This window comes from Homalodisca vitripennis, chromosome 5, assembly GCF_021130785.1.
Source record: "Homalodisca vitripennis isolate AUS2020 chromosome 5, UT_GWSS_2.1, whole genome shotgun sequence".
Lineage (NCBI taxonomy): Eukaryota > Metazoa > Arthropoda > Insecta > Hemiptera > Cicadellidae > Homalodisca > Homalodisca vitripennis.
This window is the reverse complement of record NC_060211.1, coordinates 125079617-125151705: the sequence shown is the minus strand read 5'-3', so window position 1 is coordinate 125151705 and position 72089 is coordinate 125079617. Positions and strand designations below refer to the sequence as shown.

Genomic DNA, 72089 nt, shown 5'->3' with positions numbered 1-72089 from the left:
ATAAGCTATTTTTAAAATTTATGAAAAATGTTTAAAGACATCTTTTTAACTATTTGCTTTAAAAATAATTTATAATCATGTTTAGTTTTGATTATTACTACCTACGTTTTAATTATTTGTACATCTCAGGTTTCTAAAATAAAGTCATCCACTCTATTCATTGCATGTTTGTAGGTGCGGCGTTACATATCAAACATACAGGGATGCAAAATTTTGAAATTATATGAAAGAAATATTCTAACGTAACGCAGAATTTTATCATCCTTGAAATGAGAATCAAGGCTACAATTCTTAATAAAAAATGAAGAGAAATTTCTATACTACCGATCGAAATGGTACACTGGAAAAGATTGTTGTGACACGAACATTACAAATTTTACTTTAGTTACTGACCTAATAGAATGTAATCAAGTGACAGAATACTGGAAGAAATCTAAAAAGAACTTCCGCAATTTGGCTAATAGAGACAGCTTTAGATTCAGAAACTAAATTGTCATTGAAACAATAATAGCATACGCGAAACTGAATTAAACTTAACAAACAACTGTTAGAATGTAACTTTACCCTAAGTTTCAAACTTTAGTTGTGAGTGGTAATTTAGAACCGAACTTCTGAATGTTATAATTTGTGTAAATAAATAAGAATTTATCTGTCTGTGAATATGATAGGCGATTTCCGAACAGAAGAACACCTACTCACGTAACTTTTACATCGGTTTTCAATAACTTACGGACAAATGAATCTTTTCAATCAGTTAATTCTTCGAGAGAACGTCCTGTAAATACAGCATGTACGCGAACAAGATAATATCATTGACATGAAACAATACAGTCATCAATTCAGCACTCACCGACCTTTTAAATAGATTAAACATATCTCGTAATACAGATGGAGAACATTGAAAGAAAACAACTTTTATCCATATCACTTACAAAGAGTTTAAAATTCCTTATCAAGGTGACAGTGCATCAAGATACAATTTTTTTCGATGGGTGTTAGAAAATATAAATAATTTATAAGCTGTCTTTTATTCATAGACGAATTAATTTTTACAAGATACGGAATTCTAAATTTGAAAATAGTCACAGGTGGTCAATTGAAAAATCCAAAAGCATTTGTTTTTTTGAAAACCGCCTTACTGGTCTTGTGTACAAAGACTTTTTTAGAGAATCAACTGCCAGTTCTAATTGAAGATGTATCACTTGAAAGAAGACATTTAAATGATATTCCAACATGATGGCGCACCGGTATATTATTTAAAAAAAATTTTAGAGAGCATTGCAGAAGTTTTCCAGGCAGATGGATTGTTCGAGGTGGACCAATTAATTGACCTCCGAGGTCCCCTGATATAAATCGCTTGGGTTACTACCTTTGGAGCCATTTAAAGCAACTTCTATACACAGAAACTCCAAAGAAAAAATATTAAACCGAATTGTAAACGCTTGTGAACTACTTAAGAATGACCGAGATGCTATCAGAAAAAGTGACACGTGGTTTTGTTAAACACACTAAATTGTGGATAAATTATAAAGAAAATAATTTTGAACACCATTTATAAGGTATGGAAATTGGAATAAAAGATTAGCAATGATCAGAAATTAAAATGTTTTTACGAAGAACGTTAATTTTAATAAACAGATATTGCATTTTCTGTCTTATTTTTCCTATGTGTTGATCTAATTAAGAAAAACTTTTGTGTTTGTTTTTAGTCTAGTTTAAATGATTTTCTTCGGAATTAAAATTCTCATTCTCATTAAAAATAAATTAAATTACAAATTTTAGTTCAAAAGTTTGCGTGTTTATTACCCATTTAATAAAGTTAATTCACTTCAAACCTAAACAAAGCATATTTTTTGAGGCCGAGTTTTGCATATTTTGTGTTTGATATCTCAGAAATGGGTGGTCTTATAGGTCTGGGACGTAGTTATTGAAAATCGATGCAAATGTTACGTGAGTAGGTGTTCTTCTGATCGGTACTCGTCTTTCATATTCACGTTTAGCTACACGACTAACGTTTTTCTGACTAAAGGTTTTCCATTGGCAAAACCTTAGACGAAAACGATAACTGCGTACTCTTGATTTGAAATTGTAAATGGCATCTTGTCGTTAAAGAACTGGCGGTCATTTCATCCTGTAGTGTCGGGCTGTTTTGGAGCCTCGCGCAAGGTTTTTTTAAAAAAATTATTAAAAAATATAAAATAAAAAGCAATATAAATAAGAGTATATATTTTTGTGTTCAGAATTAAACGTAGAATTGCACTATATTGTAAAATTAACCATCAAAATTTTCTAATAAACACTTTTTTTTAATCAAATATAAAAATTTACGAAAAATATTTCTTAAATTTGGGGGGGACCATACCTAGCAAATGAAGTTATAGTGAGAATATATTTATAAGTGAGATAGCCATTCTGTGTTAAATTTTATCTAGTTTCAGAAAAACATAAACATTATACACATTTATGAAAGCATCATAAAGCTATAGAACAAAAAGCAGCGATGCGTATAAATTCTGAAAATTGGGTGTACACGTAAGACTTTGGTTTAAAACAAGTTTTGCTAATACATTTATCTATGAATACATGTTATTTTGCATATTTTATTACTTAGAATAAAATAGAATATACAGTAGTAATGAAATAATTACCATAAATTATTTTTTTTAAAGTAAAAAAGTTAAATTTTGCCATTATTCAAAAATTTTGCGAAAAATTTTCATTTAGCAAAATATAAAAATAGTTTTCTAAAGCTTGTACTATATCAAAATTTATAAATTTATGGTTTATAAGTAATAGGAATTATTATGTAGTTATAAAACTATAAATATAACTAAAGATATTGAAAAAAATATAGAATAACCCAAACAGTTATTATATATAACCAAAGAAATTACAGACCAATATATATATTATTGTGAAAACTATCTATTTACCAAAAAATAAATAGTTACTTCAGAGCTAAAGAGTGCTATAAATAACGTTTTAGTAAGTGAAAACAATAACAAACTATGTGAAATGAATTTTAGCCAAGTCATTTTGCCATAGCCTACACAAAGCCGGTAATTTCTCAAACTATTTCAGTAAATAGAAATTGATTTATTCTAAAATATATATGTTTACACTACTACGACATCAAACAACACACTACACATTAAATACGACCACTAAAACACGCGTAAAAACTTACAAATATCCACAGCTCGGCACGAAAGTGATACAGAACGGGCAGCGGCAATATGGCGGTCACAACAAACGGCGCGTCGCGTTTTCTTTTACGTTCAAAATAACAAGCTTGCTACGTCATAACCATAATACAAAGAGGAATAAAACTCATCTGTTCCTTAGCATTTTTCTTCCCGAATCCAATGGTGCATGAATTATATCGATACGTTAGCGGAGTATATTATAAAAAGTAATTATACCAGGGAATGTTTGATCGACAAAACTTTGACGGTTAACACCACAAAAGCGGCATTAACCGACATAATTATGTCGATTAAACAGTTCTAGGGTTAAAACATGAATAAAAATAATACAATAATACACATATACCGCACAAACCAAAGATGATACACAGGTTACTTCACCAGCTGAATTTTTGGACAGCTGTACAAAAACACCTTGTATTCAGTTATTGTTGCAGCAGTGTTGCTAACTCTCGTTTTTGATAAACTAAAAGCATTTCAATTGACGCTGTATTTAAAAAATCTTGTCTCTCAACCTACAATATTTTATAGTGTAACATTTTTATAGCTATTTTACTTGACTCAGAAAAAACGTCTTTATATGTTTTGTTTTAAGAAGAACGTAAAATTCACTATTTATTTATTTAAAATTCGTAATTTATCATTTAATAAACAGATATTGCATTTCCTGTCTTCTTTTTAGTATGTGTTGATTTAAAAATAAATTTTTTAAACTTTGTGTTTGTTTATCATTCGCCTATTTTACATTATTCTCTTTGGAATCAAACTCTCTAAAAGTTTTGGTTTAAAACGTTTGCGTGTTTATTACCCATTTAATGTAGTTTTTCGATACCGAATTTTGTATATTTTCTCTGATATCTCAGAAGTGGTAAATGAGGTCTGACAGGTCTGGGACGTATTTTATTCAATTTTTAAATACATTTTTCATAAAATGGAATAAATTTAACAACTGCGCCATAAAAACATGAGTTTCGCTTTATTTCTATCCTTTCCTACACAATTTGACACTATCTTTTGCTATCCGTAGCTCGCTAAAAAAGTTTTTCCGGACATATGTTTGTATGAACTTTTTCATTATTTTGATGAGAGGAAACCACCTGAGAAGTGTTGTCGGGTTGCTCGTACGACACCTTTTTGAAGTACAGAAATTCGCCTGTATCTTTGCGTACGCGATGTACATCTATATGTACGATAACGCTATTTCCAATAACATTTTTTTTTTTAAGGAGAAGGCGATCCCCTTTTAAGCCTTATTCTGCCCGTCCTCATGGGCCACTGGCCTGTGCGAGGATCTTATCAAACAGAATAAGGGGGAGAGTCGATACAGTACAAGGTCGACAATATGTAACAATATTAGGCTTTATCGAGCTGCCGAACTGCCCATACACCTTTGCCTAATTTTTTAATACATATATTAGTAGAGTTGAACACCATTGCGTGTTATTTACGAGACATATTAAATACATGAAAATTGTTGAATAAGTAAGAAGTTCAAATAAATTTCGAATGAGCTTTCTTTATAAATATGCTATGTTTGATCAACAAATGTTTAAAACGCAAGGAAACAAAGTTTTTCGATAAAATAAATCAAAATATTTATAAAACAAAACACGATTGTATGCAGTGCAGAATAGGACGTGACATTAAAGTTGACACCTGTCATGTCAAGATCCTATATTATCTAAAAGTGCCAATCATTGTATTTGAAATTTTGAAGTCACAAAGGCTTAGTGTCACTTCGTTCCTGAATACTGAGATTTTAACTTAGCAATTCCGTGATGTAGCAAATATTTTAATTGCTTTATTTATTGTTCCATTTTTGATTTAAAAGATTTTTAAATACTGCATTGTTCATGATGTGTGCTGTATGATCACATATTTTTATATCACACCAGGCTTAAACTAGTCTACTAATTTAGTGAATACTCGAATCAAAATTGAACTATTTTAACATTTTTTTTTATAAAAAACTTCCAATTTAAAAAAGCCCTGTCAGCAAGTTTTGTTGCTGTGCACACTACCCCCATGGTTCTTACTATGTCCAATTTACAAGTTCCTCAACTATCCTAACATAACCGTTGTTTATTTAATTTGATTAACTAATAATGTGGTATGTGAGTGAGCCGGGATAAAGATTATTAATAACTTTCTATTAGATTTAATATTCTTAAAACGTAGGATGAAAATGTGATCTGTGAGACAGCAAAACAACGTAATAATTGTATAGTGGATATTTAATTTACACTATTTCCCCCCAATCCATGCCAACAGTGTAAATAACGGAAGATTACAGTACTTAACTGAACAGACACTTTTATAGAATATAAAAGAGGTCGATAGAGAACAGAATAAAGTACGATACAATATTAAAATAATTTTACATTGCATTCACATCCTATCGATTTCTATCTTGTAAAGTATAAATTCATTCCAAGGAGTCTGCCATATAATCCATTATCCATATATAGTATGTTGTCAGCCCTGGATAGTAATTTTCAAAATTCTGTAAAGGTATATAGTTTAAAAAAGTATCCTTAACTTACTAACCTACAATAGTTAAGCATATTTTTATTTCATAATATAACATTCAAAAAACATATTATTTTAAACTATCCCTTCTGTTGATGGAAAAATGACTTTGCTAGCATTTTGCTAGGACTTACAGAAATTAAGAAAGAGGCTTTGTTTGCTGATCACGTATACCATTCTTTGACCTCTGGGTAGGTTTATTCTAAATAAAATTTTATTATATAAACCTTTCCTTTTTAATGAGGAAATCAGGAAACCGTAAGAGGAACATTCTTGGTAATCTGTAGTACCGATACAAGAACAGAACAATCAAATTGTCTTTATTTCCCCACATTTTGCTGAGGTATAATCACAAATATTCAGAGATCTTCCAGTACTATTATGTATTCTACCTACGCACATTTCCAGTTTGTTTTTTAAGTAAAGCCTTGGAATTTTGTGCGGCAAACAACCCTATACTTTATGTTGAAAAAGAGCCTGTATTTAGCTGATCAACCGGTACGAATGATCAACCGATTCGATATATAAGATAAATGAAATTCCTTCCAAACCAAACGTGGAATCATAGCTAATTAGGTTAGTTGTACTTACATAGCTTAGTTATATTAATTTGCTATTTTGAACAGAAAACTGAATACCGTACAAACTCGTGTTAAAGACAACTTCCAATAATTGAAGGATTGATTTAAGATCCTATGCTAAGATTTTGATTTCAGTAGAATAAGCATTATATTACATTCACGAAAACAAGAAAGTTATCGATAATGGATCATGCTGCTTTCTTTATTGCCATTCCATGATCCTGCACCTCCTGCCTTCCAAATGCTACTCCACAATACCGTTTAACTCTGCTAATTAAAGAATGTCAGACCCTCTTAAAGCCCCTAAATAAGGAAATTCCAATTGACCAAATCTACCAGTATCAAAGTGACTCATTCTTTGTAATTTCTTGGTAAGTCGAATGTGACATAGGCTTGACTACGCTTTCTCTCGTTACGCTTAGAGATTTTACCTCTCCCTCGAAGTATGTACAAGTTACCTCTTGAGAGGGAATCTAAATCTTGGCGAAGATAATTATATACCAGGCACCTTTACAGAGTATTAAACATAGTGTGTTTAATAGTACTCTTAAAATATGACAAGGCGTGAGCGCATCATACCGGGTTCAGACAAAAGCTTCCAGTTCGCTGAAGAGAGAATAAGGGTTTATGGCTCGGAACAAAATAATGCAAGTTATGACGCTCCACTGACTCGAGCAGATCTCAGTTAATGGTTGGCACAATGCTCTTAGGTGTTAATTATGTGTAACTCACTCTGCGCAAATGTAATTGCGTAGGATTACTTAAAATCTTAACTGCTTCAATATGATACTATACAATTCTATATAACAAGTACCGACAACTGAATTGCGAGTGTCAATACGAGTAATAAATACGAATAAAAATATCGTGCTTTGGATGGTCTTTTATTAACTTTTATAATCTACATCTGAATATCCTTAACGAGATGAGACTAACGTGGTCCTGAATAAGGCACCATGGTCCCGGCAGTTCTTTAAAACTAAATAAATAAACAATAACTCATAAAAATAAGAAATGTTTTATTTGTTAGAATGATAAATCAGGAGAGCATCTATTATTTGACTTAAGGAGGTCATCCAAATAAAGTACTCCATGCATACTTTCCCTACTCTAATAGATAAACGTAACTGCGAGCAAGCCACATCTCTCCACCTTGTGCGATTCATGTAGTATTTCTTGTCACCTGTGTAGTAAGCAATGAAATTGTCTGCGATGAAAGAGACAGATATGAGATCAGACGAAAAACCCGGCCAGAACAACGATGCTGGAGGTAGTATCTGTCACAGATGATACTATCTCTTCGGATATGCTCTGGTTCAGAATAGCTTACTATCCGAGGTTCCATGAGGAAGCGATAGCTAGATCTCTTTCAGCCTCTTCCAGTCAAAGGATAATGGTACTCTCTATTATTAGGCTAGCAGCAGCCTTTAACACTAAGGGAGCTCCACTGACTCCAACAGTTATTCTCCGCAGTAAACGTTTTGCGGTCAGTGATATTTGCTGCTCCTATACATCCGTGAGGATGTAAGTGCCCAGGTATAAGAAACACATCGGTTTCTGTTATACAGTTTTGGTTTCACTGGCAGATGGAAACCTACTAGTGTGTATAAACATTTTAGTTAAAATAAGAGTAACATTATTATTGATCTTATGTCCATTATTTTGATCTTAATGTACGTGTTTTCCTTTTAATTTCCTTCCAATTTGTGTGTAATTTATTTATTTTTAATTTCAAGAAGAACCTTCTTTTCATTTTATTGTTTTATATAAATATAGATTATCATTTTTGAATGTAAAACAATAATGTAGACTATACTGGGGCTCTGTTTTGCACTAAGAGTATCGCTTATAATTTTATGGTTAGGTGTAATAGAGGACTTGTCCTAACCTCGCAAATTGTATACAGGTATGTATGTTTTTCTTTGTGTTCAATAAATACATTTTTGATTTCATTTCATCTTATCATGCATTTAAAGAGAATAAATATTGACACAACACATCACAAGTACTGTAGTACTTGCTTTACTGTAAATATACCTACTAGAGTAAAAAATAAAAATGGATCTCAAAAGTCACCCTTAGTAACGACGCAATGAAACATTAAAATGATGAACACTTGGATAAAATAAATAAACACCAGAAACATGAGTTTACATGAAGTTAAATAAACTTACAGACGACGTCTTAACTTTTCTGAAAGCGTCGTTTCGTAGAAAGTTCACCTCAGTAAATACCGTAAACACAATTTAGCTCTGGTGGGTTACCGTGACTGTAACGCATGTTGGTAGCTAACAGGATTTAACGTTGTGTGGCCAAGTGAGGCTTTTCCAGTTGGAAAATTAACTTATATAAAATTTATTTGGGTAACATCCCTCTGTAAGTCTAACAGAAATCCTGTAAGGCTTTCAGGAACCACAACTTAGTTCTAAGGAAATATAAATTGCTTAATAAGTTGTTAAAGCACTTCAAAATATTTTAAATTTGATAGATAAGTGCTACAGGTACTTTTATTAAAAGAATGATAAGATTTCTCATATTTTTCATAGTTATTTTAATAAAAATTATAAATACATCGTTTGATATTATATCAAACAATTATACCTGTACATTGTTTGTTATAATTTGTTAGAAACAAACATATAATGACGGCATATGTATACAATCTTTCACATAATTCATCGTCAATAGCAAACTTTAGACAAAAAATATGATTCAAGTTAAACACCAACAAATATAATGAAGTAGCATATAATTATAAAAGCTAAGTAGTATTTGATTTTAATGCAATATTTATTGGTGTGGTTTTTTACTGGAGACATTAAATTAAACTTTTTGTATTTAGTATGACACAATTAAGGCCACCTAATTAGTTTTTACTAACCTGGATTTAAATAAAATAAAAACTTTTAGGGTAAAACTAGACAGCATTTACGTATAATGTGTGTACGTACAAATCCTACTAAATGTGTGGTACTTAAAATTCCTATTTAGAGTAACACTTGAGATTTAAAAGTATTAAACAGAATTGGAGAAAAATAATAAATGGATTTTAATACCTACATATGAATGTATTTAAAATATTTATATAAATGGCTATAACGAATATAATCTTTTTCTACTTTTCTATTAAAAAAATCCTTTGTTTGATACATCTATCAGCATTATCTTCAGAAATAATAATTACAGCCAATTATAGCTAATATCCCTCTCTAAGACGCCAGTAAGACGTGAAAATAGTAGCATTTTAATGTACATTTTGTTAATGATTACCATTAACTAAACTAAAAGTACATTCTCTATAATTTCAGTATAATCCATGCAACTAGTATTGTACAGTAAAAACGCTGTGTGCACATAAAAGGCGTGATTATGGAACTAGAAAGCTTACACAGAGTGAACAGTTGTACAAATATATTTTACGCCCGGCAGGTGCTAAGATAGCGAATTCCCAGTACTTTATCCCTCAGTTACAAAGTTCTGCTTCAATCAACAAATCCTTTGAGCTTATAGTGCATCTTATGTGAACTTTTAGTTCTAACATAAACACTTTTTTAAAAGCCAAAGTTTGTTGTTGCTTGTGCAATTAGTATCTATCAATGGTATTTATTTAAGCCATGTAGATTAAATTTATGCTACTTAAACAAGCTACTGGTATCGTTGTTTCTATCGATTCACTTCCCAAAAAAATATTTTTGTTTACAACAATTTAATTTCGAACAAAAATCTGTTGTAATTGTTTAGAAATGTCATATAAGACAAAAACGGAATTTGTAAATTCATATCAAGACTGTGCTCAAGATTGCTTCCTTATTGAATTTTGCTGCATCGCTCTTTGTATAAGAAGCCCGAGGGAAATTCGAGCTCTTGAGCGAGTCATACTCTGTCCAACTTTTGTTTCTAACAAAGTGGAATGTTTCATTGGATTTCCCTTTGAGTTGCCTACCGGAATTGCAAGTTTACCTTACAATCTGCTGTGTCATATCTCTTTCTGTTGATTTACAAACACATATTTCTGCATGAGTTTCGTAAGAATTTGATTATTTTATTCGGTGATCAAAACTGATTAAAATTTTGTAATTATGTATTAACGTGGATATTGGGCAGACCAAAATGTGTTTGACAGATACAGTTACCAAAGCCTTCCCATCAAAGCTTAATGTAATATATTAAAATAATATAAATATATTGAAAATAAATATTTTATGGGTGTAAAAGAGAAAATTCGCTTGAGCATAAAACAAATTCTTATTTCCATGGCTCGTTTATTAATACATATTCAGGTTTTTCTAAATCACTTTACTACTCGGTTGTTAAAAAAAACTGTTACATTATGAACAAATATTTATATTGTATTACTTTCAGAATAATATTGCACAAAATAATAACATTTATGTTGTTTTCACATTTAAGCGATTCTTCTAGAGTAATTAATTGCTTTCCATACTTTGCTTTTTCTGGCAAACAGTGTTGTGATCTAACAATGTAACGTAACATGGTTTTATTTTAAACGTTATAAAAAACGCACTAATAATAAAAAAATATGAAAATTAATTTATTATTTATTTTAAAATGTATAACGTAACCAAAATTACGCTATAACAAAATGAGCACAAACAATTATTGATTTTTCTTATAAAGCTGTAAACTAAAATGTATACAGTATTTAAAAAATAATATACAGGACAACTTTAATTACACATTTATGCAAGAGGCCTTCATTTTATTCAAATCTGCATGGAATGTCATGGTGTGGATAAGAAAGGAAAGTACCAATATTTTAGAAGCCCTTAACCGAGACATGTACACCAAATTACACCTCATGTTTTGTTGATTTCCGTAAAAGAATTATGCTCGACAATTTGAGATTGCAAACCTATATTAGCTTCATTTTGAAATAAAAAAATGTTTGCACTTTATTTACTGCACTGTACATAAAAAAGGAATTGATATTTTTCTTTGCTAATTACAAGATTTATAGAATTAGAAGTTAATGGAAAGAAAATAGATGATGTTATGTTCTTTAGATATTAATAATTATCTTTTTACTGAAAGCGTAATATAGCAGCATAACAGCATAGTGCTCTGTTTACAATAATCAAATAAAGCTTTATATCATGCGTGTTTAGTTGCTCATTGGCGAAGCCTATCACTAAAGAGTCTGCTATCTGTCTGTCTATCCATCTCAAAAAAGAAGAGATCTGCAGCCTTGATGTTTTTCATAAAGCTTCATTTCTAAACAAGCAACACTTAGTTCAATGCTGGTACATCTCACTCCACGGGATTTGGATGTGCGTTAGTGAATATTTTTACATTGGTCATATGGGTAACCATGATGGCATCGGGAAAATTTCAGAATTAACAAATGTGCAAACAAACTGCATACATTATATATTGATTTGAATATATATGATGTTTATTCATAGAGTAAAACAAAAAATAACAGATTGGAAAGGAATTGTTGTCTGTGACAAGATTTGATTTCAATGCACCCTTGCGTTGTAGCACCTAGCACCGGAACTTCTATTACTTGCATAACCTATAAAACTTAACTGAATGAAAACAGATGTTATTGCATCATGGGACAAGATGTCTCGAAAAAAGATTTCATCTGTAGAATAAATATTGCATGACATATAATTTTGCATAAACAAGAATGTGTTCTATGATCGTGGAAGTCTAACCATGGGATTTGTTTTGAACGTCATGTTTGTGTCCAAATATTTCCTGTATGACTGTCTGTCTGCCTTCCTGCTTGCAGTACATCTCGAGGACTAAATGAGTTATATATTAGAAAATTTGCATGTACCTCAGCGAAGCCTGTTCCTACCCGTGGTGTGGCGCAGAGATTGTACGCAGAGATATGCCCCTTAAAACGATGCGACGCGGGATCCCTGATAAGAGGACATTTCCCTTTGTTCACAACAGGCTTGGAGTACGGAGACAGTGGTAATTATCTACATTTAATATATCAAACTCTTTAATCTGGAATTATATTAAAAAGTTAACGCCTTTAATTAAATTTGACACATATTAAAATAAATATTTTTATTTGCATTCGAGATAAATTTGCATTCGATGAAAAAAAAAAAACAGGTGTCGGACAGATGACGTAATCTAACACTGAATTAACAATAATGTAATCTTCTGTTCCAATATATTATTTTTATTACGTACGATACAAATTAACTTCAGTGTAGTTAATACTGAAATATATTATAAAGTGGATATTTGCAATTACATTTTAGATCAATAGTGGTGTCGGAAACACCCTAAAACCTATTTAAAACAAATAAAAAGAATCAAGGTAATTCGCCGGTCCTATCTACTATTAAGTTATTACTTGGTCGGTAAGTACATACGTGTTATAGATAGAAAATAGGTAAGTGCACTTATGTATGTAGTGCACTAAGCTAGGTACCACCTCGAGGGATGTTTTTCTTTCTTCTCCAGACGGATGGTTTGGCGTCACATCATTTTATTAAAAACATACATTTTGTAATGTATTAAAAAATTGTAATAACTTTGGAGTTGATATATCACGTATTATAAATATTACATAGGGACAGACGATTATATATTATTCGCTTAATTGTTTGGTAATTTCGTCTTTTAGAAGCACGTTTTGTAAATGGCAATTGGCGTGTTAGTCACTGCCTAACCGGCTAGGAAAGTATATGTTACGCTATTGTTTATTCCGCAACTTCAAAACATATTTTACTGCTTTATTAGTAATAATATAGATTTTGCTCTCATATATTATTGTATTAATTGAAAAAATAAATTATAAAAATAATTTTAAAGTTTCCGTGGAACGTTTTAAAATTCTATGTACATAAAAAAAGAAATTTACTATCTAAAATTCAAAGCAAATTACAATTATATTATTGGAATGATTTATTTAAATATGAAGTTTTTTTAAGAAATGGTTATCTACTAAAATCACATTTTTATGTGCTTTAAGACAACATTACTTATTAAAATGAGTTTTATATACTCGTATTGCAATCATCCTGTATATCATGAATGTAAAAGTTTGGGTGTATAATACTTAATTGCACAAATCCAAATGGGCCGAATTGTAAAACATTTGCATATTGTAAATCAATTAGATACAAGAATAAAACATAAGGTTATTAAGACATAAGGTTCATTTCACTACGAAATACCGCCTACAAATACTTCAAAAATAAATAAAAATATATCTACTGTAAAACGGTGGGTAAGTGCTAGTATAATTTCTAAACTTTATCTAGTATTTGATTTAATACCAAATTGCTTTTAAAACAGTCAGTATGGACGGTTTTGGCGTAAATTATGTTATTAAAATGAGAGGGCATCCGTTAAAACGGTTTGATTTAGATTAATATATTGAATATCTATATAAAATTATGTGAAAACAAACAGCATTAATTAATTATGTCCAAACAACCACCGATATTAATGTTTACTAAGTTAATAAACTATGCAAAACATTTTTAAACTTTGGAGTTTAAATAATGAAACTTATCTCTGTCAGCCTTCAAAGGCATTCCAGGTCCTCCCACTATTCTGAGAAAATGCATTACCACTTTTATCACGTTGGACCCAAAGCTCTTTTTCCTCCAAAAGAATTTGCCATGTAAATATTTCGTGGGAATTCAACATTCAGTGAAGATTTCATATACGAGTTTATATAATTTTTGTAAATTTTTCTAAAATGCGTCCTTTAAACATGGGATAAACAGTAAAGAAAATTGCTTAAAATACAAATCTTAATTAATTTAAATCTAATGTGTTAAATCTAGTATTCCAGATGAGTTTATTGGAATTTAATATAGAGATTATATTGCTAATATAAGTAATATTTTTGACGCAGATTTTATACTTTTATAACATTGGACTGTGGAAAAGTACAATAATCCTAGTTTCTGTGTTAAAATTCTGTTTTTATAAAGATACATAAATTTAAATGGCCTGATCCTGAGCCAATATAGTACAGTTAATGATGACACAATTTCCTCACCGACTCACGAAATCCCAGAATACTGATGCTTATGTTAATAAAGATTGATGCAAAGAAAAAAAAACAAAATTATGGTTGCCTGTAAAGTCGGTTTTACGGGCGAAGATTTTACGTGACAACGTCTTTTTCTCGGTAGAATATTTATTGATATGAATATTATTAAATTGCACAATAGGAACAAGGAATGGAATGAAAATAAGAATTGCACAAATTTTAACTATAGAAATATATTTTGTTTACTAAAACATTGTACATAATTTGAAATTAATTAAAATTTGTTATTGTAAATGGTAAAGTTGAATAAAACATTTACTAAAATTGGAATTTGAAATTCTTGCTAAACACAGTTAAATTCTAACTTCGCGCGTGGTGATTGGTCGGTTTAGTTCGTTTGTTTTGGTCGCACTGTTATGACAGGTTAGAGGTTATAATTTGTTATTTTAAATGTTTGACTAGCAATACGCGCTGTTTCTTCTCAATCGACTGAATTACGATTGATTGCAGAGTAATTTAAACTAATAATTTACTTAACACTATCAACATTTGTCAATAGTATGACATAACCTATAAACTCAGTTTTTCTCAACTTTTGTGTCAATCTAACAATTAATCAATCAATCATAGTTTACGATAATGAAATATCATTGTACAATTATTTACCTTTATTGTTGTAGTTGTTGTAAATGACGAATCTAAGCACTCCACATTTTCACGAATAAACATAGTTATCTGCTTTATCCCGTGGGGATCCCGTGCGGCGGACCCACTGGACGGGCATCGTAACGTTACCGGGCGTTACACTTTTTCATGAGTGACTCCGAGCCGCAACCTAATTTAAGACGTTGTCACGTCAAAATTGGAAATATAATGTTCAGTTAATAATTAAATATACGCTGTCCTAGAATATATTTTCTTTAGGGTATAATAAAAAGAGTATAGAGATTATTATCAAATTTGTGAAAAGTAATCACCTACACACATAAAAAATAATTCTTTTATCACATAACTTAATACAAAACTAATTAAGACATTGTGAAAACGTCCAGTTATCTAAGGACAAGTAGACTTCTGGGGGATACTGACATAACTCAGCCAGTGCGTTCTACACTTCCTTCTACACGTAAGGACGACCAGTGTATTTCATGCACATAGGCTAGCAATAATGTGTTCGAATTGTTCCTACCATTTGATGAATGCGAGTAATCTATAAGTGATATGAGTTTTACCTGTTCCTTGCTGAGAATTAATTAATTCCCCTCTATAAATAGTTTTAAAGCATAAGACAAGACAATAGAATTAATTAAGAAAATGCTGTATGATGGTAGAAAATAAAATAAGTAAAAAAATAAGTCTGAGGAATTTTCTTAAATAGTAATAGAGGCATTAAAAGCATTAGTGAATAAGAATTGAGAGATTCTCAATACATGTTTTAATAGGCACGCTTTGTGGTAAGCAACGCGTATAGACTAATTTGTGACTAATGTGAGTGTTAAATTGAGCTGAAGTAAAGCTGAGTTGAGTAAAGTTGAGTTAAACCATCTGGTTTGAATTAAATGAAGTTAGATTGCGGGTTTGTGAACAGCTGAGAAAAGTTAAATCCTGTCGAGTTGATTCTCATTGTATTCATTTGCCTTTGAAATATGTCACGAAAGTGTCAGCAGTGTTAGTTATCCATTTCTCATGCTCTGGTGTGTTTTAAATGATTTTTCAGGCTACATAATTTCTTGCTAGCACATTCCGGAGTGTGTTTGAAAAGACAGCTAAGTGACAGATTACGTTTATGAATAAAATAAAAATGATTTAGTATTAAAAACCTGAAAGGTCAAAGGATTCTCCACTTGCCACTCTTAATAAAAAGATTTTTAGGAACTTTAAACTTGGTACATTATTTCGATTTGCTTCAAATAAGATTAGTTTAGGCAAAAGTTCTAAGAACATGGAATTTAATTATAAAATAATTAAACTAAATTATAGTTAAACATGATTGCAATGAGAAACACGCAAAGTAAAGAAATTAGTAAACATAATAGTGAAGGCCAATTATATATTAGGTTAAAACATATGACAAAGTTACTTTTTTGGATTGGTTAGTTTCGTAAAAAGCTTAAAAAACTGACACGTTGACTCTGGCAGATGTTTTAACGGCGCAGAGGCGTTAAAGTGAGGTGTTGAGTGAAGGTGTTAAAAAAGAAAGAAAAAAATCTGTACTACGGACTTATGACATTTATGTTCTGGTAGGTCCTTCGATATAGTTTTTCTGACGTATCGGTTTATTTATTTAACTTTGAATGGATATGGATAGGGTTTTCAGTGTCCATGACCAAAATGTTGACTTCGAGATTAAAAGAAAGTAAGATTGAATTTAAAAGTATCGTTTAATTGGTGTTCCTTTTGTTCGATAAGTCCATGTGGAGTCTTCTGATGACATTTGAGCACAGATCAGACGCTTAGAGTAAGACATTTTAATGTAGTCTCGTTTTTCTCTTACCATCATAGTTCTGGGATGATCGTTGTTACTGAGATCACGAATGTGACTTCAGTAATGCGTTTGTACTGTACCTCAAGCATTTTATACCATTTCATGTTTATAGAAAATGAAATCGTCCTTACAATGACAAACTCCATTTTTGCTAACGAAGAACAAGTGTGTCTTTTCAAATCTTTTGAAATTGATTTTTTGTTAGTGTTGGATAGTTCAACCAGAATTGTTTACAAAAGTTCATAAAAAAACATGAATTTTATGTATGAAAAATTGTGTTCGCTCGTAAATTTGGTTTAGAGAAAGTATAGAAGGCGGAGGAGGACAAAGTGGAATGTAATGTTGGGTAGTTGATGTTGCCTGTCATTTTACTGAAGTGTCAGATATAAACTTGACTTTATCGAGATTGAAAAACAACTTTGACACTCCGCGGAAACTTTGTCATCGTTCACTTTGTTCCCTTTCAGAGGCTACAAATAGATATTGAAGGGTGTAATAGTAATATTAGGTATATAAAGGTGCAATTAGTTAGTAGTATTTGGTAGTATTAATCTTTTATGGATGAAAATATTCTATACAATTTGATGGAAATTATTCTATACAAAACCAATTCTAGAGCCTACGAAACCAAACCCAATTTACCATATACCGATCACAAAAATAGTCATTTTATATTGTTACAACCCTGACCTTTTATCCCATTAAAGGAGAGAAAAATAATCGTAGTTGTAATTCATAGATTGGAAAATTACAACGTTTTTAATTCTGTACAATAAAAGTTTAGAGTCTATAGAGTCTAATAAAAGTTATAGGCATATCAAATGCACTTGTACACTATCAATTTATTATGTATAAGCCTGTATCGACCCTCTACTAGTTACACATTATATTAGCTAACCGATTTCTCTGTTCTATGTTCTGGGTATATATGGGTTATTACAAACTCGAGTGTACACTTTAACGACTGCTTACAGCGTCTCGTATTCCTGCGCTTGACAGGTCCACGTTATTTACGATGTCCTGGTTTACAGCAGCGGAGTTGTTTATCAAGGGCTCGTGGAAATAATTACGTTTTAGAAATTTTCTTCTAATAAGAAATGTTACATTAGCATAGGAGCTTGATTAATATATATGTTTAATTAACAAATATGTAATATAAAACGGCTAATAACCATTGTTTTTTTATAGTTATCCAGATTCCATCGATACATTTGACGAGAATGTTCCTTACATCAACATATGAAAAGAGGTATCTCTCTTTATTTAGCATCTGTCTGATTTTGCTTGTCACTTAAAATTAGTAAATAATAACGTTTAAGTTATGTGGTAACGTAACCCAAATACTGATTTTTGTTAAGACTGAGAACAAAAAATATATATATTTTAAACAAAGAGCACGTAAAATGTTTTATATAACATTCCACAACACACGTAATGAATAAAAAAAGCCAAGGAGACTCACCCTCAAGAACAAAACTTCTGATACTTAATTTGTTTGAATATAAAATAACAGAGATAATGCAAGATTTGAATTAATGTTGAATAAAATAATTGTCGTTCCATTTTTGAATGAAATTTAATTAATAAAAATATAATGCGTATATTGTATGTTGTAGCTGATATATAAGTTATTTCTATTATAAAAATATAATCGTTTTACGAATATTCTAACTCTGAATTTCTCAAATGAGCAATAAAAAGATGGTTTTAAATACTTCTGAGATAGAATAAGAAGACTTTTAATGTTTTAAAACAGGGAATAATAGAATATTCTGGAATGATTCCTTAGGAACGCAACAGTGATAAAAAACAAAAGGATTAATATATTTTATAAATTTTCCTTATAAAAGTAGCTTTATAAATCAGTAAAATCAGTTTAATAGTATGAGTATAGTTTAGTAGTAATAATAGTACTGTTAACAGTGTTTATAAGATAATGATAAATATAGATATTTTATATTTAAAGCATAATTGTGATTTGGATTTTTCTACCTTAGCTCTTGTAAATAGTGCATTCTTTATTATTATTATTTGTTATATATATTATAATATGTTGAGTGTTTTACTTGCCTAATGAAATATAAAGGGTCAATAGTAAAGCATCTTATTTCACTACATAAAGTAAGGGCTAATAAATCATCTCTAATACTTAACCTGGAGATCTACAGTTCACAGTTGACTTCCTAACAACTACAAATGGCCGGTCAAGCGGTCTACTAGCAAGGACAGGATTGTTCGGCGGTCACCAATCCAAGGAACTGCCACGCTCGATATGTCTTGACTCGGTTATTTTGCGATAAGCACTTTACCTGCAGATTGCATCACTGGTATATATGAACAATCTACGTATCTGTGGAAAGAAAGGAGTATGGTATGACCTAAACGCTTTTATATTTTTGACAAAGATGATTCAGTTCCTGATATTCCATTTCGACCTACTGTGGTACACTCGTTCTCCTATAAAGTTCTGTATGGTCATATAATACCAGGTTAAAATATTGGAATAAGAGTTCGTATACCTTTAGTGGATCGGAATTCAGTTTTAGTCCTTATTTTGGAGTAATGATCTGATAAATACGAGTTTATAACTACGATAAAACTTGTATATATACTGGAAACGCTTCTATATAAACTTTTAAAAATTCTGAGAAGTTTTTACGAAGCATGAAAATAATATGTGATTTATGAGTGTATGAACAGCGTTGCACTTGTATTAAATTTACTCCATGTTGTATGAGTTTTGGGGCTTCTTCAGCCAGTACTGCTTCGGCGAGGTGCAGAGACTGAAGAAAAATCACCCTGACACAGAAAATCGTGTCTTTCAGTTAAACAGTAGGTCTGTACATCTTAACTGGTGCTGATTTCACATTTATTGATGTGTCTGACGGTTGGTTTTAATCGTTTAAAGTTGGTTTTTATAATTTAGTTCTTTTTGATACGATCATATTTTAACCACCACCAAAAAAAAACGATCGATTTATTTCTAAAGGAAACTTTCTTTATTTATTTCAGGGAAACCCCTGATTATGAACTGAAACAATTCAAACTGGCTCTCGGCTTCCTGAAATTTAAAGTAATTAGGCACCTGTTAATATAAATATTTTAAATGTAACACAGGAACACTATAGACAAATAAAGTTCACCAGAAAATTTCAATATTTTATTTTTGTGAACGTTTAAAACTGCTTTAGCTCAAAATACATAAACAGAATACAATCACTCCTGTAAACTCAACTCACAAACAATATCATATATAAGGCGTCATAATAATATAAATGGTGTCTTTTATAAAATGGTTAACATTTTAATCTTGTTCCTATAAATTTGAAACTAAACTTCAAAAATGGGAATTTTTTATTTGTATTAGAAACATATTCATAGAATATGTATTTCAAAACTTTTAAAAACTGCAGTTTATTCAGTATAGTAATGAATTGTTTTCTTATAGAACATTTTGTATTCTACGCTTAGTTAAGATGAAAAAGTAATTATGAAATCTTATAAATATTGGTATTTCTCTTAATAACGGATACCGTATATGAAAGTTATAAGGGTATTCATAAGGAGTTTAAGAAAACTACTGTTTACCTAACATCTAAAATTTTTTGAAATTACAATTTTCTTAAAGATATTTATAAATGTTTATTCAAAATATTATTTCCTTTATAAATACAAGACGTTAGTAGCCGTAAAGTTTTAAAGAAAATAAAAAGCTTTTTTCAGAACATAGTATTTTATTCATACAATTTGAACGAACGAAAACTAAAAAGAATAAAATCTTAATATTATCTTTTTTAGCAAAAATAATAGTAAAATAAAGGGCGTTATAGAAGGAAAATCAAAGTAGACCTTGTTGAAGACCATAGTAAAAAATAATATTAGTTAAAAATTAAAAAAAAAAAATTAAATTTCTCTAAATACAAGGAAGGGTTCCCCAATAAAAGTATGGTGTTAAATTTATAGTTTCTAAGACCACAACTTATTGTGGCCTATTAAAAAAAGACTCACTATTAATTTGTAATTGATCATTGTCTTATTCATTCAATTTGAATCAAACGTTTGATCTCTTCTCATTTTTCACTAAAGTGTGTCGTCAAATACATAAAATTCAATATTATACATTGTGGTACCTTGTGTTCTGCTTGAGTTATATACCCATGGAATGGTGGCATATTAAATTTGGCAAAAACTTACCCAATACATTTTTGCTGTAAAACGGCAATTTAAATGTAATGGAATTTCACCTCAAATTCTTTACAAAATTATTTCAGCGCTCAATTAATTATAAAATATACGTACTGGCATACTTCATGCTAGAAATAGAATGGATGTATCTGCTTCATTACTTTGCAATACAGCTTGTAGCACTAGTGCTGGGAAAAACACTTACAATGAGTGTGTCGGCTTGATAGCCTAGATTAAACTTATATTATGCAAATATATAAGTCTGACAACGTTTCCAATGTAGGCTACTTTAAATTGATGAAGTAATTCGCCCCGAAAACTGAAGTAACTGAGGAATAAAAAAATATTCTGAAAGTCTGTGTATGTATAGTATATGTATACTCAATTATAAATCATAGGAACCTTAATACAATATTTTAAAAATGCCTATAAGAGAAACATACGAGTATACAATTCCTGGAAGAGCAAGATGTCTTACAGCTTCTAATATATAATACAATTATTTAAATGAACGTTAGTGCTGTTATAACAGGAAGTTACGAATAACATATAATGGTAGGTTACAGCTTATCAAACTGGAACAGCAAGAGAGAATAGCGTGTAAGGATCGGCAGAGTCGAGGCGTTACGGTTCGGTAACCTGGAGTCTCCAGGGAGTGTTGAGCCAGTTGCCAGAATTCCCGCAGTGCTGCAACAAGCTGCAATTTACAGTAGGATTTCCGATTGTTTCCTTCTATTTAAATAAACATGTATTATATTCATTAAAGCTTAAAACAAATATAAACTAAATACTTGCCGTCAAAATTGCTGTGATACTGACTACTGGATACGAAAAAAATATTCTGTAAACTGTTTTGACTAGGAGTGTTCAATAGCTGTTCAGCCTAAACAAAGATCGCATTACTAAGTTTTAGTTACTTTTTATTTCAAGTCATGTTAGATAATTAATCTATAATCGACGGAGATTGTTATTCAATTCAGGCAAAGAGTGCAGTTAATTTAATTTCGGCAAGTACCAAGTTATTAAACGTGATTTGCTTATTCTATGCTGAAAAACAAAATTTTGGAAAACTAGAAGTTAGTAATTTTATAGTTAAATAAAAAATATATTTAAATATTTTCCAAATTGTATAAAACGCATTATAAATATCTTTATTGGATTAAAATGTATGTCTTTCTACCTGATTTATAACTCCAGTACTTTCTTAAATTTATATTCGTAACCTAAATTACTTATTAAAAGAATAACACTATAAGTATATTATTTGAGTTTAATACTTTTATTCTCATTGAATTGTTTATATTACTAACAGTATATTTTAAATTAAAGTGTTAAACTAGTTTGATGCATCCATCAAGTCACCAAGAAAATCACCTGAAAATAAAATGTTATAGATAATTTTTAGAGATTTTAATAGTACAGTACTTTTTCCGGGTAGAGCTTATTAGGATAAATCCAGTAATCCCTTATAGGTATCCATCACCAATAATACACTACACTTAAATCCAATAATTCACGGTACACACCAAGAACCAGCAAACAAATCTGTACACTTGAAGCCTTACATCTCAAGTTAACAAAACATTCTATCAGTCTGATCTTTTTAATCAAAACTGGTATAATTTATAATATAAGGTATAATTTCCCAAAGGGTTTCTCTCAAAGCGCCTGTTTACAGTGATTAAAACCGGTAACATAGTTTCTTCTGTCTATTAAAAAGAAACCTTGCTTATCATATCCCCAGATGAACCCGAGAGGGCTTTTCATGCCTTTTTTAGAGTTTCTACCTGACCCACTGTTGAAATTATGGGCACATAACGGTTAGGATAAAAAATGTCTAATTTATGAAAATTAAAAATTTTCTAATTTATTGTTGTATGAGTTATTAAACTCATACAACAATAAATTACCCTCTCAGAAACAAAAACATGAATGTAAAATACATAATTGCCACCTTGAAACATTTTAACACCTAAAGAACTCGTCTGAGCTATGGAAAAATACTGCCCAGTACCACAGACTGGATTTAGTTTAAATTACGGCACAAGCTTTTATGCAGGGTGTTCAAAAAATGGTCACATACTTTTGTGACTGGTAGTAATTAAGATCCCAAACGAAAAACGTTTTGTAAACATAGATAGAGAAATGTGTCGTTTATCAGCTAGCGGCCATGTTGTATTTTCTCATAAAATAAATTATTATCTTTAAAACACCTAAAACTACAGATACTAAACTTTGCAAATATGCTATGACAAATAAGAGGAAAACGTAAATAAATGTGTGATTTGCTTCTATATTAAAAAAATGGCGCCTGTTAGAAAGTCAAATAACAAAGAAAAGAACTAGTGTACTTTAAAAATTATAATTAAAAACGTATTTTTTAATATATATAATAAAAACTTAAAACATTTCAGCTATTTTGCCTTTATATATTGATTTCCAAGGTGTTTTTCCAATGAAATCTGTCAACGCGTAAGCGAGCACGACTTCTTTAAAAGTACGCTTCCACAAGCCTGAAGAATCTCAACTGTGACTTGTTTGATGATCCCGGCTTGTGCAGGCATACCTTCCGGCGAGCTAGGGTAGGTACTAGAACCTAGGGTAGGTACTAGAACCTAGGGTAGGTACTAGAACCTAGGGTAGGTACTAGAACCTAGGGTAGGTACTAGAACCTAGGGTAGGTACTAGAACCTAGGGTAGGTACTAGAACCTAGGGTAGGTACTAGAACCTAGGGTAGGTACTACAACCTAGGGTAGGTACTACAACCTAGGGTAGGTACTACAACCTAGGGTAGGTACTAGAACCTAGGGTAGGTACTACAACCTAGGGTAGGTACTAGAACCTAGGGTAGGTACTACAACCTAGGGTAGGTACTACAACCTAGGGTAGGTACTAGAACGCTAGAGTGCGCTGAAATTAAATCTGGTTACCGATTTTTAACACTGACATGTTCACAATATTATTTATTTCTTTTTGCTGTCGAATAAAATGTCAAGTTTTACAATCCCATACGCACTTAGTATGTTTATAAATGTTTTTGTTGTGATATTTTCCCGTTGCTAAAATGTTTATCCATAAGAAACATTAAAAAAATACTTGATAATTCTCAGACAAATCCGGAGCGACATATCCGTAATCGAACTCAATTGTTGTTTGTGTAGAAATGAAGCTCCATGCAAACTTTTAAAACCTAAAGTCCTTTAGTATTAAAGTATTGTGAGGACATTTATTACGGATATTAACTTATGTTTGTAAATCATACAGACAGAAATGAAATGTTTCCAGCCCCTAGAGAGATAGACTTCGTGAACGCTCAGCTGTAAAAGATTCTGTTTTTGACCTTCTCTTAATTATATTTAATGACAAAAGGGTAGAAATAAAAATATTAATAATCAGATACATATGAATTAATAAACACAATCCATCGCCTTAGTAATTGTATTTTATAAATGAAAAAATTGACAGTTAAATATGGCATGATTTATCAAACGAATAATATTCAGTGCCCAGTGAACTTTAACTAAACGATGTCTCTAGCGTAACACACCGTAGAATTATCACTATAATTACATAGAAAGTTTTAATGTAGCAAAGTAATTAACACTTTCCGAAAGGAAAACTTACAGAGACAATTTAAAGAGTGAGGCAATTACTTTGTCCGTTGACTTAAATTAGTTTTCTGAAACTATAATAACAAAAACTACTAAATAAGTCAAGTTGGGGTTTGTGTCAGCAACAGTAACCTCACGGCCTCTCTACTCCAGGCCAATCTCAGTTTACAAATAAAACCACTTCAGGAGTTCTTAGTTTAATTGATATTGCTTTTTTATCACTCAAAAAAGCCAAACATACAATTTTAAGCTTGTGCGATGTTCACTATATGTCTTTGTTTGAAAGTAGATTGAAACCTGACGAAATCATGTTCAGGAAAAATTTGTATGTGTTTTGAGCATAAATTTTATTCGCTGTCTTGAAATTGGTGTAGCATTTTACACCATACATATACTTGATTCCAAAGTAAGAAAAATCAAGTTCATAATAACTTACTGCATCTTAGATAAATCTCCTATATTCAGAACTAAAATATATAGAGAGAATCTAGAATCTCTCTAAACATTGCAGTTTTGTATAAGTTAGATTAATATAGAGTACAGTAATCTAGAATTCCAAACTCTTAAAATCTTCCATATTGGTATGTAGTCAAACAATAGAATGTGACTATATTGGTGACGTCATCATTTATAGGTGCCTTATTTTTACTTAATTCACCAAAGGCTATATTTTTACTAAAAAAAAAAACAACTCAAAATTAATGACGAAAATTCGGCTTTGTCTACCTTATCATGCATTGGCAATATGTCTGGTTAAATTTCTCTTTTCTCTTACCCTGCCTTGGTTTATTATAAACATCGTAACGACCACTCAGTATTCTCATGCATTCTCGGCTAGGAAATTATACAGTTTGCTATTCTCGAATAAATGTGTCAATGTGTTATAAAATGCTACTGCAATGAAACGATATCGCCTTATACCGTATTGATCTAGCTTCAATACTTAATAAGTCATTTTTCTTATATCAAAATAGACACTACTGTATTAACAAGGTTCCTTAAGATTGTCAGGATTATATTGGTTTCGTCCTTTCCCTTAATTTGGTTATTATACTTTTATCATATATTTTCTGAGTGAATGTAGTATCATATCATGATGTGTGATACATACACAAACATACGTGAGAACTCTCTCAGTGACAATGGCGAGATGGGTTTCCCATTGCCTCGCTTCGTTTTTCTCATCTTGCCGTGCTATGTTATCTTTTATTATAACACCTTTCCCACTTTCATTCTTCATCTTCAGGCAGGATTCATAATGTATTATACACAAAAAAAAAAAAACATGTAAATTAGGATTATAAAGCTGAAACATAATTGCTCATTAGAGTTTTTAGTTTCTGTCACCTTATTAATTTGTATCCTGTATTGTTTATCAGAATACAGTATCATGCCGTGTGCGATACATGAACAAAGGTGCCGATGTGACACCTTCCGCAGTGGGAAATAAGAGATGTGGTTTTCATTACCTCGCCTCGACTCTGTCACATTTCCTTGCATCGTTATTCTTCTCACAACACCTACTAGGCGTGTTTTATACTGCCAGTCAGGACACGGCGATGTGTAATGTTCCATACTTACATATCTAAGTCGCTTTACTGATTACGCACATGAAATAACTTAATAATTACTTAATAACTAGCCGCGACAAATTTCTACGTTTTTCTGCCCGTCTGTCTGTCTGTAAACACTCTAGCAACCATATTTTTAGTCCGATGTTTCCAAATAATAGTGTTTTTATTCAATTATACTGTTGACCCACAAATACAGTAGATTATATTATTAAAATTGATATTCTCTTAGATATTCCATATATTCATGCTAATGAGTAAAACATTTTTAGTTAATAAAATTAAATGGTGGTTGAAAGAGATTTTAATAGTCTTCGATTATAACATAACGTATCCAACACAAGTGTTTAGAAGAAAATATGCTTAAATGTTGTGTGCGTGTATAACAGATATTAATGGACATGTGTATTTCTTTAATTTTATACACACACTGATACATAGCCTATTATGGCTCAATGTTCTTGAATTGTATGATGTACGTTTAAAATCGGAATATTCAACTGTAATAGTGTCAGTGTAATACGTGTTGGGACGAAGCCAGTCAATAAACCAATTACTGACTAAACACTGGTGAAATATCTGTTGGTGAATCCAGGATATTTGTAATATCATCTGTACTGTGTCAGTCTGAGGGAAGAAAAGGGTGACTAGGAAGGTTTTTAACTTAGGTGTGGTAGTACAGATGCTAATTAACAAAATAATTTAATTATTAAAAACAAATGAACAAATATGGCAGTTAAATGGGAATGGAACAACCTGTTCAGCGAATGTGGTGGTCTAATAGTAATTATCTAGTAGATGTAATAAATTAATTGATAAAAGTCCTAAAATAAGTTTTGAAGTAATAATGTAAAGTACTAATCAACTATTAACAAACACAGCAAAAGTAGGTAATTACCTATGAATAGTAATAACGTAAATAAACAGAATATTATAGTTATCACGTATGAATTGTTATAGCGTAAGTAAACAGTCCATTAAATCCTATACACGCGTCGAGAATTATTAGAGGTTACATCAACTCTGCATGTGCGATCAATAGTGTGAAAACTGAACAGACCATACTATATAACAGCTCAGAGGGACTTTTATTAGTGCATTGTTACGATCTTCGAGGAAAGAAGCTAAAAGAATGGTTGCTATGGTCATATATTTTATTACCTTGGCAGGAAACAGAATCATTAAATTTAATAGTGTTTTGCCCAATACAATTTCTTATTGATTTACAGCTCTAGTACATTCTATGTTCTTTATCGCTAAAAGTTAAGGTTGGAGGAGGTTCTATGATCAATATAAAACTAATTTACCTTATTATATATGAGATCTATGTACAGATCTATGTCAATAGAGAAAGTTTTAAATCTTAAACAACAATCTTAAAATTATAATTTTTTGTTTAGAATATACTGTTTAAAACCCCATTTTATTATAACTATTTGCACCAGATATATATTGTATTGTTGTAGTTAATACTTGAAAACAGGAACGAAAGAACGACCGCCTGATTAAAGTTGGTTCCTAATTTTGTAAAATCTAATTAAAATCATATTTAAAAAAATTAGAAATAGTTCCATAGCCAGCTTTGATAAAAACTGAAATAACATGATAATAATATGCTGTCTAGTAATGTTTTTCCTGTTATAAAAGAACAAAACGAGATAGGTGTGGCGAGCGACAAAGGACGGCGATGTAACATCCTCACCTCGGATTTGTCTCTGTTGCAACTTTTACAAATTGTCACGTTTGTTCATGTACATCACGTGGCATGTTGTGTCCTGATATAACATGCAGAATAAACATTTAGTAGTACTAAGTAAGATGTTAACTAAATTATTAGCACAGTTATAGTTATTCACGTTAATTTGTTTGCATCTCGTTTATTTCGCTCACTAAGTCTCTTATTATAAATCAAGCTCAAAAAAGGATATGTTACAGTCTTGTTTTATGAGTTTTGATGGACACAGTATAACAAGGCATAACAAACAAACTGCAGGTGTGTCAGTATCCATGAATCAATACTACTCACACATTGTGAAATTCTGGTGACAGGGACAATGATAGATTATAGCAACCAGATGTTGTCTTACAGACATTGACCCACGAAGATAACAATGTTAATTTTACCACTTTGGATATTATAATTATATAACTGTAAAAGTATCGGCCTGGATGCGACGCAAATGAGTTAAATGATTTATTTAAATTATTTTCCTTGATATATTGTAAAAACTATACTTTTAACACTTCAAACCCTATTATGTGGGCTCCTGTATGAGTGATGTTTAGATTTTCTGTACTTTTTAAAGTTTCATTAAGCATTTTATATTAAAAATAAATTACATTTGTTCAACTATCGATTGTTGATTTACTTTTTATAACCACGTGCAGTCATGTTGCCTTCCATAGAATCTTGCCCCGAGGGATCAGTTTTCATGAAATTTTGTATTTATAGGATTGTAGTTGTGTGTAAGACAACAAATTAAGATATATCTTTCATAATCACTAAGTGAAAGAACATTAAGGCCCAGTATCACACTAGTAACTTGTAACCAAATTGGAAACTAATTTTGTAAACTCTATCCAATTATAAACACAGAAAGAAAATATTATGACGTTTTTAAATATATATGCCATTGTATAATATTATGAGGAGAAAGCTGTGAATTTATAAAAAAGTTCAAAAGCATCCTTTTTTCCACAGTAAGACAGAAAGAGGGAAAAAGAGAATAGCTATTTTAAAGTGCGGAGTTTACACTAATGTAAGCTTTTAAATCTGTGTTTAGACTATTTCACGCATTGCATTTATAATCCAATAGATCTAAATATGTGTGTATCATACAAACATAACAATCACTGTTAGAAAAATTGTAGAATCATAGTTATTTGAGATACCTACCGACAAAAGATGAGAAAGAGGTAATTATTTACACATCACAGAAGATTTATAATGTATATCGATTACGCATTACTATGTTCAAAAGTTTAGTAAAGCGATAATTCAAGATAACAACAAACTGCTGACTTTTAGCTTGATATTGAGTATTTTATGTGCCAAAATATGTACTATGGATATGTCGGTAATTGTTACACGAAATATTACATTTTTCTATATAACTGAATGATTTCATTCAACTAACTATAATGTATACTGTAAATCTTGTCATTTTTTGTTGGGACAGAACATTTATTTTGGTGTAAATTTCAGACTATATTTTAAAACCAAAAGCAAAATTACTGAATTTAGGCCTACTAGTTCGAAGTCAACGGTAGAATAGAATGTTCCTCCGCAAAATCTTTTAGCAGCTGCTTTAGTGGGTCATTATTTTTGATGATCTACTAAAAATGGTTGTGTGCCGTTAGACCTTAAATATTGTAAATTAAACGAAATAATTTATGTTTTTCAATATATTAAATTATTTACTGGAGGTCTTCAGAACAATCTTGTGTTGAATATCTAAAAATTATTCTCTAATAGTAATATAGAAGACAAAATTCCTATTAAACTGTAATGATAAAGAACACGGTATAACACAGTATCTGCATGATTTACTCCACGTTTGGGGTTATGAGGATTGTCAGTAAACTAGTGTAGCCTACATTGCATTGGGTCAGACATAACAAACTGTACTCGAGGAGAAAGCTGTGAACTTGTTTTAGAAAATACATGCTTTTCGGATTGTTTTTTATGTTTAAATAGTCAAATGACTGTATGCACCAAATCCTCAAACTAGAAGTTGTAGATGGAGACACGTTACCAGTCATCAGTTAAATACGGTTCATTCTAAGCTGAAAATGTTCGGTGACGACAAATGTTTTAATCTAATCAATAGTAATTTTTTATACGTTACTAATTGCATTGTACATTTTTTTAAATTCTGTTTTAAGAAAGTTCGGTCAGGGAGAAATTTCTCCTATAATTGTTAACCGTAAGTTGAGATTGAAAAGATAACAGGATGGGAGGTATTTACCACCGGTATGCGTTACAATAGACACTTGATCTACTACCTTTTCAGGCTTCGTGTTTTTTAACGGTACTTCTGTATTGTCTGAACATTGTTCGTTTGAGATTCTCTTGACTTAATGCTAGGCTTCAGGCACATATTTGAGTTTTGACGTTTAAATATTTCTTGACACCTTTTACTTTATTTTTAGCCAAATTTTTAACTTAACGTTTTAATTTTTTTTTAAAAAGAAGTGCGGATATTAATATTTAATAAATCATTCTTTTGATATAAAATGAGTTTATAGCGAAGGTAAGCCTCCGTAAAGCTACTGTCTCATTATTATAGGAATTTTAATTTTATCAAAAAGCTACGCTCTGTAATAAAAAATATTTGTATTTACTTTGCGATGGTTTTTATTACTAAATTTATATATGTAACATAAAATGTGATTTTTATATTGCACGGAACAGGTTACTTGGTTTAAAAAACTACAATTTGTTATTGCGTTATGGCATTACATGCATTATTAAAAGTTATTCCAACGTGTAAAAGTTTATCATACATTCAGGGATTTTATTGGAGTTAAAAATAGTTAAAAAAATAAAACTGTATTAGTATTCCGACTGGAGATCAAAGTTACTCCTAACTTCTTGTTTGAACTTGAAGTTCTAGGGAAGCGTGTCCACTTGCTGATGGTTCTGGAGTCCCGACAAGTCCTAAGCTGCCATAAAAACTTCTTCTTGTATACTCTCCTGTAACTATTGACTTACTAATTCCTTATTTAAATAAAAGAAACATAAATATGACATATAACCTCAAAATTATACCACACAATACAACAACATTCAGCAAAACTATCTAACATAATTAAAGTGCTGGTACGTTATAACTGTCAAGTAACATAGCAACAGAAAAGTTGTGTGATTGGTTATCCAATCAAAAAGTAAAACATTAAATATGTTGGAAGTTTCACAACCCTTACCTAGGCAATCTTTGTTAAACATTTTAATATAATTTTTATGAATTTTCAGACCTCACTATCCTTTTTACATATAGAATTTTCTCAGAAACCATTGGATGTCTGAAAATGTTTACAGATACTATTTTCTTTTATCCTCATCGTCTTCGTTCAATGTTCAATTATTTTATTTAATGTGAATGCTGAGTTTAGATCCATTTTACCTTAAGCTTAGTGCAGCAAAAGAAGTATGACCAGAGGAGAAGAAGTCATTGTACCCATCCTCATCATCTGTTGCCTCTCAACAAGATATGACCTAAACCAGTTTAGTGCATTATACCCGAAACCAAGAAACTTCATCTTTGCAAGCAATAAAGAATGGCTGATTGAGTCAAAAGCCTGGGAGTAGTCAAGCATGACTAGTGAACTACACCGGCCTCCGTCCCGAGTCTCAAACAAGTCACTAAACAAGTTAACCAGTGCAGTACATGTCCCGTGATGTTTCCTGAACCCAGACTGGAGTTTCGGTAGAATATTTTGCTCATCAACAAAATTCGAAATTTGTCTCACAACCAATTTTTCCACTATTTTCGACATGGCTGGTAAGATTGATATGGGTCTAAGATGAGAAACACTTGTTGGTATCTGTGTTTTCGGCAATGGTTTGACTATACTTATCTTCCATGTCTGTGGAAACTCATCTCTTGCCAAGGAAATATTTACAAGGTGGGTAATGGCATCAATAGCATATGGGCTTACTGCTCTTATCATATCAATACCGATGTCGTCTATTCCTACTGCCTTAGAGGTAATTTCATTCATTGCTGACACCACCTCTTTTTGTGAAACTATCCTAAACTTAAACTTGTTAGTTAGTCCTACCCTTTCTGTTCGTATCATAAAACTGCTCCAATGCTTCATCAGGTTCGCAAGACGTGCCCATCTCTGTGAAGTACTTGTTTATATCATTAGTATTCATGTTTGGAGGCAGTTTTTGATCTTTTGACCCCACTATACCATTCTGCCGTAAGCATTTCCAGAAAATACTGGAGTCTCTACAATTGGCCAGTTTATCTTCAAAATATCTCTTCTTTGCCGATCTTATAGCACTATTCAGTGTGTTTCTGACTCTTTTATATTCTGACCAGTTAGCATCATTCTGATTCCTAAGAAACTGCCTCTTCAACCTGGTTTTCAATTTTGTGAGTTCTATAACTTCTCGGGTTCTCCAGGGGGCCTTATTTTTTGTTACTCTTTTAGTAACAATTGGACCATGTTTGTCAAAAATGCTTTTAACGTTGGAAGCTATGAAATATTCTATATCATCAACACCGCTGAGATCACATACTCTATTCCAATCCACTTCAGCAGCCATTGCCAATGTTTCATTCAGATTAAATTTGGAGTAATCTCTGTACCTTATCAACTTAGCCTGAGTCTTCTCTTGTTCGAATCTTAAGTCACAATATATGAGTCTATGGTCTGTTATTCTCAATCCTCGATGATCAATAATACTTGATGTGTCTATAACTCCACACTTTTCTACTTTGGTAGCTTTGTCAGCAATCAGATGATCAATCAGTGTTTCTGAAGTGCTTGTCACTCTAGTCGGCTCACTGATATGCTGTACAACGTTGTGAGACTTAATCAGACGACGAAGGTAGCCAGCAGCACTGCAGGTATTGGACATCAGATCAACGTTGATGTCACCCAAACAGACGTCAGAGTTAACCTCAACAGCCATGTCCACAAAAAAAGACTGGAACAGAGATTTTAGGCAAGTGTAGTTCACATCAGGCGGTCTGTAGACGATGGCAACCCCTAGTTTACACTCTCTCATTCTGACAATAAGCGAAATGTGTTCAATACTAGGGTCAACTTCGGCCAGCTCGACTCGCTCAAATCTAAGACAGTCCTTGATGTAAACGGCAACGCCACCACCAGGCTGCGGACTGCGGTCAGCTCTCAAAAAAGTGTAACCCGGCATCTCGTAACTGAGAGAAGGAGTATAAGGGTCAAGCCATGTCTCAGTGACACCAATGACCTCAAAATCGAAATCTTGCACAAGGGCATGGAGTTCATCAAATCCAGTGTTGAGGGAGCGCATATTGACATGAGCCAATCTAAAATTGCTCCCTCTTACTGCCCGTTTCCCGGAATCGGAGGTGTCTGTGAGTTGGAGATTGAGCTTAGGGGGTATACCGCAGCAGAATGCTCAGTCTCGAGCCTGAGACCAAAGTCCATCACAGCTTCAAAGAGTGCCGCCAGCAGCGCCACACCTCTCCTGTTTAGGTGTCTGCCATCCCGGCCAAGATCTAGCCTCGCAACCCAACAGTTCGCCTCCACAAATGTGACACCAAAGTTGTGACACATTATTTCAAGCTGACTGTTAAAATCAAAAAGAGCTTTGTAGCCAATATCTGATCGAATGAGAACGCTGTTTACAAATATTTTGGAATTTGGAAAATGTTTTTTAGTTGTAGACAGCAAGTCAGCCATACTGTGGAGAGCCTGTTTTTTTGCCACCCGTTGGCCCGTTGTACCCCGGACCCCCCCTGTAACCTCTCCTCAGGTTGTTGGTGCCTACATGAAGATGAATAAAAGACAGATCTTGATTAACATAGTTCAGCAACCTTTCTTTGACATTTACAATACGAGCTCCAGGACAGCATTCTAGCATAGCACCCTTATACACACACTTTAGGCTGGCCTGGCGTACTAGAGAATCACCGATAATAAACATTTTACCTGAACTAGCAGCTACGTTGTCTACAATTTTTTCATTAGGAGCCTCTAAATTGACAGTGCTGTGGGCATCACAACAACCTGAGGCATCACCACCACAGAGATCGTCAGGGCCAAACGCCGAGATCCTTCAGAGGGGTCTCAGAGAGCGTGGCAGGGGAAGGCGTCAGCGTACCAACTGAATAGTTGACCCGCGCCTCCGACCCCGCAATCTGAGCCCTCAAACAAACCAGCTCCGCCTCGAGCACCTCTATGGTAGTCAACAAACACTTTCTTTCTTCACCAAAGCTTCCAATTTTGCTTTATTGTCTACTAATAACTTATCTATATTTCCTACATCTAACTGTACATTTTCCTTAATTCTATCACTTAGAGCTAGATTTTGTTCCGTCAATTCTTTACACTGTTGTTTAAGGCCCATGATGATCTCAGTCGACTCATCCTCCAACAAATTGCACTCCACAGATTTTTCTCTGAAACTGCAGTTGAGAGTCTGCACTCTATTCTCAGCAGCTTCAAGGTCCCTATTACGAGAACTGAGTTCTTTCTCCACGTCACTAATTTGTTTATACTTTACATTAAGCTGGTTCATTATTTTAGTAATATGTGGGACAATGTATTTTATGGCATTCTCACCAAAATTAGTAGATATGGCCTTTAGTTCAATATGAAGATGAGAAGCAATATGAATCACTTCATTATCAATAAAATATAGGCCGTCAGTCATGTTTAGCAGGTCAGAAGATCGAGTTATTATAGGCATGTTATAACGTATTTCTGATTCAGAGACAGATATTAAATGTTAACAAAACAGTTATAAATAACTAATAACTAACAATAAATAAATAGCAGCCAATAAATGTATTAACATTGGTTAGCAAGTCTTATAGTCTCTCAGTACAGTGTTAAATATGGGATTGGTGTAAATTAAACAATGTTATTAGTTTAAAAACTTTCAAGGTTTACAAGCGTATTAGTATTTTATTTAAAATATTTCATTTCCCTTTTCATAGAATCATGCCAATCCCAGTGGATAAAGTAACACAACCATTCTTTTAAGTAAGTATCTCGTTTATTAGAAAACGTACTTACATTATCAATTCATATTTAATTATTGGTTCTAAGCCTCTGTATTTTATATAAATCTATCTAACACACACACACACACACACACACACACACACACACACACACACACACACACACACACACACACACACACACACACACACACACACACACACACACACACACACACACACACACACACACACACACACACACACACACACATATATATATATGTATATATATGTGTGTGTATATATATTAGATAGATTTAATAAATTTATAAATATATATATATATAATATATATATATATATATATGTATAAAGTATATATTATACAATTAACATTAAGATGTTATCAACGGAAATAATGTATAGCAATATACCTTATGGGATACTTACAAACTTTAAGTGCTACAAAAGTGATAAATATATAGATATAATAATGGAATGATATAATCATGCTTTTATTGTTTACTGTTAATGTTATAAAGTAATGTTAGTTTACTCGTATATTTAATAAATTGTCTGAAAATGTACTACTTCTCAACTGTACCGAATAGTGAGTACTTAATTTAAATTAGTTGGATTGGATTGTGTTGGATTTGGATCAGTTTGGATTGTGTTATTTTACCAGGAAATTGGCAAGGAATTATAAGCTGTATTGTAGGATTTCAAATAGTTATGAGGAAATAAAAAATTAACACAATACTGACTCTAATCTATGAAAATATTCCTTAAAATAAAATTATTCGTTTTACAAGTTAAATAAGATTTATATGGTTATTTGACTTTTGGAAATAATGTTACTATTGAATATTTTTATTCTAATATAAAACATACCAAATAAAACAAGAAATATTATGTGAATAAATTACGCTCAAAATGTGTCCAAACTTGAAAATTTGATTGATACCTAATTTTTGTTCGAACAGTCGATGATCGATGAATGATGAAGTGGAGGAATGCTGAACATGTTTGCCAAAGCTCTGTATCTGATAGACATGAAAATAAGTTCTAATAACTTATCGATTCTAGAAATAATTCAGTGAGTGGGCAGAATATGCCTGTAAAGTTATTTTACGAGGAGCAGAATAGAATGGCAGCCACAACATTCTGCTCAGCAAACAAGCGTCACAAACTCGCATTCCGTCACATTACATATCTGGAATGTAGACATGACACAGCTACTGCGTGTGATATGTTGAATGAATGTATGTTTACAAGAATAAAAAATTCTGAGAAATTTCTAATCATATTTAAATTGAAATATTTCAGTAAGAAATGTTCCTTATTGAATCTAGCCTTTTGAACTTCTACGTCTTTTTGTTCTAACATGAGCATTCACTCATTGTTTCATATTTGTACTTTAACACAATTCAGTTGTTTTCTTTATTTTTTTTAGTATACCGTGTGTTCCAAATTTTATGCACACTGAAGGAATATTGGAAAGTGTACAGCAAAGATAAAGGACGAAGTGGCGCGTAATAACAGGTCCAACAAATGAATGTGGTTAATTAATTATTTGTTGCGTCGTTCACTCGTTGCGCTCAAAAAACTGTTTTTAGTCAAAATCTTCAAATTGTTACGGTTCCGTTATTAGCACCTATATTGTAAAATTTTGTACATGATATCTGCTTGAAATTTATTCTAGTTTTTAAATATTATAATGAAAGTTTTTAAGACCAGCAAGCACGGGTTATGGCGTTTGAGTACATTTTTAAAAATCCAACGACCCATTTTTCACCTAATTAAAAGAAAGTAAACATCTTTCTGATTGTGAAACTACCATATGTGTTACACTTTTCTTATGGTTTTTATCAAATAAATAATAAAACCCGTCTTTTGTTTAGTCGTTTGAAGAGAAAGTTAAATATATTAGTCGGAAGGTTGGTAAATCTGACTTATAATCTAATATTTTACATTTATACATCGTTTAACAGGTGATCATAAAATCTTATAAGTTTACCAACCCTTTAATTATTGGAAGAAAAAAATCTCTTTCATTAAAAAATGAATGGTATGTTTCGTAACAGCTGAGCCCAACAACAATTTAGTGTAGTGCAATATCAGGTGATCAGTCACCTACATCTACATCTATTTACATCCGGGGATGGAAGGACGGCATAAGGTAGAAAAGGTGCACTTTATGAGGATAGATGCCAACTCACCGATGTTGATATTCATTTTTGTCTCGTTTAATCCGAGGGGAGGCTTCCAGCTCGTCCAGGGCTGCAGTGGGATCCACGGAAGAACGGGTCACTTTCACCGAGAATCGTCACAGGTATCGTGGTAGGAACAAGTTTAGAGAGGAACCATCACGTGACCAAAGAGGTGGACCACCACGGCCGGACCAGGTCACCTCTCAATATGAGAAAGAGGACATCGGGACCCAAGACGGTCCAAATTACTCTACCCACGAGTAAAACAAGTGCAATACTTTGTGAGTGACCGCGACCATATCTCCAGAACGGCTCCGACGATACAGCTGAATGCTTGAGAGTCAATTCTTTCAAAATTTGGCAAACATATTTTCCTCCTTCAATTAAGTTATTGAGAAGTATTCTTTCAACTCCACAACTACATTACGATGTAGATCTCCACCGTAGTGTTACTGATTTTTTTTGTATCACCGAACAATAATAAACGTCCAAAAGTAATCTTGTAACCTTTCCAGCCTGTCCATTACAAAATCAAACTTTAAACAAAGACTTCGTTTCGTGTTTAATTTATCCACTAAAGAACAAACCCGAGAACGCATGATTTTGTGTTAAGTTAGTAGCACGAAATTAGCTCTAAATAATTGCTGGTGTGGCAATGAAAAATTACCTGTACGTTTAGTTGGTTGCACGCAAAGGTTAACTTCCCCAAGCTGGCCTATTGTTATGGAAGTTTTTATTATAAATATTAATGTTTTTAGTAAAAGAGCATTGTAGTTAAACCTCAAATATCGTGTACATATATTACGTATTCACGAATTCTTATTTATTTATTCATTATGTTTTTTTTTTCAAAAGAAGTTGTCGCTTTGTGACTGCAAGTTGGATCATATACTACTCCACCTATATTTATATACTGAGCTTCTAGGCAAAGAGATGATAACTCTCTACTAGTTATACTCGTTTTCTGCTGTGTATGCTTCATGGAAGTCTCCAGGCTTTAATATAAAAGACATTTTTATTTCTTCCACAATTTTAATTATTAAAAGCAAGAAAGAAAAATCTCTTTTATATTTATACTGGTATTAATTTATACGGACTGGAGTTACGTCATGTCGGCCCGTTATTAGCAATTATCTAATTTCATAGCTTACTAGACAAATATTTAATTCTATAAACTAGGTGGTTAAGTTGCGTAAAGCAAAAGATAAATAAGTTTAAAATTCAGGTAGAAAATATAAGAAGTTAAAAAACAAAGTTCTATAACTCTATGAAATAGTTTTGAACATTTACAGGAACTGACTGGCAGAATAAACAGAATAAACATATTTTTATGTATACCTATATTATATTATCAGCTCTATTCTAAGTATGTATCGAAATTTACCAGTGTTGATTGGTAAAATAATTCATATAGTACGAAATAAAATTAAATGGTATGCAAATACCCTCAGCGCTCACTTGGGGAGCTACTATAACTTGTTTAATTTGTTCCCCAGGATCAGTAACAAAGGATTGTCACTCATGCTGTTAGCGCTATAACGGTTGAACTTTAAAAACGCAGTAAGGATGAAAAATTTAACTTTTACTGAACACTATAAATTTAAAATTTTAGTTAATGAAAAATGTAAATTGAACCATTGGCAAGTGACAAATCATTGTTCTCCTCATTTTCGTTACAGCCCAATTTGAAAGTCTATTGTTGTGGTTAAACATTATTATTTAGTAGCAAATTTCTACCCACCAAGATTTTATTGTTGTAACGTTTATATTTATTAGTAAGTTGCATTCAGTCAAGGATAATAATAATTTTGTAACGAATCATTATGTTCATCACTTTCCTTTTTCTAAATAAAGAATATAACTGTGAAGAGCATTTTAATAAAACATAGATTTGGATTTAAATTAAAAGGGGATATAGAGGTATATTAAACCACAGAATGTCAAAGCAGTATCGACAGAAGGAGCCTGACTACCCCAAGAGTTTCTAGCGAGACCTAAGAGTTTCTGCCAATACTGCTGTCGAATTCATCACCTGGCTGTGAGATACCTAATAGGGTTCTCCCCTAACATCAAGCCTCTCAAAATCGAAAATAATGTGTCAGGCAGTTTTCTGCGACTGGTTACATAGTCTACACCTAGGCTCTTCAGAAGGATGTGCTAAGGTGCGCCAGTGTTTCCTGAACTAACCATATCTAGTAATAAGGAAAGGTACCTGTATCAGAAAATCGATGTTTAGCTTCATCAGCCAGTTCGTGAAAATGATTGCACAGAGAAACTCTGCCCTTTCCTAATGGCTAGGTAAGCATTTGATTTGCTTATACCACAAGTGGACTCAGCTCCATGAAATTGCTACGTTATGTTTTTTTTTAGTTCAAGCCGCTTTCCTCGCCAGCCCCGAGTCGCGGTTCATTTGACTATTGAGAGCCGGGATGTGAATAGTTACAATGATTCAATTTTCACATTGCCTCTCGGCAAATGTTCCAAGGGAAATTGCAGTAAAGCAAAACAAAGCTATACTCCACAGGTTACTTCACTATTTACAAACGGTACATCACCCCACGCACAAACTTGCAATTTACCCTTGAAATACCTACTTAAAAAAAAAAAAAAAAAAAAAAACACACATACACACATATTTATTATTGTTTAAATCTTTATGCTTAGAATGTGAATGCTTTGGCTTAGAGGCCGCACCACAGCTGCGGCATTAGCAGACAATTGTTAGTATCTGATTCTGGTTTAAGGTGAGTGAATTAGGCAACCTATGTAAAGGAAATCAAAATTCTAACGGAGTTCCGTAATTCATAAAAAAGTATCCAAACAATATAAAAAATATAATTACAACGTCACTACTGAATAATAAGTCCGATTCCGACAGCAAATCAATCAAATGCCAAACTACTGTTTAAAGTACTATATTAAATTACGTATTAAGGAAACATTTGTCAGCTTAATGTTTTTAGTATAATACAATTAAATATTATTCAACCATAACGTCAGTTTTTATTAGCCTATGTTTCATTGAGGCATGACTACAGAACAGTTACTTACAAGACTGCCTGCAATGTCGGAGTCTAAAACACGCAAATATGTAGCGTTTAAGTGTGAAAGAGAGCAGTCCAAATTACTGCAGCATAAATCAAGTCTCACGCGACGTCACTGCCTGCAGGTGCGTGAATGACATCTCATTCCATTAGTGACTATTTATTATGCTGCAGTCTCGTTTGTGGACTTTTACTTTTCTTGATATTTTCTGAGTACACGGTCATCGGTTCTGGTATACTTAACAGTTATTGTCTATATTAATCTAAAAGTATTCTGATATCTGAAAGTTACTAAAATATACATTTGTGATACCATGAACAAAGCTATATATTTCGTATTTCACAGTTAACCTAAAATAACAATTGACGACACATTAAAAGTTTTGAGGGTTAATTCATACAAAAGAGTTGCTGGTGTTGAAACGTTGTATTGGGTTACAAGAAAAATTGAGATTCCGAAACTTTCCATCTTGAAACTCTTACAAATATAAGCACAGACATGTTTCGGTAAGCATTTCAGAAATCGGTATACATTTTATATGTTTATGTTTATTGGGTCAATCCCATATGGGAATATAATAGTTTGGTATTTTTAAACTTTTCATTTGATAATACTGTGCGTAATATCCTTAAGATTTCGTAATTTTAGGTAACCTCAAGCTTTACAGCATTATTTTACTTTTTAAAACGGCCAATAACTTTCTAAACTGTTTATTGTTTTCATTGATTAGGATATGAGGTAGGTCCAGTTCACAGGAATTGCTGTTATTGTTCTATCCTTAAACCGTTGTATAGGCATCATCTTGAAATCGTCAAATTGAAAGATAACAATTTGAGTGAGGGCGATTATTTTTCACACATTTGTATCTACAAAGTGGCGCAATTTTCAAGTTTATCAAAACCAAAATAATTGGTGGACACATTCACTTGACATGTTATTGACGGTTACATTGAAATCCCTTATGTTTGTTTCTTCTTCTTTGCCTTTATCAAAGTTTGGAAGTAACTTCAAGAATGTTGAGATCGTTTATTCGCTCGCAATTGCTTCATTTCGGCGATATAAGGACAAGTTTTAGTTGACAAAGGAAGTTTTCTCGTATTACTTCAGATTTTACAGAATAAATAAATATATAAATCAGAATAGAACATTTCAGCTGATTCTAAAAATTTATATGTTTACTTTTAACTCTTAGCTTATACACACTTTTTGTATCCTTTTTGAAAACGACAATATTAGTCGAAATATTAAAGGATTTATGTGAAGTCTTTTTATTGTTTAAAGAAGCCTCTGCGCATGTATTTATATATACAAATTTAAATATTTGATCTTTAGTAAATAAGTTTATTAATTAGTTTTATCCACGTGATGTTGCTCTAATTACATGTTGAATATCTATTAAATTATTAAAAGTACAATTAACTTCTACATAAATATTGTATGAAAACAATGATTGGTATTAAATACGTTAGGCAATATAAAAACGTATTAATTTTTAAATCATCTATTCGATATTACATTATTTATGATATTGTTTGAAACACTACAGCACTTTATTTTAGTTATGTATATTTTATAAAATATGATTTAGTGTATTAATGTGTAGTTGGAACCCTACTAAGTGTTATTCTGCTAATTTACATTTATCATCTGCACATTATATTTTAAGACGCGTTTTTTAAAACCCTTAAAAATGATAATATTAATAATAATTTAACTTTTTTACACGTGTTTAAGCTTTAAAATGGATATGCAAAGAATGCAAAGTACATTTGCGGAGAAAATTGGAAAAAATAACACAAACTGGCATTATCATTTTATTATTGTTCTTTTAAATGAAAAAAAAAAAAAAAAAAAAAACTGTAGTAACTTCTAATGTAAACATTTTATTCTTGTTTTCATTACTTGCTAGGAGCATTCATTAGGTTTACATCAATAAGGAGAGATTTTCCAACCTTTACCAATGAATAATACAAACCTATAAGCTACGCCATGAAGAGGGCAAAGTAAAGTTACAAACAAAGAAGAATGGAAGGCAAATAAATAGAAACAAGAAACGCGAGTTACATTCATTAACCGTGTCTTTATTTTGGAGACTTACAGTGCTAATGTGTTTTCAAGTAAATTTATGTTTTATGTAATAATAAAACTGATTTATTTTCAATTTATAACAAAACCTCCAAAATTATAGTCCATAAAATTAATGCTGTCGCTATAACTATTTCCCTGTCATTTCAGAAGCGATGAAAGATTTGAAAATTTCACAGGTTTTTGCAAAACGTTAGATTTATGTTTCTGCAGTGACTCTGCAATGATACAACTCACTCTCTGTCTCATACGTAGAGCCTTGTTTGTGAATATATGCCTTTGTACCCAGGGTTTCTCTGTTTATGAAGGAAAGCCGGTTTATGCAGATGAGAGGGTTGTGTCCTCGGTGATTAAGTCCGTCGCCGCACTGACACCTCCAATCAGACTGACTCTGCATTAATACAGCTCACTCGCTATGGCCTTCTGTATACAGCCTTTGCGAGAAATCTGAGATTTTTTATATTCATACCACTCTTGGTAAACTGTGGTCAGGCGTAATTTTGTCATATATAATTTGATATACACTCCTATTAATCGTGTTCTCACGTCGTCTACAAATTATAATATTATTTAAATACTGTTTAAGGATTAAAACATATAAATAGTGCGTACCATGGAACTGTATTAGGTCACTAAGTATTTATGAATATGTTTTGCTTATGGGAACTTCAGTGCTAAAGAAGTAGTCGTTTTAGTTTAACATGATTATGATTAAAAATCAGTAATTGTCTTTTGTCTTTTTATACTTTCGAGTCTAAGTGTATTTTATACTTATGCAGCGTCATAAAATAAATACTTTTGCTTCTTTAATACTTATAATGTATCAAATAACTTAAAAATAGTTTTTTCTGGTTTATTGATTACGTTTCATAAAAATTTTATATCGTATAGACTGTCATATTTACTAATTTCCTTCAAATTTTTAAACATCACATGGAATTAAAGAATAAAGAAAGAAAAAAATTGAAAATGATTATTTTTATGTAAACTTAAGTTAACAATTAACAAGTCCACGATATGTATTATTTCTCAAACGGTTATTAGAAAACAGACCAAACTCAGTACACTTTGGAGACACATCTTTTAAATAGTTATTTATAAAGTGGAAACTGTATTGGGACCTTCGTAAGCAATGCTCCCATAATAGAGATATATCATATCCTATACAATTATCTTTCCGATGTAGACAGAATTATGTTTTTCTGTGTTGAATGTCTAATTATTCCAACAAAAATAAATAAAACTAAATAGGTTAGGTGCACCAATATAAACAATGATTAATAACTATTTTTACATGTATGGAAACGAACAAGTTTGCCAATTTAACATAGTCAATGTTTATTCTTTATGACAAAATTCAAGAAACATACTGATGATTCCGTACTAAAAGGACTGCAGTTACTGCACTTTCTACATAATTTGCAAGAAACGGTGGATCTTTTTTTACATAAAAGCATAGAGCTATCTTTAGATGTTCGGTTTCCATATTTAACATTTTATTGATAATGGCTAAACCCTTCTCCTCAGGGACCTATAATGTATTGATTAGTGATCAAAACCTGACCCATGAAGAAATGTAGAATATCTAAATCTTAGGTATCTCACTTCTCAAAGAATTTCGAATAAGGCATTTCCTCAATCTCTGTGACGGTTAATGCTTATATTTGAAACCTCCCATGAAGCAAGACTATGGGTGTAGAGAAACTTGTGTGTCATTTTCGAGGTGCCAACTTTAGTTGTCCCTCGTGGCCAGTAGTGGCGCAAGACCCTTCTGGAATTGGGGTGGAACCCAACCTTGTTAATGCCTCAGAAGTACATAAAAAAATACAACTTCTGGGACAGTAATTTTACTACAACATTTCTGAAACGTCACGATAGGCTTATCAAATAGGAAATGTATTAACAATATCTTTACTCTAGCTCTTAACAGAACGCGAACAATAAGACGGCTTGTTCTGCTACTTATAATCAGTTTCCCTCTTCTCTTGCTGTTTCTGTTGATTATCTAGAAAAATGCTGATGTCAAAGAGAATAGTGATGAGAAGGACCCTTTTCTTCTTCTAACCTATGATTCAACACAAATCAACCACAGAACACACACCACAGAGTTTTGCTTTCCTAATCTAGTACAATACAGGAATTGGACAGGATCAGTTCGTTATGATACAGTGATGTCTTGAGTTTAATTTTGTATCAAGACTCCTTCTGGCTTTTTTTTCAACTAACTATCAACAGCTAACAGGAATTCTCTTATTATAAGAGGGAAAATAGCCGAGAGTAAATAAGTTACTATTGTGACTTGTAACGGGCGCAGTTCAGGTCATGTTTCAATGAGAAACAGAAATGTCTTTTGAAATTAACAGTCTTACTCGAGAAACTATTCGATGGTGTCCTGCATATCATGGAAAGTTCATGTGTGCATTGCTGCAATGGAGCTGCAGAGCTTTTAGGATTACAGAGTTCATGATAAAAATAAAATAAAAGTAGATCCAATCCGATTGAAACATAAAAACGTGGCAGAATAACGCTCACATTAAAAAACTTTAAACAAAACTACTGAAAGTACTTAATTATAAACAAGGTTGTCTAAAACAATGGTTTTTTTCTCACCAAAACCTTTAGATCCAAACTTAGTGAAACAACTTCAACGCTACCCCGTAACAACAATGATACACTTCGAACACTTTAAGGTTCTTATTTTTCTAAACACTTTTTAACGTTTTTTATAAAGTAAACAGCTTTTAAATATTTAAAAGGTGGAGAACAAAAAATTATGAGATTTTTTAGTTTAATAACTATTTAAAGTATAAAAAAAACTAAAAATATTTGTGCTTATTAATCATATCTGTAATAAGAGACAAACATGTTCCATAAACTTACGAAAATAATTCCATTTGTTCACACATCCAAGGTTTTAACGTATGAAATAAGGAATTTATTTCATCAATTAAGTATAACAAATGTTATTAAAAACAAATATAGTTAGGAGTAAATATAAACTTGACCAGATTGACTTATTTTTTTGTTAGTACTCGAGAATTCTTTGATTATTCAGAAAAACGTATTCTGAATAATAGTTAAATTCAGGAACTTAGAAACTGAATGTTATTGTGCACCGTTTCGGGAGTAAAAGAAATGTATCTTCGAGGAGGCAAAACACAGACAGTGATATATTAGGCCATCACCCTGACAGACTAGCCTTACTCGACTCCCTTTGTTGTGCAGTTCGGCCATAAATTGGTAACTGTTCTTGAAGTAAAACCTATTGATTGAACTTACAGTTTGAAGAAAGCACAAATGAGTTACTTTCAAAAATGTTTCACACTTTAATGTGACGGATAACAATTTATATTGAAATCGGATTTTTATTTTTCAGTTGAATTATTATGTTTCCAAGGACTTATATAAAATATTTCCTGAGTTCTTATCACTATTCTGTAATTTTATAAGTGGCTAGTTTGTGAAACAAAATATTCGTAAAAACACTTATGATTAGAGGAAGGGGAAGGGGAATCGCTTTTATTGAGTTTTAGTTTCTTTAATTCACTTAAAATAAACGTAAATAAACAAAACAATAAACTTATTCTATTGATTTTAACACTCCCTTGATTTTAATTCCCTCTCGTATGTATAACAAATACAATGTCCTTTTATTTGTTATTTTCCTTTTTTTAAATTGGTAGTTCGAGACGTACTTTTTGTATATGCAGATGTAAAAAAACTACTGTATAAGTTGTTAAACGCACATAAAATGTTTAGATAAAATTATTTATCTTTAAAAAAATTGATTTATTTAACACGTTGTCGTTAGATACGAGTTATGTACCGACTCTAGGGCAAGAGTAGTCTAGAAGAACGTCCAACGCAGTCAATGAGTTAAAGTAGAATTTGCTAGAAACGTTCGTTAAACATCATTGATTAAAAATATAATCATACTACTTCAGTTATTAGTTATTAAGTTCCCTAAAGCTAAACTGATTTAAAAAAAATATTAAGTGATAAAAAAAAAACAGTTTTCGAAAAAATATAATTCTATTTTAAATTATTAAAACTTTAAAAGGAAACATTATCATTTGAAGACAATGTGCGAACAAAATTAATTGGGAATAATGGGAGTCCATTGAATTGTTCATAATTAAATACGGCCTCAGTATAGTTTATTAGAGGGGTATAAATGTGAATGGTTTCTGTTCACTCTCAATGGCGTATACAGAAGACTATAGTGAGTGGAGTGCATCAATGCAAGAGTAAGCCTGAGCGGAGGTGTCACAGTGGCAGGGGTTTTATTACCGGGGACTTAACACACTGGTCATCATAAAACGGCTTTTCTTAATCAACAGAAAACCTCTAAGTATAAAGTATTATATTTACAAGGCTGTATACTGCAATGACTGCAGTGAGTGGAGTGCATCAATCGAAGAATCAATATGATTTGAGGTGTCAGAACGTCGGGGGACTTTGTCACTGGGGATATAAGCATCTTATAGATAAATCGGAGTTCTTTCTTAAAGACAGGTCATCTAGGTACAAATGTTTCTATTTCCCACAATAACTGTATATAGAATGTAGAGGTGGGTCAATGCAGAGTCAGTCTGATTGGTGGCGTTAGGGCGGTGGGGGACTTCATCACTGGTTTATTGTGTGGAGTTATTAAAATTAATATTACCTTAATGAAAACAAGTAAAAAAAGCGTGTAAAAAATATAAAGAAAACTGTTGAATAAAGAAATGACGCCACACACCGGATACTTGTTCACCTGTCACACGCACTGCACAGTATGGCTGAGATGTCTCGTCGTCCCAAAGAATGCCACAGAGTCGACACACTCTAAGTAGACACATTTACAGTTAAAAGCAGAAAAGGAGTGCAAAGACAATTCCCACCAAGCGTCACAGTAATCGGGGGAGGGAAGGGGCAAGGAGTTATTAGGGTAAACCATATCTGTCCAGGGTAGTGAAATATATGTTCTGCTCAAAAAGAGCAACGAGATCGAGACCCACACGCACCACAATACACTGAGGGATGTCACCAGGGCAGCGACGCGGCGACGTTTGTAAGCTAACTTGATGTCACTATAATACAGAGTGATATCTGAAATTGCCTCTGCAAATGAGGAGAAATCAACCGATTATATGTTATCGTCAAAACTTTCAGTGCAGAAAGCCAATTGAGAATTATAGATACAAATTATAACCATAAAGCAAACTAATCTAACAATGAAAGTATATTTTATACTAAAAAAAAAAAAAAAAAACAGTTGTAAATATTATACAGTCGAGGGCACAACCTGCTTATCTGCTTAAACCAGCTTTCCTTCATGAACAGAGAGAACTTTAGGTAATCAGGTTTGTATTTAAAACCAAAACATTTCAAAAGGCTAAAGTTTTTGAAGAATTCAGTCTGATTGGAGGTGTCTGATCGGCAGGGGACTTTATCATTGGGCACAACCCGCTCATCTGCACAAACCAGATATCATTCATAAACATATAACTTCTAGGTACAAAGATTTCTATTTACAAGCATACCAGTTCAGTAGCATATAGTTTGTGGAGTACATCAATGCAAATTCAGTCTGATTGGAGGTGTCTGAGCGGCAGGGGACTTTATCACCGAGGCATAACTCTCTTATCTGCATAAACCAGCTTTCCTTCATAAACATTTAACCTTTAGGTACAAAGGTTTATATTTACAACCATGCCAGCATGGATTATATCAATGCAAATTCAGCCTGCATCTTGATTATAGTCGTTTATATTAAAAATCTGTTCTATATTTTAATACCTTTCTTAGTATGAATTTCTAAATATTCCCATTGATTAGCCTCTAACAGGATCGTAATTACAAACGTCATCGTTCGGCCAAATTTTGGCAGGGCCATTAGATATAAAGTATAAATAGTGCACAAATAAAAATTCTATTATACGAGTAGTTAACTGCACCAGACTTGAAAACCATTGGATTATAAAAGAGGGCCAAAGAAAAGATTACACAATTTATTTATAATCCATCCTATCATTATACGACCCAATCCCGCCTCCCTGCAAATCTCGAGGACTTCCTAATGACCCCAAGCCCTATCTCGTTTTGTTTATTTTATATATACCCATGGATTTGCACGCAATTTGATCTTGAAAAATAGGGAGACTATGTGATGTTAACCTAAACCATACTCCTTTAGCCTGAATAATATTCCCTGTTCATCAGGTGCTTGAATAACCTATAAATGGTTTTTGCACGTTGACTCGTAGTTTTTAAGATAAATTATTTTAAAATGACATCTTCAGTGTTTTTTATCCTCTATTTAAGGTATTCTTCTCAGTGTTTGGTTATTTTAATTGTTATTTTTTCTGACTGCATATTAATCTGAAATTTGAACATGACAAGATTTATTGTATATTAGATTGTTCAATTCTAGTCAATAAAGTTCTTAATCTTACGTAATGTGTAGTCATTTCCTGGGTTTGTTCATAGAAAGAAATGTTATTGCTCATTTATGTTGTTTTAATCTTTCGAGTTAGTTAATTTCCTTTTATTTTATGTGAAATTTAAACCTTCGAGATGTTACAAAAAACATGTATGACGCTATAAAACATTATTCTAACATTATAACATATTATTGTTAGTAAATTAATAATTTTATTTCACATGAAAATTACTCATAATTGGCTGAGCGATAGTAAACTCTATTATTCAATATACTGTAACCTGAATGACGTCTCTGCATATTTATTGAGAACGATTAAGCTCTATAGGTCAAAGTCTATACTCGACATTTTGCACGAAGTTTTATTTATATAAAAGCAACATGGAGATTAATGATGTTGCATGTCACCAAATTGGGTTTTGCAGAGCATTAGCAAAACTATTTACTTTGGTGTCATGGGTAACTATTATAACAACGAGAAACCCGTATAACAAACAGATTTATAATCAGTCTGAATACAATCATATACATTTCATCATGTGACATAATAACACATGCAGCCTGACACAGATATCTCCAGAACGAAATGACCTATAATAATAATGAGCTTAAAACTTACATGCAAATTCAGCAAATACTGTTACGCGTAACGTAATGTAGCGTATCTTGGGGGTATAGGGGTCGTATTTTTACATATAGGTCAGAAACACAACCTGGAAGTGTGAAATGGGAGTTTGAATCGTAAACAATATATTCAGATATGGAGACATGGAGAAGCTAGTCCACTCTCTCTCTCACACACACACTCACACCCTGAAACTGTAGCGCTTAGCTCTTATGTATACTTTTGTAGAAGCTTAAACATTTTAAATCTATTTGAATTATAATTCATGCACATTAAAAACATAATTAATCAAATGAAACAAATTGTGACAGTTCTCATTACAGCCAACGCTATTATTATTGTGTGTAATAAAACCAATTAAAACATTTTACAGTGAAACCGGGTGAGTTTTTGTTTCAAATAATTACATTTTATGCGATTAAAATTATGAAGGTCTATTCCACAAAGAATAATTTATACAGCAAAACGGCTTTTACTAATATCATTTAATTTTACGCCTTTTCTCAAACGAGTAATGCATTTTCTCGTAAAGAGACGAAATAAGTAAAGGGATCCTTTATGAAAGTGGTCGCGTTTCCCAACAGTTATTTTACTGCAAATATAGCTTAATATACTGCTTTTTAAAATATATATAATACTTAAAAGACATATAATACCACTGACAAAATAGACCCAGAAGTCTCATTGGACCACTGTTCACAGCGCTATCCGATGGTCAGACCTAGAACTTTAACTAACGACACATAGCTCACCACTAGCGAGTTCTGTTGGCTGGTCCTATTTATTAACCTCAATGAGAAGTCTGGGTTAGAACTGTCTTTGATTTTGCAATTTTGCAGTAATGGATGATGAATTATGGATGTTGATTATTTGTTAACTTATTTTTATTACTAATTCACTGTTTTTTTATTACTTATTTTAACACTGTTTGTTATTTAATTATATATGTATACATTATATTAGTGCTATTAATAGTTATATACTCCTTTTAACTTATTACATGTACAAGTGGTGTAATTCCGTTGGAAGAATAAATAAATAAATAAATAAAACGTGCAGAATTCATATCGTCGGCAGCATGTGACTTGAAAAACGCAAAGCAATAACACACAAAACACAATATCATATCGTTCACCACATTGGAGAAAAGGTGGAAATATCGTATTGCAGCCAAACGTGCTTAACAAAACGATAATATTGCATGAAAGAGTAATCCTCTTCCTTTCAGAATTGAAATCTTAACATTTAATACGTAATTCCATATGATTTTCTTTGAAGAGCGAGTTAAGAGAAATATTGTTCTCTGTTCAATTTATCACAGTTCTGGTAGACTTTTTTAATGTATGGAGTTAATGTAACCGGTGTCTGGTAGCTATTTTATATCATGAAAGAAGCATTTAGATGAGAGAAATTGAAACATTTTATTAACAATTTTCTTACCATCCGAAAATGATGGAATCTCTAAAATAATCCTGGTGCATGGAGATCAAGGAATGCCACGTAACCTGCAAGCTGACTGACATTACTAGATGGAGTAACATGTACATTAACATGATATTTTAAAACACCATGATACACTCTGAAGTAATTCTTGTAAGATATGTGTTAAATACTTATACCTTTAAAAATAAAATAGCAAGCTTGTTTGGTTTAAAAATAATTACCTGATGAAGGTTCATGATTCCAGTTCATATTTTATTCAACGAGTGGATTTTGCAGGTTGGCGTTTGAAAGTTATGACGTCATTCAAGTGTATGGAGATGAGACTCTGTTACAAAGTCGATGTCTTGTTCCTCATAATTATGCAAATTATCCTGCCTCTCTGTTCTTTTCCCCTTCGCTAGACCCCTTCGTTTTATGAATATAGGAAATTAACTTAATATACAAAGTTTAAGTTGCTGATGTTGAATTATCTAAAGAATGTAAAGCTATCAGCAAATGAATTATTGTAATCATACTAGTTTCGATATCTGATTCCAATGATGTAAAATATGTATTAGGATTAATAATTTATTTACTAACATTTTCTTCAACAAACAGACTAACGAAATTTTTTCATTGTTTTGTATTTGCACTGCAGAAATTAATGAAACTACAAAAGTGTCATAATCACGAAATCTTTTTAGAGCTTTAAACACTATGAATCATACATTACTCTTAGACATATATTCGCTAAAGAACAATTTAAACACATCTAACTACGAATATAAAACATTCGAGAATACAAGACATTTAACAACTATTCTTAAATAAGGTTTGTATGAAAAATATTTTTTATTTTAAACTTAATCTGCCTATCACTCCATGAGAACTACAGCCATACAGAGCAGGAGTGTTAAGCTAATTTTGTAATCAGGCCTGAATAAAAAAAGGCCTAAGTACACGAGTTATAGATTTTAAGGAGTTGTATGATTTTTATTCATTATTTGTTTGTTTGTGAAATTAAAGTTTTGTAACTATACACAATTTAAGAAAATAAATGAAAGTTTTAAAATAAATATTGCTTGTGCAATGAAAATAAGGTTAAAAAATCAATTAGTACAAACGTGCCACTTACTCCAGTCATCTTTCATGTAGTGTTGATGATCTTAGTAATGATCTTAGACTGTTTTTCTTTGGTCTGACAATATTCTCACAAATTCCTATCAACCCACTTGAAACAATGAAATTATTTTATTTTATTTTTCTATTAGATTTGGCATCTTGAAGGGATGTAACAAAAAGTGTCTAAAAAAAGATTAATTTCAACCTAAAACAGATTTCACCACCCTAAATATTTGGCACCAAATCAGCCAGGCCTAATGAGGGCAAATAATGAGTGATTACAGAGCCAGAAGTAGTTTATGATATATCACGTTGTATATGTGTGATAGAGTAATCGGCATTACCAGAACATAAATCAACCCTCACGCGCCGCGACGCCGACGCCGCTGTTTGCAGGTGCGTGAGTCACATTCTCATCCATTAGTGACAGTTTACTTTAGTCATCTATTGTACAGCAGCTTCTTTGTGAGGGAGTTTCATATTGGTGTTTTTAGATTTTTTAAACGTGAAATGCCTTCAGGCATTTAATGTAACAAAAAATATATTTTTTAGATGGAACCATACCTAAAAGGATTAAAATCGTTAGTGTAAAACTGACTTTGACTTGAAAAAAAAAAACCGAAACATAGCATAAATCACCAAACCACTGTTTGGTGTAATAACACATATAATAACATATGTAATAACACCACTGTGTTAACAAACTCTATTGGTAAAGTTTAACTTTTATAAAAATAAACATGAACTTTATAAACAAAAACTTTGAATGCTAAGTAGCGTAGTGTACAATGTTAGCACACCCACAATGCGTTTGTAATCTTTGTAGCGAACGTGTTATATGTCGGCTCTGATTTATCTATGCTATACAATATTAATTTCCTCAGTCATATTGCCCCTAATTTTTATTCATAAACCTATTTCAAGAGCAATAAAGCACCAATTTGATACTACTAGGACTAATTAATTACTGTTCACAAAATATTATGTTTCCAACTGGCTTCAAATAGGAGGAGGTTATACAAATCATCCTGTTGTACGTTCCTTTTTTGTGCATGTCCACAGATGTTTTCCCGAAACTACTGAACTGATTTGAATGAAACTTAAAAAAGTTTACCCCGTAGTGTTTGCACTTGAGCTGTCTCATGGATTACACAAGTATCTGACCAGGAAATAAATAAATAAGTTTTACATGTAAAACCAAATGGAGAAGCCAGACAAATCGATTTCCTGATGTGCGCTTTTTGTAGCATAATAATAACTACGACTTTGCATGACAACTGCTAGGAAACATCACTTTTTGAGTTTGGCAACCAATGATCATAACTTACCTCAGAGTTGAGAAGGGACGTTTCTGGGATTATATTTATTTTAATGACCATTACTGAACTCACAGATGCTGGAGAATACAACGATACATACTAATAATTTGAATGACGTTTATGTTGGAGTAATGTCGAACCTGCCTTAGAACGATAAGGTATGAGAGAGTCAATAAAGTATGCATTTCATATAAATTTAGCTTACTCCCTGGAAATATTTTTTCTTGTATCAGGATTCTTAAAAAAGGTCTTTGAAACATGACAAAGACCGGCGAGATGCAACATGTTGCTGACATGTACTTTTCTAGCTATTACTATCATTTACCAAATGGATGCCGAGAAATATTTCACTAAATGAATTTTTTAAAGAATCGGAACTTTCTCTTACGACATAACACATCTACTAAATTGATTCAACAAATGTTTCATTGTAATCCCAGAACATCTTCATTTGTATTCCAAATTACAGGAGGGAATAAACAATTTTAATCACTAAAAATAAAAAAATAATAACATTTTGTAAAATAAAATGTACCCACTTGCACTAAAATCAAGGAACTGAAAGTAACAAAAAATTTCAATTTTACAAAACGAAAGTCAGTGGGTAACACACTATTTTCGATGGCGGTGTTAAGTTTTGATATAGTTAAAATATTATATGGCACAAAAAAAATTAATTTGAAGATAGACCGCGGTAGTGTAAAACTAATTTAAAAGGATATAGTTTTACATTAATTTAAAAGGGGTGGAGGGAGATTCCAAGCATTTGGTAAAAAGCATAAATTATATATCTTCACATACTTGCTGTATAAATTTTATGATCAAATCTTAAAATGACACTATAAAATTGCATGATGACCTATATCACCTCCTCCCAATTTAAACATTTGTCTACAGTGTTGAAAGCTAATGAGCTTTCACCATGTTTTTTATTTGGGAAATGTCTCAAATAAAAAAACGCAGAGAGAATATTCATTAAGAGGTGTTTAATAAAACACGAAAAACATGCTTTAGTTTAAATTTGTATTCTGTAGTAATTTTAAAATTACCTCATAAAATTTACATAACCAATAAATTTAGTTTTATATCAACTACATTTTATAACTACCTAAATATTACCTGTAATATAAGCATATAAAGTGTTATAATATATATTCTTATTCTTTTGTATGTACGTATATATATATAATATATATTATAAGTTGTTTAGCATACGTGACATATTGATACTTACAAGCACCGTGCTATTTATTTATTCATCTGGTTGTCCAACCTTCACACGTAGTAGTTATACAGTCACGACATGCAAAGGGGCACATGCCATTTAATGTAAATGCTCATTCTTAAAAGGACTTTGTTCAAAACAAAGGTATGATTCAACACATTAAACATTTCGGTTAAATTGGCTTGTAACTTTTGTAATCGTAAATCGGAAGTTGAACTTAAACTTAGATTACTGCTATTCTGCAAGCTAAAGGTGGCAATAATCTTACAGGCATTCACTGCTATTATAACTTGCTACATGAGGTGGGCTGACCAGAGTGAAAATTGCTATTTTATTAGCAACCTTTAAATGTATCTGAGCACGCATCAACCATTCAGGTAATAAAGTATCGCAACCTCTTGGTGACGAACAATCCGTGATGAAGTGGCTTGTTCGCTTGAGATGGTTACACCGAGCGGTCTAAGATGTTGGACTTTGAGTCTGAGTTAGAGAGAACGCAGGTTCGAATCTCTCCGTGACCCTTGCACTTTTTATCATTACCATTACCTTATACTATATCGACTCTCCCATTATTCTGTTTTATAAGATCATCGCACAGGCCAATGGCCCATGAGGATGGGCAGAATAAGGCTTAAAAGGGGATCGGCTTCTTCTTAAAAATCCAAAATAAAAAAATAATACATTTGGAGACATATTAGAGATAATATAGTGCAGCATATCTATACAATTTCTAATTAGTTAGTCCTAATGGATGCAGTAAGTAAAAAGATGAAAGAAGTAATAAATGATGGTGACCGTAATAGCAACCTATTTATTTAAGGACTACTTCACTTTTAGACTGCAATGGCTTTATAAATTGATTCAGAATACGATATTCTCATGTTGACTTGCACGTCATAAAAAACAAAAGTTAAGACATCTATAGTTCATATACTTAGTTTTAACAGTCTAGACGTAACTAAAAAATGCCTTTCTGATTTAGCAAAACTTTGCAATATAATTTGGGCAGCTACAAACCAGAACTGATAAATGGGGTGACATTTAATTATTACATGTGTTGATACAACCATATATCGTGTGTAACGATAGTTGTGTTGACGTTACACAACTTTCGTTCTACATTATTCACTGTTTATCATCATTTTAACTTGTTTTATGGATGACATAACTTCAACTGCACGTGTACTTAGAATTAACCCTTTATTATCTTTGAAACTTGATTTTCTCCTTCATAAATTAAGGATATATATTTTACCTACAAATAAACAGACAAAAATTTACTAATGCTCAAAGGTTCATCTGCGCATCTGTAATAAATTAAGAAATATTACAAGACTTTGATATTAATTGTTTTGTGATTGGTGTTTTTCATAATATTTGCCATGAGTGACTGTTAAAAATTGACTTGTTACGTTTATTTAGTTCTTACTACTAAAACTTTTTACGTTTTTACACTTAAAACGTCACTTTAAACTTTAATGGAATAGCAGTTATTATTTTATAGTTGTTTACAACATGTTTTGCCTGAAAATACCAGTTTACTCCATAGTGTTATCTTTAACTTTTAAATCAATGCAAATTTTAATTAACTCACGAAATCTGAATAAATGTGTAAGATTGTATGTTGCTTTCCAGATTGAATTTAATCAGTTCGTAAATTATTTCATTTAGAGTTCAATAGCTATGATTTAAGCCTTCTAATGGGCAGAATAGACTTGTAGGTTAAATATATATATATTCCTATATAATACATAAGATCTACTATCAATATATTTTGCTTTTAAATGACCACTTCCTTTACTTACGAGTATCATAACGTTAAGATACAATTATTATAATCTGTGATAATGTGTAAATAGGAGAACAATGTATAAATTGTAAAGTGAAAATATACTAAAGTCACTCAGTTATATTTAGTATAGTATTAAAAATCTTAAGTTAATAAAATCCAAATGCTCTAAGTTAGCAAAAGGGCTATTTTATAAAAAAGGGCTATTTTATAAAAAAAGAACATCATGCATGTGTTTGCACAGCAAGGGTGAGCTAGCTGTGTTATTTTCTTCATTTTACATTAATACTGCAATTCAAATATAAATATATTTTCTCTCGACAAGAAACAAAATACTATTATTAAGACACATGTACTGTATAATAAGTTGTATGCAAATTTTTTTAAAAATAAGAAAAATATTAAATTAGTTGTGGGAATTTGAGAAGTAAATAGTAAGTAATACGAATATATTAATAACTTAGGGTACATATCTTGTGTACTTATGTATTGTAAAATATGAAGAATTATTTGATTATCCTTATAATAATTTATGTCACATTCTCATTGATGAAATTTATAATTTATTCTAAGGTAAATTACTATTTTGGTGAGTGTGAATGAATATAGTCTAAATGAAATAGAACCATAGTTTACTTGTAAGGGTTTATGGCTCATCATCGCTCTCGAACGTATATTCATTATGTCACTCTCGAAGTTAAATATCAAAAGAACGTCTGATTAAACTTCAATAAAGCAGTAATAACTTAGTTTGTTTTGTCGCTATGGGAGTTGAGTTAGCAACAAAAGTTGAGACAAGTAACAATATTTTCAATTTTGGTTGTTTCCTCTAATTAGTATATGTGATGTTTCGCTGTTTTAATATCAAGCAAAAGGTTAATTCGTTCGGGAAAAGTGCACTATAAATAAGGATAATGTTTGTGTTTAATAGAAATAAACTAATAATAAGAAACCCATTTTACCAAAAAATAAATGTAATGCTAAAATTAGAACTTTATTGAAGGGTATTTAAAAATAATTAGGTAATGTTACTAATATGCATCTGTTTGATAAAAAAAACCGATTGCAAACAAATAAAGAACTTTTTAATGTTTATATATATATATATATATATATATATATATATATATATATATTCAATATATATTCAATATATTCATTGAAAATAATAAAAATAATTCTTCTGACACTTTTCTTTTAATTAAATCAACAACACACAAATCATACAAGTGAGTTGTACTTTTTTTCTCTAATCATACGCCCTTTCTTGTAATAGTAGAATTTTATTTTATTTTGTTCTATATGTAGATAGAAAAAACAATAATTATTTGTGAACTATTGTTTAATAATATTAAGTTGTTTTATGAAAATCGCTTATTTTTGTACTCTTTATTGTATTTCGAACTTTAAAGGAATTCTCTAATACCTCAACCTGTCAAAATTTCTACATTTTCTGTTAGAAAATATTAAAAATAGTACAAACAATTTGCAAATGTGTCTACTACTTCAAAAGGGTTTTGAATACTTGAGATTAGATCAAACCCAGACCTAACTAAATTGTTTTATACAATGTAACTAATCTAAGTGCGAGGATTTCTGAATAATAGTGTATTTGTGAAAAAAAAAAAAAAAACTAAAACTAATTTAACAAAAAAAAACAATACGGGTTTATGATATACAAATTACTAGTTGATCAACAATAATTATATGACTTGTTGAACTCAGAATCTTGAATGATCATAGTCCATACGTATGTACATTAATATCTATTCAAATAAAAAACACAAAGTTACTAGACTCTTTTTTATGGAAATTAAATTTCTTGATGAATCTAATAAAGGGTCTTTAGTATAGTTTATAATGTTTATATGATTGAATATAGCACATTTAATTCACACTATTTCCCCCAATTACAATATACATTCCCTACGGCAACAGTGTAAAAAGCCTTGGTTTTCTCAAAACCACATTACTTTTCAAGAAAGGCTTAAAACTATATATATCTTTCATTTCATTAAATTATGCCTTACTATAAAATAATACAATAAATTCAATTGTCATGAATATTTTCTGTTGATGACTTAGAAATGATATTTTTCAGATTTCTGTTGACACTTTCCTTTGTATTAACAACGAATTTTACAAATGATCATAACGTTGTAGTAACAAATAATTTAATTTAAATGATGGTATAAATACAAATAAATGATAACTCAAAGTACACTTAACGATTTAAATTGTAATAATTCTTTTTGACATTCACCGTGAAACTACCCAACGTACAAAGTGAATAGTGAATATTTATTTATCCTCTATAAAAAGTTCATAGACGTACAGAAAATCGCATTAATTTAAGCGAGTAATATATCTCAAACATATTTCCATAACCAGGAAACTCACATCGTAGCTGCACTTAGGGCTTGTTGAGTTGTACGTGCGAGCAAGTAGCATATGTGCATCTGTACGATAACGCTATTTTAGGCAACATTTTCTGAGAACGAGTTTCATTATTACATCGAGCTGCCACATTTTCTGGGAAGTGTTCAAAATAGTGTTAGCCTTTTAATCACACTGTTTAATGTTCCTACAATGTAGCTGTAACATTTAAACGACACGAAAGCCATATTGTGAACTGTTTAAATATAACAGTTCTATAGTTCGCTAATAGTTTTCTGATTTAATAGAAAATTAAAGCGTTGAAGACCATGTTGAACATATTTAAGGTAAGAAAACTGTTGAATATGTAATAACTTCAAGTAAATTGTGAATTAATTTTCTTTATAAGTATACTAGGTTTGATCAAAAACTTTGCATGTGTGTAGCTGTCTTCTCAAGATCCTGTCTCTAAATGTCCAAATCATTGCATTTTAATCTGTGAAGTTACATAGTTTTAGTACCAAATTGTAAATATTATTTAAACACTATTATTAAACCAAACCTGATGAACAAAGCTGTGAATATTTTCACGTACGTTACTACAAACTCGTTGTCTTCCTTGACATTCCTATATGGATTTTAACTGTGGTTTAAAGAAACACAGAGAAATTAACACTAATATGCTTCATGGCAAAGTAGACGCTTTCTGACCGAAGTAGATTTCCGAGGGCTACAAACGTATATTATTTTCTGTTCGCGGCAATAAGGCACGCTCAGCAACGATGACGGAAATATAATTAATTAAAACCAAAAATCCCTTACAGATGAAAAAATAGGTAAGACTCTGATTCTCGACTATGATTTCTAAAATAATATGTACTGATTTATGCCTACTTACGTATAAGAGATTACAAATCATAAGCGCTTTTAATAAGTAGTGTAAGGACTTCGATTTTAAAAATTGGGTGCGAAACCACAGGTACCAGCTAGTATTATAAATAAAAATGAACTGCTAAACGTTTTGCTAAGGGGTAATCATGATAAAATAATTACGCAATTTTGTTTTAAAATATCTATGAAGTACGAGAGAGGTTTTATGGAGAGAAAATTTGAAAAAAATTCTCGGAATATCTTAGAATTTAAAAATAATTTTACTATTTACAAAAAAATAATCCAAATTTTACTGAAAATAAACAGCTGATAACAATTTCAAAATAATTTCGTCAAAAAGTCTTGACTACGATTTCAATTAAGTGACGCTTAAAGCTTTAACACTCTCATCATACCCAAGGATGTGATTGAGCTAGTTATAGAGAGGGAATATCATTTACTAGGCGAAGTAAATGATACCAGGTATTGTACCAGAGAATTGTACGAAAAGGCACGAGCATATCATGCCGGGTCCAGACAAAAGCTTCCAGTCCACTGAAGAGAGAATAAGGGTTTATGGCTCGGAACAAAATAATGCAAGTCGTGACGCTCCACTGACTCGAGCAGATCTCAGTGTAATGGTTGGCATAATGCTCTTAGGTGTTAATTATGTGTAACTCATTCTGCTCTGCACAAATGTGATTGCGTGTGGTTATTTAAAATCTTAAATACTTTCATCTGGGTACGAAAACATTCTGAATATAGTAATATAGTAAAATACAAATATTGTACTTTGGAAAGCCTTAAATTAATTATTATAATTTAAATTTGAATTTTTTAACGAGACGAGAGTAACATAGTTCCAAATCAAAGGCATTGGTCTCGACACATAATGAGTTAAGTAAAATTAAATAAATACATAAAAAGTTTCAATTCGGTTTTATTCGTTAAAACTATACATCAGAATTGTATAACTAATTTGACGTAGGAAGGGGATTCAAGTACCCTATACCATGTTTACTTACCAAACTCTTATAGATAAACGTAACATCGAGCATGCCACGCCTCCCTATGTAATGCAGTTGGTATCGTATTTTCTGTCAGCTCTGTAAGCAGTGAAGTTGTCTGAGCTGGAAGAGACAAATACAAGGGTAGATGAAACCATATTCCGGACAGAACACCGATGCTGGAGCTAGTATCTGTTAAATATGAAATATGTTTACGGGTTACACTTGAGGTTATTATAGACCACGTATTTAATCGGATATTTTATAAGATACTGTACGGACGATAAAGGGATTGTGACTAAATAAAGAACAAGTTTTTTAATTTAAATAGAATTGCATCTAGTTTTTTAATTCTTTGCTCCAGTCCTAAAAAGAAAACCCCTGCACTTTAAGGATGGGGAAAGATAGGGATAGCCGGACAGAACACCGATGCTGGAGCTAAGTATCTGTTAAATAATGAAATATTTTACGGGTTACACCTTGAGGTTATTATAGACCAACGTATTTAACGGGAATATTTTTATAAGAATACTTGTACCGGGACGATAAAGGGATTGTGACTAAATAAAGAACAAGTTTTTTAATTTAAATAGAATTGCATCTAGTTTTTTTATTAAGTTTTAGGAAAAAGAAAGCCGAATAAATTCTTTGCTTCCAGCCTAAAAAGAACCCCTGCACTTAGGATGGGTTAAGATAGGGGATAGCCGGACAGAACACCGATGCTGAGCTAGTATCTGTTTAAAATATGAAATATGTTTACGGGTTACACTTGTAGGTTATTATAGACCCACGTATTTAATCGGATATTTTATAAGATACTGTACGCGGACGATAAAGGGATTGTGACTAAAAAAGAAACAAGTTTTTTTAATTTAAATAGAATTGCATCTAGATTTTTTATTAAGTTTAGGAAAAAACGAATAAATTCTTTGCTCCATCCTAAAAAGAACCCCTGCACTTAGGATTGGTAAGATAGGGGATAGCCGGACAGAACACCGATGCTGGGAGCTAGTAACTGTTAAATAAATGAAATATGTTTACCGGGTTACACTTGAGGTTATTATAGACCACGTATTTTTAATCGATTATTTTATAAGATACGTACGGACGATAAAGGGATTGTGACTAAATAAAGAACAATTTTTTAATTTAAATAGAATTGCATCCTAGTTTTTTTTATTAAGTTAGGAACAGAAGCCGAATAAATTCTTTGCTCCAGTCCTAAAAAGAACCCCTGCAAAACTTAGGATGGGTAAGATAGGGGATAGGGATCCGCCTCCTTCTGATAGTCCATGACCAATTTCTCAGTTTATTTTAAGGTGATGGCTGGTAATATTATCAACCCTTTCAGACATCTGCTAATAGAAGGTGAAAGGTACTCTCTAAAGTTTAATCTAGCAACAGCCTAACACTTGGCCCCACCCATTCAACAGTCGTCTTCCGCATAAAAAGTGGTTTGGTTAGTGAGTGCCGCTCCTGAACATCCATATTGTTGCTTCAGATTATAAGTGACAATTCGGATTTTCCTGTACCTTCAACTGGAAGCATAAACCACCTGAAGTAAACCTCTATGCATTTGTCTCTAGATAAATTAAGGTGCAAATAAATTGAATTCAATTTTATCTTATCATGCATTTATAGAATATAGTTGATTATTAATACTAACCCAATCACATCACAAGTACTACTGTACTCGTATTGTTACAAACATTCCCACCAAGAGTAAAACATCAAGAAAGAACTGAAAACCACAAACTCTTGGGTATTATTAAAATGACGAACGCTTGAGTGAAAATATATAAACACCAGATACATGAGTTTACATGGACTTAAAAAAAATTATATATTAACAGACACCGTCTTCACTTTACTAAAAAGCGCCGACAAATCTACTGTGGTACGCCTCAGTAAATACGCAAACACAGTTTACCTCAGGTGGTTCTCCACAACTGTAACGCATGTTGTAGCTAAAAAGTTACTAACAGTGCTGAAAAACTTCCTGCATTTTACCATATTCATGTAAGGGTATCGTGTATTTACAATTGAAGATTATGGACAATCACGCGTCATTGAACTATAGATCTGTAAATATTACACAATTCCAAAATATTGCTTGACCGTTTTAAATGCTACAGATCCCTTGCAGGAACATTCAACATTGTGACTAAAAGGCTAACCAATTTTGAATACTTGCCATTGTTGGATGTTTTCATACGTTCAAACACGCAACAAAATGTACGAAATCCCCTATAGTAACAATACCTCAAATCTATAATATTATTTAATAGTTTTATAGCGTTGTTACATACTTAAAGATTAAATAATGTTTTTAAATTTGTGTAACCATAAGAATAATATAATAATTAGTTAAATAAAAATTAATAATTTGGTAACCTCAAATTTCTATAAATGAACGTAGAAGTGACAAATTGAGATTTAAAAATATAAAATAAATTGAAGAGACGAGAAATATGTATTCAAAGAACTTATTGTTGCAGATCAGCAATTGGGTAGGTGTTGAATGGATGTACTGAGCTCAAGGTCCCACGTTTATTGCACATTTTTGTTTTAGAGATAGTAAATAGGTAAGTCTTAAAAATGGATGTTTTGCTCTACGCCCACGTTTGTGTTGCCCCATTTTGTTGTAGATCAGTAATTAGGTAGTCCTTAAAAATGGATGTTTTGCTCTTAAGCTCCTACGCCCACGTTGGTTGCCCCATTTGTTAGATCAGTAATTAGGTATTTTTGAAAAATGGAAGTTTGCTCTACGCGCCCACGTTGGTTGCCCCATTTGGTTTGTAGCTCAGTAATTATGGTAGTCTTAAAAATGGATGGTTTTGCCTAACGCGTCCCACGTTGGTTGCCCCATTTTGTTTGTAGATCAGTAATTAGGTAGTCTTAAAAATGGATGTTTTGCACAACGCCCACGTAGGTTGCGCCCATTTGTTTTTGTAGATCAGTAAATTAGGTTTATCTTAAAAATGATGTTTTGCTCAACGGCCACGTTGTTGCCCCATTTGTTGTAGATCAGTAATTAGGTAGTCTTTAAAAATGGAAGTTTTGCTCTATGCCCACCGTTGTTGCACCATTTGTTTTGTGGATCACAGTCTATTTAGGAAGTGTTTAAATGGATGTACTGCCTCAAGGCCCACGATGGTTGTACCATTTGTGTGGATCATAATTAGGTAGTGTTATATGGATGTACTGCACAAGGCCACGTAGTTGCACATTTGTTGTTGATCAGTAATTAGGTAAGTGTTAAATGGATGTACTGCTCAGGGCCCCGTTGGTGTGCACCATTTGTTTAGAATCAGTAATTAGGTAGTGTTTGAAATGTGATAACTGCTCAAGGCCCACGTTGGTTGCTCCATTAGTGTGTGGATCAGATAATTAGGTAGTGTTAAATGTATGTACTGCTCAAGGCCCACGTTGGTTGCACCATTTGTTGTGGATCAGTAATTAGGTAGTGTTAAATGGATGTACTGCACAAGAGGGCCCACGTTGGTTGCACCATTTGGTTGTGGATCAATCATTAGGTAGTGTTAAATGGATGTCCTGCCAAGGCCCCCCACGTATGGTTAAGCACCATTTGTTGTGGATCAGTAATTAAGGTAGTGTTAAATGGATGTACTGCACAAGGGGGGGGGGGACGGGGGGGGGTGGGGGGTGGGGGGGGAGTGGGGGGGGGGGGGGGAGGGGGAGGGGGGAGGGGGGGGGGGGGAGGGGGGGGGGGGGGAGGGGGGGAGGGGGGGGGGGGGGGGGGACGGGGAGGGTGGGGGGAGGGGCGGGGGGCAAGGGGGGGGAGGGGGGACGGGGGGGGGGGGGGGGGGGAGGGGGGGGGGGGGGGGGGGGGGGGGGGGGTGGGGGCCCTGGGGGGGGGGGGGGGGGGGGGGGTTATGGGGGCGGCGGGGGGGGGGGGGGCGACTGGGGTAGCGGGGGGGGGGGGGGTCGGGTGGGGGGGGGGGGGGGGGGGGGGGTGGGGGTACCGGGGGGGGGGGGGGACGGGGGGGGGGTGGAAGGGGGGGGGGGGGGGGGGGGGGGGGAAGGCGTAAGGGGGGAGGGGGGGGGGGGGACTAGGAGGGGGGGGGGGGGGGGGGCGGGGGGGGGGGGGGGGGGGGGGGGGGGGGGGGGGGGGGGGCAGGGGGGGGAGGAGGGGGGGGGGGGGGGGGGGGGGGGGGGGGGGGGGGGGGGGGGGGGGAAGGGTGGGAGGGGGGGGAGGGGTGGGGGGGCGAAGGGCGTGAGGTGGGGGGAGGCATTGGTGGGGGGGGGGGGGGGGGGGGGTGGGGGGGGGGGGGGGGGGTGGGGTAGGGGAGGGGGGGAGGGGGGTGGGGGGGGGGGCAGTGGGGGGGGAGGGGGGGGGGGGGGGGGGTGGGGGGGGGGGGGGGGGGGCCGGGGGGGTGGGGCGCGGGGAAGGGGGGGGGGGGGGGGGGGGGGGGGGGGGGAGGGGGGGACACGGGGGGGAGGGGGGGGGGGGCAGGGGGCAGGGGGGGGGAGGCAGGGGGGGGGAGGAGGGGGGAGGGGGGGGGGGGGGGGGGGGGGGGGGGTGGGGGGGGGGGGGGGCGGGGGGCGGGGGGGGGTGAGTGTGTGGGGGGGATGGGGGGGGGGGGGGGGGGAAGGGGGGGGGGAGCGGGGGTGGGGGGGGAGGGGGGGGGGGGGGGGGGGGGGGGGGGGGGGGAGGGGGGGGGGGGCACACGGGGGGTGGGGTGCCGGGGGGGGGGGGGGGGAGGAGGGGGGGAGGGGGGGGGGGGGGGGGGGGGGGGGGGAAAAGGGGGGGGGGGGGGGCAAGAAGGGGGGGTGGGAGAGAGGGGGGTTGGGGGGGGGGGGGGGGGAAGGGGGGGGGGGGGGGGGGGGGGGGTAGTAGGGGGGGGGGGGGGGGGGGTGGGGGGGGGGGGGGGGGGGGGGGGGTGGGGGGGGGAGGGGCCGGGTTGGGGGGGGGGGCAAGGGTGGGGGGGGGGAGGGGGGGGGGGGGGGGGGGGAGGGGGGGGGGGGGGTGAGGGGGGGGGGGGGGACGGGGGGGGGGGGGGGTGGGAGGGGGGGGGGGGGGGAGGGGGGGGGGGGGAGGGGGGGGGGGGGGGGGGGGGGAAGGGGGGGGAGGGGAAGGGGGGGGGGGGGGGCGGAGGGGGGGGGGGGGGGGGGGGGGGGGGGGGGGGGGGGGGGGGGAGGGGGGAGGGGGGAGGGGAAGGGCAAGGGGGGGGGGGGGGGCGGGAGGGGGGGGGGGGGGAGGGGGGGGCTGGGGGGGTAGGGGGGGGGGAAGGGGGGAGGGGGGGGGGTGGGCGGGGCGGGGGGGCCCACGTTGGTTGCACCATTTGTTGTGAGTCAGTAATAGGTAGTGTTAAATGTATTCACTGCTCAAGGCCCACGTTGGTTTGCACCATTTGTTGTAGGATCAGTAAATTAGGTAGTGTTTAAATGGATGTACTGCTCAAGCCCCACGTTGGTATGCACAGTTGTTGTAGATCAGTCATTATGGTAGTGTTAAATGGATGTACTGCCAATGCCCATGTTGGTTGCAACCATTGTTGTAGGATCAGTCATTAGTATGTTGAATGGATGCACTGCTTCAAGGCCCACTTGGTTGCCACCATAGATGTTGTAAGATCAGTCCATTAGGTAGTGTTGAATGATTGTACTGGCTACAAGGCCCACCGTTGGTTGCACCATTTTGTATGTGGTATCATTAATTAGGTATTGTTAAATGGATGTACTGCACAAGGCCCACGTTGGTTTCACCATTTTGTTGTGGATGCAATAAATTAGGTAGTGTTAAAATGGATGTACTGCACAAAGGCCCACGTTGGTTGCACCAATTTTTTTGTGGATCAGTAAAATTAGGTAGTGTTGAATGGATGTACTGCTCAAGGCCCACTTGGTTGCACCATTTTGTTGTGGATCAGTAATTAGTATGTTGAATGGATGTACTGCTCAGGCCCACGTTGTTGCACCATTTTGTTGTGGATCAGTAATTAGGTAGTGTTAAATGATTACTTGCTCAGGCCCACGTTGGTGTACCATTTTGTTTTGGATCAGTAATTAGGTATTGTTAAATGGATGTTACTGCTCAAGGCCCACGTTAGTTGCTCCATTTGTGTGTGGATTCAGTAATTAGTGTGTTAAATGGATGTACTGCACAAGCCCACGTTGGTTGCACAAAACGCATATGTTGTGGAACATGTCATTAGGTTAGTGTTAAATGGATGTCTGCTTCAAGGCCCACGTTGGTTGGCACCATTTTTTTGTAGATCAGTAATTAGGTTAGTGGTTGAATGGATATGCTGCTCAAGCCCATCGATGGTTTGCAACCATTTGTTGTGGATCATAATTAGGTATTGTTTTAAATGGATGTACTGCTCAAGGCCCAACGTTGGTTGCACCATTTGTTGTGGATCAGAAGTTAGGTATTGTTAAATGGATGTACTGCTCAAGGGCCCACGTTGGTTGCACCATTTGTTGTGGAGTCAGTCAATAGGTAAGTTGTTAAAATGATGATCTGTCAAGGCCCCACGTTGGTTGCACCATTTTGTTGTTGGGATCCAGTAATTTAGGTAAGTGTTAAATGATTTTACTAGCACAAGGCCCCACGTTGATTTTGGGGGCACCATTTGTTGTGGATTCAGTAATTAGGTTAGTGTTAAATTGGATGCACTAGCTCAAGGCCCACGATGGTTGCACCATTTGTTGTAGATCAGTCATTAGGTATGTTTAAATGGATGTACTGCACCAAAGGCCGAATGTTGGTTGCACCATTAGTTGTAGATCAGTCATTAGGTAGTGTTTGAATGGATGCACCTGCTCAAGGCCACGTTTGGTTGCACCATAAGTTGTAGATCATCAATTGGTAGTGTTTGAAATGGATGTACTCGCTCAGGCCCACGTTGGTTTTCACCATTTGTTGTGGATCATAATTAGGAGAGTTAAATGGATGTACTTGCACAAGCCCACGTTGGTTGCACATTTGTTGTGGATCAGTAATTAGGTAGTGTTAAATGGAAGTACTGTCAAGGCCCACGTAGGGTGCACATTTGTTGTAGGATCAGTAATTAGGTAGTGTAGAATGGTGTAACTGCCTCAGAAGCCACGTTTGGTTGCACACATTTGTTGTGATCAGTAAGTAGGTAGTGTTAAATGGATGTAACTGCTCAAGGCCCACGTTGGTTTGCACCACCATTTGTGTGGATCAGTATTAGTCAAGTGTTAAATGGATGTACTGCTCAAGGCCCACGTTTGGTTGTACCATTTGTTGCATGATCAGTCATTTAGGTAGTGTTTAAATGGATTGTACTGCACAAGGCCTCACGTTGGTTGCACCATTTGTTTGTGGATCAGTAATTATGTAGTGTTAAATGGATGTACTGCACAAGCCCACGTTTAGGTTGCAACACCAATGTTGTGGATCAGTAATTAGGTAGTGTTTAAATGGATCACAGCACAAGCCACACGATGGGTTTGCACCATTTTGTTGTGAGATCAGTAATTAGGTAGTGTTAAATGGATGTACTGCTCAAATGGCCCACGTTGGTTGCACCATTTGTGTAATCATCCATTAGGTATTGTTAAAGATGTACTGCTCAAGGCCCATGTTGTTGCACCATTTGTTGTAGATCATCATTAGGTATGTTTTGAATGGATGCACTGCTCCAAGCCCCGTTGGTTGCACATTTTGTTGTAGTATCAGTCATTAGGTAGTGTTGAATGGATGTACTGCTCAAGGCCCACTTTGTTGCAACCATATGTTTTAGATATCAGTCCATTAGTAGTGTTGAATGAATGTACTGCTCAAGGCCCACGTTGGATGCACCATTTTTGTAGATCATTCATTAGGTAGTGTTAAATGGATGTACTGCTCAAGGCCCACGTTGGTTGCACCATTTGTTGTAGATCAGTCATTAGGTAGTGTTGAATGGATGTACTGCTCAAGGCCCACGTTGGTTGCACCATATGTTGTAGATCAGTCATTAGGTAGTGTTGAATGGATGTACTGCTCAAGGCCCACCTTGTGATTATCACCAATAGATTTCAAATTTCTTTATTGATTATTGTAATTAATTAGCTCGAATTCGTTCCAGTATAAAGTTGACATGTCTTTAGCTTTATTAATTATTTTAGACTGACATTAGACGAAAAACATATCTGATTTACTTTATCCACTGTTTGTGGTACATAGTAACTTGCCGCTTACCGATCTTTGAAATTTAAATTTGACCGATGTTGATCTATTACAACATATATAGCAGAAATCAAACTATAGAATTGTAAGTATCTCATTAAGAAGCCGTCGTTAAAGACAGGTTTATATATAAAAACTAGCACCATTTTTAATATACAATTTGTAAATTGTTTCTATTAATTTAAATGACTTTGTTTATCATTTGGAATCAATCCAAATAATTTTGTATGATCAACATGCTGTGTTTAAGATGATAAGGAACTATGAGGCTTACATAGAGTGAACAATAGGTTGTACAAATATCTTTATTCCTGACGATGTGTTAAAATAACGAATTCCCAGTTCTTTATACCTCAGTTTCAAACTGCTGAGTTAAAAGTATATCTCAATTTACAGTTAAAAAAAGCTATTTCGACAAGTTATTCGTTTCCTTAACGCTTCGATCGATTCACCTTTAACAAAATATTTGTTATGTTTATCAAAATTTAATTTCTGAATAAATCCTAATATGCAATGCTTGAGAAATGTCATATGGGCTTGGTAACAACGGAATTTGTACATTCATATCAAGACTGTGCTCAGGATTGTTTCCTTATTCAATTTTGTTGCACCGTCCTTTGCATAAGAAGCCCGAGGGAAATCCGAGAGCTCTTAAGCGAGTCATATTCTCTCTGAGTTTTGTTTCTAACAAAGTGGAATGTTTCATTGGATTTCCCTTTGAGTTGCCTACCGGAATTGCAAGTTTACCTTACAATCTGCTGTGTCATATCTTTCTCTGCTGATTTACAAACAAACATTGTATTACAAATTTTTTATTTAGTGCTCAAACCTGATTTGAATGTTGCCAATGTATACTAACGTGGATATTGCACTGATTAAAACAACTTTTGGCTAATACACTAATCAAAGTCATTTTGATCAAAAGTTAATTCAATACATTCAATATTATATTAAAACATGCATATTTTTAGAAATTACATATTTTTTATTAATTATATCATAAATAACCATAAATATTATATTTAAAAATGTAAAACGAAACCATAATTGCGCTATACCAAAGTAATGAAGACCATAGAATTTTCTATTAAAGCTGTAAAATAAAATGTATACGGTAGTTTACAAACGATATAAGTACAACAACATGATTCTAAAATATGGTGATAAACTTCAGGAAACAGTAAGAAGAACATTAAAATAAAGAGTAGATGCATGTACTAAAATATTTTGTTTTTTGTCTATCTGCGTGCTTTTTAAGTTATAGTATTTTTCATAAGTAAACGTTAAATACTAGCTATAATATTTTTTGGCTTTTTGAACATAAGGTATACATACTATGTAACAATATTGGTATATTATTAACGGTTTAAAAGAAAGCAATAAACAGTTTTCTTTGCAATATTTAAAATGAAGGCCAAAATAAAACCTTTTAAAGGTACGTTCCACAAAACTCTCATCCTGTAAAATATTAAGACAAATGATTAACTTTTAAAATATTGAGCTAAAAACCAAGATATACAAAAATAATAGAAAAATGTGGCCTTTTCACGAGCCAATTACATGAAATTATTCTCAAATAAGTTAATCGTCTTACAGTATAGACTCTCTACATTCGGGTTACGATAGCTAAAATCAAGAAAACACACTAAAATCATGAAAAAATGTAGAACTTTACATAGTAAAGTAAAAATGCAAATGCTTAAAAATTAATTAATTAATTTCATTCCGATTAAAATAAGAGAATGCATCTTATAATTATATTACATCCGATTTCTGTTTGTAAGAACTGTTATTAAATCAGAGTGGAGTATTAAATATGATTATTTTGTTATGACTTTAGACTATCAGATGATTGTTAAAACATTAAATTGTCGGACATAATTGGTATTTTTAATTTGAATTCAAAACCACTTTTATTTACATAACAATAATTATCATCAACAAGATCCTTTATCGATAAATTTAATGAGGGAATGGAGTTTTTCGCTTTCTTACAAAAATTTATTGCCAGATTTATAATGATGTATAATAATGAGGCGTTTCTATAACAATATTATTTTATAGACTGTTATATCACATTCTTTTTTAAGTTATAAAAAGGCCACAGCCGAACTAGATTCGAACTCCAATCCCCGAGATATAAACTCCCAAGTCTACAGAGTTGTTTCAATATTCAAAGATATGAACATTTAAAACCACCAGTCACCATGTCTAATACAAGGTTTGAAAAGAATGTATACTAACAGAAAATGAACGATTAGGTAATAGTATCGTTTAGAGTAAATTTAATATGAAGTGACGTTTGTTATAAAATTAATCTTGTAATTGCCACACACCAATAAAGCTAGATTTGGTTCGATTAAACAAAAACAAACAGGGAACTAGATGTGAAATTTTCATATAAATATGTTATGTGATTTTTAATTTTTAAGCTATAGAGAAATATCACAAGCAAAGTCAGAATTACACAGATATATTATTAAGTAAAGTTAAAATAATAACGAAAAGATTCACATCTCCACGTTATCTTCAAGCCGGATGAAGATAATTGTTTCTAGACTCGATGTATTTCTAGACTCACGCTGTCTGATGAGATTTATTAACCTACTTCTGCAAAATGAACTTATGATGAGCTTAAATTAACAATTTAATGTATCTCGCTTATAATCTTTTATAGTTCACTTATACATGAAATAAAAATGGATATTTTAAAATTAGGTTAAATCGATACGTTGAAAACTATGGAATAAAAAGGGCAAAGATTTTACGTGACATGCACAATAGGAACAAGGAATTGAATGAAAATAAGACAAAAGTATCAAACATTTTACGTTACGGGATATTCAGTAACATCTTACACATAAATAAGCAATAGTCAGACAATTTCAGTACGTTGTCCATTGTTTGATATAATTTTTCTTTCGTTTGATGTTTTGTATTTATATATTATACTGATCACTTTAGGATAATATTACAAGTAAGAATAAAGTGGGGTTGTTTGGAGAAGTACCGTAAACTAGTTTGTAATTATGTTTTGTTGTTTGTTGTTATGTTTGTGTTTGTAGGTTAGTCTTTACCTGAAGAAGAGATCAAATTGCAGATCTCGAAACGTAGTGTTACTAATTTCTTGTTTCACTGAACAATGGGAAATGTCCGGAAAAGTCCTGTTTCCTTCACCATCCTTCCATCGTCAAAAATAACCGTCAAACAAAGTATAAACTAGGTAATTAACAGAGCAAAAATGCGGCCTAGTGAGTGTGTGGATGTGAAGATACCTGACCCAGCCGCAGTCTCTACTTGATAATACTATACAAAATCTGTCTTCCTCATGACCTTCAACGTATCGTAGGGGTCAAGACTCTTAACTGAGAGATCATCATCATCATGGATTCAATATCCAGTGTCATACAAATTTTCAAACGCACTTGGACAGTTTTCCCTTAAAAAGTTTAAGCACCGTAAATTAAAATGCCTACAACAGTGGATACAGCCTACTTAAAGTGTATAAATAAAATAATAAATAAATGTACAGTAATTCCTTCTGTAATCCGGCACTTCACCTAATCACACCT

At 33.4% G+C, this 72089-nt stretch overlaps 1 protein-coding gene and 1 pseudogene across 1 annotated transcript; both read right to left on the bottom strand.

The window, feature by feature from the left end:
- Positions 1–31935: 31935 nt before the first annotated feature.
- On the bottom strand, positions 31936–33174 carry LOC124363602. The gene has a single exon (XM_046818858.1). It carries the CDS (start codon positions 33172–33174, stop codon positions 31936–31938), a length of 1239 nt encoding a protein of 412 aa, XP_046674814.1.
- Positions 33175–33919: 745 nt separating this feature from the next.
- On the bottom strand, positions 33920–65509 carry LOC124363601 (annotated as a pseudogene).
- Positions 65510–72089: the final 6580 nt, after the last annotated feature.

Coding starts and splice junctions, on each gene's coding strand:
- LOC124363602 (XM_046818858.1), bottom strand. CDS start 33,174: ATGCGCTCCCTCAACACTGGATTTGATGAACTCCATGCCCTTGTGCAA.